The sequence below is a fragment of the Myodes glareolus genome, chromosome 3 (assembly GCF_982192425.1).
Source record: "Myodes glareolus chromosome 3, mMyoGla1.1, whole genome shotgun sequence".
NCBI lineage: Eukaryota > Metazoa > Chordata > Mammalia > Rodentia > Cricetidae > Myodes > Myodes glareolus.
Window position 1 is genome coordinate 127,207,855 of NC_142028.1, and position 72,089 is coordinate 127,279,943.

Sequence of the window (72,089 nt, forward strand, 5' to 3'; positions counted from 1 at the left end):
CACCAAGCTTAAGACTCCCTGCCAGCCCCACGGTAACTCAGAAATGAAGTATCTTGTCTGTCATGTTTGCTTCTAGGCTCCAAGCACTTAAAGTAACATAACATGAGGCACACAAGATATAGTCAAAAATATTTGAATTAATAAATCCCCCAAATCTGACTGCTATTTGGAATTAGTGATTTATTTGGACTAAAGGTAACTGACCTCTTATTTCCCCATGGCCATGAGTGAGTCTGGAGCCCACGGTGTTGTTAATAATTTATGCCACTGCTGCTTAATCAACACCACCAACGTGGAGTAAGGGGGGCATGAATCACTTCCTCTCCATTCTCAGGAAATCCCATTCTCTCTCCTGCCCAAGTCCATGTCAGGAAGAAAGACAACAAAGTGAGGTATTCACTCAGTCCTTTGGCCATCAATGGACTCGTTAATGTGTAACAGATGGTTACCTGAGGAAGAAAGGCCTGTGTTAATAGCTTTTGCCAATTTCTAGAGTGTAAATATTCTTCTTGTAGCCAATTCCAATTCTCAGTAGAATGTCATTGAACTCAGACCTAGAAAGAGATAAGCAAAAGCACGCTAGTGTTCTTATTTTCTCTGCTCACATACAACATGTAAGTCACCTTAGGACTACATGCTTAGAGGTCATAGCAACAGTCATAAATCATAGGGAAATAATCACGAAATAGTGAACTTAGGACACCTCTGATCTATGTTCTCGATATAATTCATTTATTTAGAAATGACTTGATTATTTTAGAAGTCTGCTTTGTTCACAAAACTCCTGAAAATCTACCAAATGAGCCAGAGTGTGTTGACTCCAGACTCTAAGCCTACCTTGCTGTGGGAACAGTGTTATATACAAATGGTCTTGAACATCAAAAGATTTTGATGTCTTAAAGGAGGGCTTCCGCATAAGTCAAGATAAGTCTTTAGAAGAAAAATACTCCTTTGATGTCATCTAGAAAATTTTCTTAGGAGAAAACAGCTGTACTTTGGGGTCCTTAAACATGGAGAAGGTTTTGGTTCTTGTTTGGGGAAATGCAGTGCAAGCTGTCATTTTGGAATTCCTGTGACTTGTAAAGTTGGAAGTAAAAACCACAAGCCACCATCTTGCCTCTGCCTCCCTATGGCTATGCAGCTTCAGGCAAGTGATCTCATACTTCTTGGCCTTCGTTTTCATCATCTGCAGAATGGGGACAGCACCGATCTCCACGCGTGGCTGTGAGGTTGATGAGATCATGTATTCCATTTGGCTTTGTAATCTGTGAAACATCATGGCTTTGCTTCTATGTGGAGAACGAGACAGAAACCTGGAGTAAGAAAGAGCGGGTGGGGAAGGGAGGAGGAAGAAGGCAGTTAGATAAATGACAATGCAAGAAACCAGGAAGAAGAGGTTTGGAGTAGGAGGAAGATAAGGGAAGCAGGGCTGACATAGCCCATCATTCTTAAAGTCATTGCCACAATGCTTTTCCACGCTCAGGTCACATTCACTGATGCAAGTTCCTCATTTCTTAACTGTTTCCAGTGCATACCACTGAGAGTGATCATGTGTTCTAGCAGTCATGAGTATACCCCCATTCACGCACAGACATCACACACACACACACACACACACACACACACACACACACACACAGAGTTTGACTTTTCTCAACCTAGACCCTGTGCCTTTCCTGCCCACAGGGACTCTTCCTCCTGTACCCAGCAATCTCCATCCCACTGCCGCATTAGAGTTCTCTGCTGCCACAACCCTATGCTCTTGAAACGATCCTTCTTGAGTTCACTTATGTTTCTGCTTTGTTTGACAAGCAGCTTGAAATGCTACTAAACTTTGAATGAGAAAAAAATTAAATCAATTTCAATCAAGGCACTGGCTTGTCGTGGCAACACCATCATTAATCACCTGTTTTGTGCAAGAATTCTTAGACAACTCTTTGAAAGACACAGCTTTCTCTGCCTGAGACAGGTTGAAATTGTATTGGTGGATAGATATACAATATTAAAAGCACAGACAGTCTATGTGGGAGGTAGCCATCTTCTTGCAAGCAAAGAGTAGACAGTTGCTTAGTGACCAGGTGAGGAGGCACTGAGAAGACTCAATATGAAACTTCTGCCTTAGTACAGTTGGTACTACTATAACAAAAGACCTGAGACTAACCAGATTATAAAGGCCAGACATGTATTTCTGAGAATTCTGTACACTGAAAAGCACCAGTAAGTTCAGATATCTAATGAAGGATGCTCTTTGCTTGAATGATGGTACTTCACTGACGCTTCTCCCAGAGGAGATGAACTCTGTGTCCTCCATGGTGAAAATCTGAAGGGAAGAAGGAGTTGAAAGCCATGGGAGACCTCTATGGCAAGGTCTGCACCCACTCATGAGGGCTCAATATTTGGTCATCTCTTAAACAATCCAACTAATACTACCAAGCTGACCTTTAAGTCTCTGTAGGAGAGGACACTGACATCCGAACCAGGACAGTTTCCAACACTCTTCCACATCTGAGGTCATTCTGCCATGACAGAAATCTCCAGCCTCAGGCCACATTCCTCAAGTTCCTTACCTGAGTTTCACCACCTGAAGCAGTTTCTTACAGAGTTGTAATATTCCTTCCTGACAAACACACAGCTGTGTTGACTAGTAATATGTCAAGACACAAGCTAGAGTCATTTGGAAAGAGGCATTCTCTGCTAAGAAAATGTCTCCATAAGATTGGTCTTTGGTAAGCCTGTGACTATTGTCTTGATAGCTGTGGAAGAAACCAGCTGACTGTGGGAAGGGCCGTCTCTGGGCAGGTAGTCTGGAATATGCAAGAAAGCAGGTTGAGCAACATCAGGGAGCAAGCCAGTGAGGAGCATTCCCTAAGCTCCTGCTGTGGATAGTCTCAGTGCTGGAGGGTGGCCTAAGATTTTTAAGGTTAAATAAATCCTTTCCTACCAAAGTTGCTTTCATAACAGCAATAAAATCCCTGAGACAACAACCAGCAGTATTACAGGGAACTCACAAAATGGCGATCCACTTCCCATTGAATGAGGCCTCTCATTTCCCAAGGCACCCATAATCCCAGCCATGGCTATGTCCCCTACTTGTCTTTGAGGCCATTGTAGAAATGTTCAGAAATTTTAAATTTAAGTATTTGCAGTATTTCTTCCTTCTATTTTTGTCTGCTGCCTCTCCCACATACACCCCAAGCCTCTAGCTCTTGCATGTGTCAGGTCTTGACTGGACAAGGGGCTCGGCCTTGCACCAGGGGCTCTACTCCAGCCGCTCTTACCTCCTAGTGACCCCCCACAGCTGCTGGAGTGGTGTGTTGGGATGCATCTGCCATCCAGTCCCACTCACCTACCGCTTCCCATGGCTTATTGCTGCCCACAGGGACAAAAGTCCTTCTGAGCCTAATCAGTTGGCTCTTAGGGTCTGAACACCACCCTATCCTCTCGTCCCACTATCTTCCCTTCCTTCAGATGTTCCAAGTCACTGTTGTGCCCGAGAACTCAGGCTGTCTGCATGAATGCTACCCGTCCTTTAAAAACATTGTCACCTGACCCCCAGTCATTCCTTCTCCTCTGAGTAGAGGTCTCTTCCATTCCTTAAGTCTCATTTCAAAGAGCATTCGCTTTTATAAGATTTTTAATTGTACAAATTTATGTGACTCAGTGTAGTAATTTAAAACATGTACATAGTATGTAATGGCTAATTTGGGGTAGTTGCATTTCCATATCATTTTTGTAGACTTTTATTAGAATAATTATGCTTTTATTTATAGAGAATATATGCTATTTAATGTGTGTGTGTGCAATAGATACTGATTATGATTAGTCTGAGTATGAGCAATGGCTCCTTGTTATTATTTCTTTGGATTCAGAGGTTTCCTATGAGTATAGCATAGTACAAACCATACTCGTCTTCCCCAGTTCTAAACTTCAAAGCACTAAGTTACCTTTTTTGTCTAAGTATCTTAGGACGCCTGTCCTCTAACCATCACCTGGTTCCCCTCCTCCCTGCCTCTAGTAGCAACTGCTCTACTATGTGAATTTATCCTAGAGTTTCATCCGTTTTTCTGCAACTAATGAAATCTTTTATATGTGAATAGTTTTTTGTTGTATATATAGACCACATTCTTTGTCCATTCACCTATTAATGAGCAACTAAGTATATTCTAAATGTTAGCATTTCTAGATAGTGCAGTAACGAGCAGGTCCCTCTGGTAGTCCCAGGTGCACTCAGAGGGGAGGCTGCTACATTCTATGATAGATTTGGTTCTAGTTTCATAGAGAACATCTAGACTGTTATTATGCTCTAATAACGGCATAAATTCTCACCAAGAGTCTGTGGGTTCCTTTTCTCCTCATCCTCACCACCATCTTGGGTGTGTGTGTGTGTGTGTGTGTGTGTGTGTGAGAGAGAGAGAGAGAGAGAGAGAGAGAGAGAGAGAGAGGATAAACTTTCAAAACTAAAGTAAGATATTATCAAATTGTGGTTTTGACCTGTATCTCTCTAATGGCTAATAAAGTTGAACATGGTCTATGATGTGTTGGCTACTTGAAATTATTCCTTGAATTAGTGTTCAGTCCTATTTTAAGTATATTTTATTGTTATTTTCAGATTCTTTGCATATTTAGAGCATTAATCCACTGTCAGATAAATCATGTTTTTCTTTATCTGAGGATTATTTTTTCACTCTCATAAATGGTTATTTTTCTTTTATTTTTAATTTCTTTTGTTGTAGTCTGTTTATTTTTAGTCTTTACATCTCAATCAAAGCTTCCCCTCCTTTCTTTCCTCCCCCTCCCACCCACCCCACCCAATTCTCCTCCTCTGTTTCTCTTCAAACACAGGCTGGCATCCCATGGATATCAACCAGCCATGGTATATCAAGCTGTAGTGGGACTAGACACACCCTCTCCTATTAAGGTTGGACAAGGTAACCCTAGAAGGGATGGGTCACAAAAACAGACAACAGAGTCAGAGACAGCCCCTGTTCCCTCTGTTGGGACTTCCATTAAAATAAAAGAAAGCTACACAACTGTAATGCGTGCAGAGGGCCCAGGTTGGCCCCATGTAGTCTCCCAGACTGTCAGTACAGTCTCTGTGAGCCCGTGAGCCCGGGTTAGCTGGTCAGTTCTGTAAGTTTTATTGTGGTGCCCTTGATTCCTCTGGCTGTAAATGGTTACTATTAAAGTAAAGTATATGATCCGAATTGTGATATGACTACTCTTTTCTTCATATCTTGCTTTTATATTCTTATTCAAATATTTCACTGCATTTGTTTATTCATGTTTGCACACATGCACATGTGCACACATCTGTGCATGCCACAGAGTGTATCTGGAGGATAAAGTACAATTCAGGAGCCTATTATCTCCTTCTTCATGAGAGTTCCAGAAATCAAACTCAGCAGCAGGCATGTTTACCCACTGTGACACTTTATTACCTTCACTGAACCCGGTTCCCTCCTCTTCTCACACTCTCACAGTTCCCAGTCTCACGCTGAAATCTTTGGTTTGCTTGTGTCTAAGTTGTTAGTTCTTTGAGAAGTCACGCAAGTGTTTTGGTCACATTCACCCTCTTCCCAACTCCTCCCAGGACCACAGACACCCTTCCCTGCTCCCCCAACTTTTGGGTCCTTTTTTCCCTACCATCAAGTCCACTTTGTGCTACCTACATAGTCTTAGATATGTGGCCTTCCACTGAAGCATGATCCCCTTCCAGGGGCTCCACTCTTAAATAAGATTGTCTGCATCTCTCCCAGCAGCTATGAATTGCTCATAGCACCTCTACAAGGAGCAGACTTTGTGTCCACCTCTTCATTCCATGCTGGGATTTGCTGTCTTGAGCTCTCAAAGGTCAAATACATGATGTCTTGACTTCTATGAGTTTCTAGGCAGCTGTCCTGCTGTGTCTGAAAGACACAGATTCTTTGGAGTCACCCACTACTCTTTCTGCCCCCTTTCACAATGATCTCTGAGCCTTGGGAGGAGGGGGTGATCAATTATCTGTAAACTCACCGCTCTTGGACCAATCCTGATCATTTGCATTGTTGTTTATTTTCTATTGAATAAAAAATAAAGGTCAGATTTCAAAACCCAACATGTAAATATCTAGTTTCCATGAATACACAAACTGTTTATTGAGATATTGTTTTTATTCAATGTTCTTTTTGTGTTTTTCAGGAAATTAGTTGACTATAAATATATGGGATTGTTTCTGGGCAATCTATTCTGTTCTATTAATTTATGCTTCTATATTTTATGACAACTCCATAGCATTCAATTACTATAGGTTTTCAATGTATTTGATGTTAGACAATTTGATGTCTCTAACTTTATTCCTTTTATCTAAGGTTGCTATGGCGAACCAGAGACTTTCATGCTTCCACAGAAATTTTACAGTTGTTTAAAAAAACATGAAAAATGTCAGCAATTTGATGCCAGTTGTATCAAAGCTGCTTTAGGCATATGATATACTAATAATGTTGGTTCTTCTGATACATGAATGTAAAAGATTTCTATATTTGCGTGTCTGTGTGTTCCTCTTTAATTTCTTTCATATGAGTTTTGCAGTTCTCATTATGGAAATATTTCACTTCCTTGGTTAAATTTATTCCTATATATTTTATTTTATAGCTATATTGTGAACAAGATTGCACCTAACAAACCTGTAACCAACATCATAGTGATGTCTAATCACTAATCTAAGATTCAAAACAAAACAAAAATACCCTTTATCACCATTTTTATTTAGTATGGTATTAGAAGTCTTTTTAAGAGCAATCGGACAAGAAAAAGAAAGGGGGAAGCATAGAAATGGTAAGGGGGAAAACAAATTATCCCTGTTTGCTAAAGAATCAATTCTCCGCATAGCAAATGGTGGTATAGCCACTTTTGTCTCCCAGAGAGACAGAAGAATTGTCTGGTTCTCACAGGAACATCTTATCTGGTATCGTAGAGCTCTAAGAAGTCAAGGGTTAACTAGTTCCTAGAAACTCTTTTCTTTAAAAAAAAAAAAAAGCTGGTTCTCACAAGCATTTGGCCCCAATACTCTTTATCATTCTTCATTTCTTTCCCAGACTTTGTTGACTGCGCAGCTCTCTTAGCTTCTGCACACTGAGTGGCATCTCTCTCCACTTCCCAGCGGCACACATCACTAGTCCCCGTGCAAAGCTCTTCAGATGCCTCCATCTTGGCCACTGCACACATCTGTAATCCATCGGGCATCAGCCACCCAACAACGACTGGATTTACCTTGATGAAGAGTTTATAGTCCAGTGCTTTTTATGTGCTCCATCCCACGAAGCGGGCCTTAAATTCATTTTAAGTGGTCGGTTACTCCCATAACATCCATGCCACTATTGTACCAGTGAGCACATTTTACCCAGGACTGTCATTACTGTAGCTTTCAGGATTCACAACTGGTAAGAGTGATGATTGCCTTCCAGCACTGTGGACACTAACTAGTCAGAAGGAACAGAGTTTCCTGCTGAGTACCAACTAGGTGTTCTATGCTTTAGATTTCTTCAGCAATAGGGTCTTAACAGTTGACAGTCCACTATTATCCTGAAACAAATATCTCCTAAAGATTAACAAAGTATTGTCATAGCCTTTTTGGTCTTCAGCCCTCTTTATGCTGGTCTCCCCACTCATGTAATTTTGCAGATGAAGCAATAATCCAGAGAGGATAGTTATGGTGGATGTCCTCCCTGTCAACCTAACTGGATTTGAGTGTATCTGTGAGGGTGCTTGAATAGCCATCCTGAATGGAGACAGCACCATCCCATTAGCTGGGCTATGCAACTAAATAAGATTAAAAAATAATAAATCCAGATGTGCACCATTCCGTTCTCTGATTCCTAGTCTGCCCAGATGTGTTACGCTTTCCCATAAGCTGAAATACATTTCTTCTTAAGTTTCTGTCAGCTTTCTTGTCATAACAATGTAAAAACTATGACTAATACAATTACTATGTTTGCTAACTGACCTTGAACCTTCTTCCCCTTTCATACTCTGATTTGCTCAGCCCTGAAAGTCACGAGACAGCAAGAGATCAAGCTGAGTTCAGTTCTGATATGCCACATTGAGTCGGTCTTAGCCAACTACTGTCTAGGTACCAGGTTATGGTACCACTATGAAACCAGACATTTCTTTCCCTTCCAGAGCCTTAGTTTCTCTTTTTATGACTGGTAGGTGTCCGCTCAAGTGGAAGTTGTGTTTTCTGCTACGTTAACCATTTCTGGAGTTCATATTCAATTTTAGTAAGTGTGTGTTGCTGAGTCAAGTAATGACAGAGACTCCCCTGAGACTGAGAAAAGCAATCTCTGCCCTCAGAAGCTAGCTCTCACATATTTCTCCTTGAAGCCCAAAATGTCTTCCTACTCCCAAAGTTGTTCTCTCCATTCACTCACTTTCTGGGCACGTCTATGGTGAGTGTTCTGGGAATTCATCTTTGAGTCTGTTCTGAAGCCTCTGTTTTCCAAGAGCTCGAGTGGCAGGAGGACACACACAGAGGACACACACAGAGGACACACACAGAGGACACACACATAGGGCACACGCAGAGGACACACACAGAGGACACACACAGAGGACACACACAGAGGGCACACCCAGAGGGCACACGCAGAGGGCACACGCAGAGGGCACAGAGGACACACACAGAGGACACACACAGTGCATCATCAGCAAGCAAGAGGAATGACAAGCTGATCAAGAAAAGCAGCCGCACGTGCAGCCTCTGCCTAGACCTCCGGGATAGCACGGTGCTTTTGTGCATAGACCCACTGTCAGCTTTGAAATACCGCATTGCTTTCCACAGTTCACCAATAAATGAGGCTCAGAGGGTTCGCTATAATTTGTTCAAGATCACAAAGTTTATAGATACTGGGAGGATATCAGTCAGGGTCACCAAAGCTTTGATGTGACACTGAGTTTACTAATTTTTCCTTAGGCAACCAGCCAAACCAGTTTGGGGCACCATCTTGGGCTGGTACAGATACAAAGAGAATTGGCTTACAAGTTCTAAAGTTTTCACCTGTAGAATATGACTGTTTACACCACCTGTTTCCCATGTGTGTGGACATGGCCTTGGGGAGAAGAAATGCTTGGATCAGGTGAAGACAGATCTAAAAATGCCGAACAAGAGCCTGAAGCATTAAAGAGCAGAATCTGAGAGTTGAGCTATGAGTCTTTAGGGACTCATAGAGGAGTGGGCATAAAGAAAATTGACCCGGCTGTGTGCTTTGGGGACACACCAGGAAGAGCTTTAATAAGATTTCAACCCACTCTCACTGAAGAATAGTCTAAAGTCCTAAGGTCTCATTGGGGCATGACATGGAGGGATGGATGCAAGTCTAAACTAGAAATTCACCAGGGATAAACAATATTTAATAAAAATCAGATGGCCCTCAAAGAACTAGTCTCTTCTAGTTCTAGACAAGAAGAGGTCTAAGTCAGGCAAACAATCAGCATGTTTATAAAGGTGCAAGTCACACCCAGAGAATGACCTTAAGAAGCTGAGCAATTCTAAAGCTCAGTGAGGTTTCCATATGTAAAGGATGAAGTACAGCCTGGGAACCCGTGGGCCACCTTGGAGTCAACCATAATGAAAGCTAATTCTGGCCCAGCCAACTCTTTGATGCTTGAACTTAAGCAGTCACTCTCTCTCTGCCTCCAGATCCTCCGTGGGAATGGAAAGAAACCTGGCATTGCTTCGTCACATGCTAATTTTAAATGTAATCATACGTACATGTTCACTTATTACTTTGCCTTTACCAACATTGCACTTAAGAAGTCATGGTTGAAGAAAGGAAGACTGAGTATGGACTGGATGCTCAGAGGTGCCAGATACTGCCCAAGAATTATCCTTAGGGCTGGAGAGATAATTCAGTGATTAAGAAAAATGGCTTCTCTTCCAGAGGACCGACATTCCAATCCCAGCACCCACATGGTGTCATGGTGTCAGCACCCATCTGTCACACGAGTTCCGGAGAATTCAATGTCCTCTTCTGCTTGCCATGGGCACCAGATATCCATGTGGTAAAATGCCCATATATGTAAAATTAAATTTTTAAAAATATTTTTAAAGAATTGTTATCATTAATCCCCATGGGGTTCTTTCAAGGAGGTATCATCAACTCAACAGACTAAGAAATTAAGGTTTATAGATGCTAGGTAATACCTAAATATAAAATAAAAATCTCAATTTAGGTATGTCCAATCTGGAGGCAGATGACTTCGGCTCCCCCTAACTCTGACTTCCAGCTCTATTCCTTATTGCCCTTTTGTGTTTTAAACTCTCTGCAATTCAATCTTCTCATCTGAAAATTGTGAATCCTCCAACAGACACACACACTTCTACCATAGTTGTGAGACTGATAACCTAGCTATCAGGGTCAGCCCACAGGGAATATTGGAAATGGAGTTATCTCAGTAGTGAAGATGTGAGCTGTAGATTTTGAACCTGAATCCAAAGCCCAGTCTCACTCCTCTAAACGACATGATGAGAAACAACCACAGTGCCCAACCCTACATGAGAGATGACTGCTATCGTCCAGAAGCATGGGAGTTTCCCTAAAGGGTCCAGCTTCTCCGCAGCTCTATTTAGGCCTAGCTCAGTCCCTCAGGTTCTTCCCATTAGTTTTATTCCATTGAGTTCAATCTTAGTCAGTAGCAATTGTATCATTTGAAAGGTGGCCTTAACATATCTTTTCTTTTTTATTTCTTTTATTTTTGAGAGTATAATATAATTACATTATTTGCCCCTTCCACCCAAATCTTCTCATAAACCCCCACTCACTGTCTTTCAAATTCATGGCCTCTCTTTCATTAACCGCTGTTACACATATTGCTGTATATGTAATGCTGCACAATTGCAACCTGCTCAGTCTGTACAATGTTTCCAGGGCTGACTATTTAGTAGCGAATAATCGGCTGGCGTACTCTTCCTTGGGAAAGACTGTTTCCCCCGCTTTCAGCAGTCCTAGTGACTGTGATCTTTGTGTATGGTGAGCACTCCCCTTCTGTGCTGGCATGATTATTGTTGTCCTCCTTGTTTGGCTCATGTTTGGGTAAGACTTTCAGGGCATAGCTTCTGACATCTCTAGGAGACACAGTCTCACAGCAAACCCCCCCCCCCCCCGTTCCTCCGGCTCTTACAGTCTCCTCTCCCTTCTTCCATAACGTTCCCTGAGCTGTAGGGGCGGGAACTACACTGTTTGCTGAGGTGTGAAGGTCCTACTTGTGTGCAAATGCCCTATCAGCAAATAGGAAGCAAGAGGCAGGATGTGTGACTGAAGTCTTCAGTGAAATCAGAGGAAACACTACAGAAGTCTACATCAGGGCTCATCCAAAGCTTTGGTAGATGTGGGGTGGACAGCGCTAGTGGGAGAAAGAATGCCAGAAACAGGTTACCAAGGAACCACAGACGATATGGTCTTAGACAATTCACTTTACTGAGCCTCAATTCCCCCAATGTAACAAAGGTCTCGAACTATTTTCCAGGTCTAACTGTCTTAGCTTCTGGGAAAGAGCACAGTCAATAAGAGATGAAATGAGGCAGACGCCTTCCAGGAACCTCTTAAGCTCATGGGAGACATGAGGTCAGTCTCTAGAGAGAAGCCAAGCAATGGGGGCCTCAGATTATCACCCTTATCACCCAACTGTGATTGTTAGATAAGTAGTCTCTGATCCAAGGTCTGGGCTTTCCCATCCTCCGATCGCTCCTAAGACCAAAGCTTAACCTGGAAGAGCCCACAAACTGCTAGACTTGCATTGATCTACTGAAATCTGTGGGGGACGGGGAGCAGGAGAGAGTGCAGCTATTTTTACAAAAGTCAAATTCAAATAGATCTCATTCTAACAAAAAGCCTTCAGTGAATGACAGCCCAGCTCTTCCCCAGTCAGATGGCTCCACTTCTAACACCTCTAAGGCAGAGGCGCTTGGTGTGTCTGCACGCACACAAGGCTGTTACTGTTAGAGCAGAGAGTATACTATTGGTGTCTAACAGGTGGAAGCCAAAGATGCTCCCGTGCATAGTATAGCTCTCCCAGGGAATTGTCTGACACCGGATGCCATGATGTGGACACTGAAGTTCTGCTTCACATCATTCAAACGCTTGCTCTTCAAGTTACTTCATCAGACAGATTTGCCAAGCTAACGGCGAACCCGAGCATGACTCAGGTCATGTCGCCGCTGGTGCTATGAGCCTCCCAGCTGACATTTAGGCCACAGAGGGAGAACACTGTCTCCCTGTCATGTAACAAAGTCAGCTTCTTTCCTATCTTAGTATCAAATGTGACCTGGAGTCACATTTCCACTGAATAGGATCACTTCCAGTTAAGTCGCTGAAGATTTCAAGGTGGGAGAGAGATCCCTGAGTCTTCCAGGCTTGACTTTGATCACTCATTCACCATATCCTGACAAACTTGAAAACAGGTTGCTGCCTGTTTTCCCCATCCTTCCTACAGTACCTTTGAAATCATACAACACCGGCTGCATTCACATGTGTTGCACACATTTATTGTAACAATGTCAGTGCTGAGTGTGAGGAATTAACTATTTATTTTTTCATATCCTACTTGCTGTGTGTACATTATGGGGACAGAAGGAGGCCAGAAGACAACATTCACGAGTTTGTTCTCTACTCTCACCACATGGGCACCTAGGATGAAACTCAGGTCTTCAGGCTCGGAGACAAACACCTTCACCTACTGAGCCAGCTCCATGACTGGGGATTATATATTTTAAAAAGGAATATTAAATGCTTTTAAAGCATGTGTGTATGGTGAGAGAGACAGACATATCACCTGATAAGTAAGTTCAGAGCAGCATGTGGGGTGACCCCAGTGGGATGCTACACACAAGCCTGGCATCAGAGGGTGTCCCCAAAGGGAAAGTACTAACAACAACTAAGCCAAAGTCGGTGTTGCAGAGAGGCGCTCTAGATGAGGCAAAGACAAATTCAGAGGACTGAGGAGAATCGTGGCATGGTGCCCTCAGAGAAGTCGAGTCACTCCATGGAGATAACACAGAGAAAAAGAAGAGACGTGAGGGTGAAGAACAATCAAAAGATGAATGAAAAGAGCTTTGTACGCTACTTAGGAAGCTGAGAGTAAAGGCCAGGTCAGAAGCAGAGCAAGAAGGATCTTTCTAGATGGCTGGGCAAGATGGGTGGTGAATGTCGGTGAAGAAGGAAGAGGTAAGGCAGCCCAGCCTGGAGGGATCGCAGTAGGGATCAAAGACGCTTGGCAGCTGGGAGGACCAGTTCCTGGTAACTGCTCAATTATAGGAAGTAAGACGCTGGGAGAAGCTAAGAATGACCGCTGGAGTTATGCCGGGACCACTGTGGTGACCCCTAAGAAAGGAGACATAAGAGAACTCCAGAGGGGGTCAATGTGGCTCTTCCTGTCCACATGTGTTAAAGTTCCCCTAACTTTCATACTGCTATTCATACTGGACTGTATCTAAGAAGAAAGGTCTAGAAATCCAAGAAAGTGTGAGACCAAGGATGAGGTGATACTTCTGTCCACCCTATAACACCACATCCAGGCCTGCAGGGGTGAATGGAAGCCGTGTTGCAGGTGTGAGTCTGCTCCCAGCCCGTCGTCCTTTAACCTGTATCTTCCCCAATATCATGATGGGAGGGGCAGAGATGCGCTCATGGTTCTCTGAATTAACTCTGCCAGACCTCAGATCCAGTGCTTTTTAATAGATAAGCCCCATTGCCTTGCTCTGCAAGATTACCTCATTACATTCAAAGCAGTGGAGCAACCAGGCTCTAAAGTGGAAACACTAGGGTTTATATCCCAGGTTCATAGTTTGATAGCAGCCTATTGCCCTCGTCTGCAAACGGAGGCTACCATGCCCACTTCAGAAGGACGCCATGAGGCTGACGATGCGCACAGGGAAACGCTTACACGGCGGTGGCGTCAAGTGCTGGACAAAGGCTCCCAGCATTGTGGTGCTTTGTGCTCCTAAGGCACGTTTCTCGTCCAAATCAATATTCTCCAGGGGGTGGGGGGCAACGTCTGAAGGAACTTCTAGTCGTCACAGCTTGAGAAAGGAATGGTACTGGTGCCCGAGGGGAAGACACCAGGGACACAGCTGGGAAGTCTCTACACACGGGACAACAGAGAGCTGCCTGCTCTGAAAAGAAGATGGAAGCTCCTTGTCACATAAGCCTGAGAGACTGAACTGGATCCCCAGAATCCACAAAAGAAAAAATTACCAGGTGGAGCAATGTGCCTTTGAGTTCTCAGCTCTGGGGAGACAGACAGGATGATCCCCGGGACTCAGCTCTGGGGAGACAGAGAGTGGATGAACCCTGGGACTCAGAACTAGGAAGACAGAAATGGGATGGTCCCCGGGACTCAGTTCTGGGGAGACAGAGACGGGATGGTCCCCGGGACTCAGCTCTGGGGAGACAGAGACGGGATGGTCCCTGGGACTTGGTGATCAGCCTGCAGAACTGAACTCCCAAGTTCCAGATAAAAGTGAGAGTCCCTGTCTCAAAGAAGCACCTGGCTCCTGAGGAACAATGCCCAAGGTTGGTCCTTAGCTTCTATGCACATATCATTGTAAACACATGCACTTGTACCTATGCACACATGTGTGCACACATACATGAAAGTCAATAATAGTAAGACTGAGAGATCCCGTTTTAAGTACAGAAAAATCTAACCTAGGATGGGGCAGAAGTCAATTCTATTAGAGATGATTTCTTCTCACTTCCAGGTTTCACAGAAGAGAATATGGAAGCTAGAGTGGAAAGAGCCGTGTCTCAAAGAGAGACTGGATCAAGAAAGAGGATGCCATAGACAGACAGCCATCTGGAGGCTGCTGAGCTGGGAGGATGTTTCCATGCCCCATTGGCCATCCTTTTGGAAACACTGGTTGAGGGTAATTATTCTCTGACCTCATACAAGGAGGTCATAAAAGGAGCATCAGTGGTGGCCAGGGTCAGGTCACCCAGGCTGACCCATGAAGGGAAGAGAGGGGAGGCAAGGCTCTATACAGTTGCAGCCAGCACCTTATGAACACAGTGCCTTTTGTCTTCACAGCATGTGGCCGTATGGCTGCCACCTCGTCACTGTCAAGGAGAACACATAGCGGGCATGAGAGGAATCAACAGTGAGCAGAAGGTCACATAGCTGAAGGAGGTAAGGAACACAGCCAGGAGCAACACTTCAGGTCACATACTTTGACCCACTAACCAAGACTGCTACCCAGTAGAGACCTCCGAGCCCACGCTTACAGAAAAGAGCCAGCTTCTAAACACTAGGCTTGGCGTCACTAAAGTCAGCCAAGCTCACCAAGAAACACATTTTCCCACAACAGCCCACTCCCTGTTTGCCTACATGAGGACCCTTGCTCTCCTGGAGATGGGTGAGGGGGCTGATGGCTTGAAGTCATGCAGCAAGTTTGTGACTGGTCTCCTGACATGTGACTGTTTCAGATTTGGAAATAGAAAAGCAAAAGTAAAAACACACACTCCGCATGCTGTCTTCTCAGGACAGCTTTCTGAGACAGAGAGATTTGCATGAAGCAATCCCCCCTGAAGACCTTAGGGAAGGCGGTTTACAAAGTCCTGTCTTCCCCAGCTAAAGTGGCCTCTGGGCTGCTAGAGCAGCAGCTGGAAAGGGCCTGAGCACAGCGCAAACAAAAACTGGCCCCGAGCCCTAGTGGTTTCAGTTCTTTAAACCTTCAAGCCTGAAGCTGAAACACCACTTTCTTTTCAGAGAAGGAAAGGGCCACTTCTCTTCCACTGCAGCCATGTGCTGGCCCAAAGGCCTTTCCTCATCCATTGCCTTTGAAGCTCATCCCATTCAAAGAATAGTGAAGGGACAGACGAGCGTGCAGACACTACAGCAAGACCAGGTTGCTCAGTGCTTCCGTTCATGCCCCTTTGTTCCTCAGGGATGGGGACTTCTAACCATTCTTATTTAGATTTTTATTAATAGTCATGTACTCGGTCACCCAGCTCGACTTGGAGGGAAATTGAGAACACATGGAGTGGGAAGCCCCTCCTAAGTGATGGAAGAGAGAGACTGGTGGTTAAGGTGCCTGCAAGTCACAGGTATCTGCGCTGTCCACAGTTAGCAACGCCAATCGCCATGCTGGTCTTCCTGTCCTGGACTCAAAGAAATTCAGAATTCTGATGATGCTCATGCCCTCCTTTACTTCCCTGAGACCACAGACTTGCCATCCAGCCACGCAGGCATGTCAGTGAGATGAAAAACTAGAAAGGACTTGTGTATGATCCAGCATTTGCCATGAACAGGATGTCAAGACCTGAAAGCTTCAGGATGAAGTTTCTCCCTGAGATGGAGCTGTAACCAGTACCATCATAGCATGTGAGGTCAACATCCTGACACATGAATCCTGGATTAATTCTGCTAAAGAAGTGGCTGTTGCAGGCAATTCTTTTCTCTCTAATACTCAGAGCACCAAAGTTGTCTGCTGCCTTTGGAATTTACTTTTGAATAGCTGGAAAGAGACACAGACTAAGGGCTTGCCATCAGCAGGTCAGGGATGACAGCCAGCAGCTACAGGGGACAGTGGTATCTGCAATGGGTGCCTGAAATGTTTTATGAAACACCAAGTATCTATATAAGTACATAAATAAAATATTTACCTACAGTAAGACATAATTTGTGTGAAAACAATTCCATGATATACACATAATTTTACCATTTATTAAAGTTGAAAGAGAGCTTACCTAATGACAAGATGGATGCGCTTGCTTATTTTTACATAAATCATTAAATCTTAGCAGAATGTTTGACACTTCCTGATGGAAAGCATACCCAACATTTCCCAGAGTTGACTGACATTTTGACTTACAATTGTCACACACTTTACAGTAAAGCACGGCAGAAGCATGTTTAGAACCATTTCAGAAGTGGCCCGAAATTCTCTCCTAATCTGAGTCAAATTCATTTAATATTTTTTATGGAGGTCTTCAGTAACTTTACCAGTGATTTTTCTTAAAGTCAAACATTCTAATTCAACATGACCCAAAGACTACCAATCTGCTATCTACATGCTGAAGAATGATAGCAGGAAATTATTGAATGTCTGTCTTCTGTAATTAAGTCGTTCTGCTTCTAAAAGCAAAACACCTTTGCAAATGCAGCAAAGACACAGTAATTCATCACATGACTAGATGTGACTCTGAGCTGAGGGCTTCCAGCCAGGGTCCACTGGAGGCACACATTGTGATGGTGTGCGCGGTGCAAAGTGCACGTGAGTTCAGAATCAAAGCTGCAGTGTTGTTCACAAACTTTTCATGACCCACCCCCAAGTTCAGTACCTGGGCCTGTGCCGTGTAGCTAGGGAGGTGGCTAAGGGGGGAAGTGCCTGTTGTACCAAATGAGGACCTGGGTTAGATTCCCAGAACCCATATAAAAGCTGGATGTGATGGTCCATGTCTGTAACCCCAACACGGGGGGCAGGCTGGGGAATGGAGACATGTTGAGTTCACTGGCCACCGCTCTAGGCAATCGGTGAACACCAGATTCAATGATAGACTCAAAAATAAAGAAGAAGGAAGGGAGGGAGGGAGGGAGGGAGGGAGGAAGGGAAGAAGGCATAAAAGGAAGGAAGGAAGGAAGGAAGGAAGGAAGGAAGGAAGGAAGGAAGGAAGGAAGGAAGGAAGGAAGGAAGGGTGAAGAGCAATAAAGATACCCCTAGTCAACTTCTGACCTACCCACATGAGCTCACACAGGTAAGGATACCCTTACGTGCAAACACGAGAGAGAGAGAGAGAGAGAGAGAGAGAGAGAGAGAGAGAGAGAATATGTAAATTTTTCTTTTAAAAAAGCTGTTCAGTAGAGGGAGTGGAGAGTTGTGGTGGACAAAGCCACAGGTAAATGAGAATCAACTGGTGAGACAAGCCAGAGAACATCAGTAAAAGGCAATGTGCGGTTGCTTTCCTGCATCCAAATCAATGAGAATGATCACTTTATGGCCAGGCCTCCAAGGTCCATAATAGAAATCTACTGATCAGGAGGTATTCCCCAATGTGATAGGAAAAATAAGCTTTTATTGTTTAAGACACTTCTATTAGGGAGGCCGTTCCATTGCAGCAATCAGCAGCCAAACCCCGCCCTTCATTGTCCCCAAAAATCCAACAGACTCTGGGGTGTGTTAGAGTGACAACCCTATTCTGGGGAGTGCTAGATCTGCTCACACATCACTCACAAACTGAGGCTGGCACACGCAGGCAGCTCATCCTCAAGGGGTGTGTTCTGAGAAGCAGAACCCACCAGGGAACATCAGAGTCTCCCTGTCAGTGACCTTTGACCCAGAGGACTCCACATCATGGACAGAAGAGGCCTGAATGTTAGTGCTCCTTCACAAACTGAGTAAGGAAAAAAAAACCCACCTTACGCACATATGAAGAGGCCACCCCATCTCTGGCTTGGTGAGTGGGATTGGTAACCTTGTAAAGGTCTCCCAAAGAAACTGATTCACCCCCTCTACCTTGTGAGGATGCAGCATCGAGGCTCCATCTTCAAAGGAGGGGGAACCCTCACCAAGCATCAGATCTGCTAGCGCCTTGGTCTTAGGCTTTCCAACACCCAGGACAATGAGCAGACACTGTGAACTGCCCAGCCTAAGGTACTGTGCGGTGGCGCTGCCAAGGACTAGGAGGAGGCAAAAGCATGGGGGTGTCGCGCCGCAGCAGCATGACCTAGCCATCAACCCATCCAGCGAAGGAGCTTGCCACCGCTCAGGAGGGTTCTCACTATGTTCTCCAGTTAGCGCAGTCCCACGGCGATAGCCTCATCACTGCCTCCTGTGTCCTGCTGCTGCCAGCCCGTCTCTGCACATCCGATGGTTTCCACCTGTTTCTGCATCTCCGGCTTGTGCCATCTCAGCGTGTGCCACCGTGCCTGTATTTCTTCTCGTTAGGCCTTTCTACTCCCTTCTCCCAGAGCCCCACCCTCCCTCACACGGGCTGCCTCCAGAGATGTGGTTCTGGATAAAGCAGTCCTTTGCCCTCTTCACCTGCGTCCAGTTTTGATTAGCTCGTGTGTTGAGCTATCTTTGAATCACTTCCTTTCCCTCTGATAGTGGGGCTCGTCCCTACTCGTTACTCATTTCCAGTCCCAACTGCTCAACGCTCGTTCTCCACCCCGTCCCTCCAACTTCCCAAACTGTTGCATTTGGCAGGAGTCCTAACATTTCCTTCCGCACAGCCTCAGCTTTGTGGCCAACTAGAGAAGCATTCCATGGAAAGGCTGTGATAAACTTGTCACCGTTGGGGACTTTTGTAGTTAGAAGGAGTAGACAGAGTCCAAGCAGACTGTGTGTGAACACGATGCTCCATCTGCTCTTTCCAGAGGAACTACCCACTCTCTGCTGCCTCATCTCCTGCTCATTTTCCACACCCTCTCTGCATGGAGCCCTGTCTTGTCTAACTACCCTGACCTCTGCTGGCCACAACCTCCAGAAGGAACAGAGCAGAACATAGGCCCAGCAAACTTGGTGCCTGAGTTCAACTTCAGCTTCTACCACTACCACTCCCTTCCTTGGTGATTCTGAACAAGTAAGAATTGCTTTTCTGGTTTTGTTTCCTGCTCTTCAAAATTAGAGGAACAATGCCTACCTGACAAGGTCATGTGGGATTCAAGAAAGATCATATAAATATGGAATCTCAGCGCTGAGGGGATAGCTCAGTTGGGCAAGTGCTTGCCTTGAGACCATGGGGACCTCCTGAGTTCAATCCCCCAGAAGACATAGGAAGGGGTAAAGACAGGAGGACCCTTGGAGCTTACTGGCCTGCTTGCATAATTGACAAGCTCCAAGTCAGTTAGAAACGCTGTTAAAATAACCAAGGTGAACAGCACCTAAGGGAGGGCCTCTGAAGTTGCCTGTGGCCTCCATAAACATGTGTACTTGTGCACACACACACCTAGCTGCATGAGTGTACACACACACACACACACACACACACGATTCTGAGAGCTACTAGAATAGAGGCAATGACGCTGAAACATTTGTTCTTATTTTCCCTCTCCCATAGACCAGCCATCCATCAAGTCCCTGGTAGGCTTGTAGGCTTCCCTATGGCTAATAATCACAGAGTAGCAAAAGCGATTCTCAGCAGTCAGAGTCAGGTGTCGTCAAGCATGAGATTCAGGACAGTATTAACACCACCACCAACAATGGCCCTCGGCTCCAACCTTATTCTCCCCATCTCCATCTGTGAAATCTATCAGAAAACAAGTCAAGCCACTCCCTCCTGTTTGAACTGTCCTGAACCCTTCCAGCCTGTGATAACATATCCCAACAGTGAAGTCCACTCACTGAACCCTGGCCAAATGTAGAGTTCCCCCACACGTTTATTTAGCAGTTATATTCTGAGCTTGAATTATCAGTTTACAAAGCTTATCTACTGCCTGCGAATGTTTGCAGGCTAGTGAGCAAGAGCACCGTACAAATACGTCACCACAGTGCTCGGCGACTAGACTTCCATAACTGAAATATTCAGAAGTGAGGGTGAAATCTTCTCAGGATTGCCTTGCAAATGCATGAGCAGAACAAAGAAAACAAAACCATAGACATAACAGTGTGAATGGGGCAAAGCCCAGGACGTTTCAACCATACATAAGGAACGTCAGGTAATTAAGGAGGCAGAGAGTGGGAGAGAGTCCTGCCCAGGAAAGAGTCCACTGATTGGTTAATCTATACCAAATGCCCAGCTCTGAAAACACAAATACTAGTAAGTATGCACAGACTGGGAAGATTGTATTTACATGTTTAGGAATATATATGTATATTCAGATACATACATGTATATAATAACAATTAATTAAAAAGAGGCTATGAATCTAAAAAGAGCAAGGAGGGATATATGGGAGGCTTTGGAGGGATGGAAGGAGAGGGATGCATAATATAATTATAACCTAAAATAAATGGAACAAATAATTTTTTATTATTATTGAGCCAATATTTTTTCTCCGCTCCCATCTTTTCCCCCCCTCACCTTTTACCCTCTTCTATGATCCCCATGCTTCTAATTTACTCAGGAGATCTTGTCTTTTTTCTACTTTCCATGTAGATTAGATCCATGTATGTCTCTCTTAGGGTCCTCATCATTGTCTAGATTCTCTGGGATTGTGAATTGCAGGCAGGTTTTCTTTGCTTTGTGTCTTAAAGTCACTTATGAGTGAGTACCTATTATATTTGTCTTTCTGGGTCTAGGTTACCTCATTCAACATGATGTTTTCTAGATCCATCTATTTGCCTGCAAATTTCAAGATGTCATTATTTTTTCTGCTGTATAGTACTCCATTGTGTAAATGTACCACATTTTCCTTATCCATTCTTCAGTCAAGGGGCATTTAGGTTGTTTCCAGGTTCTGGCTATGACAATGCTGCTATTAACATAGATGAGCACATGTCCTTGTGGCATGATTGAGCATCCTTTGGGTATTTACCCAAAAGTGTTACTGTTGGGTCTTAAGAAAGGTTGTTTCCTAATTTTCTGAGAAATCACCATACTGATACCCAAAGCGGCTGTACCAGTTTGCACTCCTACCAGCAATAGAAGATTGTTTCCTTTACCCCACATCCTCTTCAGCAGAAGTTGCCATCGGTGTTTTGATCTTGGCCATTCTTATAGGTATAAGATGGAATCTCAGACTTGTTTTGATTTGAATTTCTCAAATGGCTAAGGATGTTGAGCATTTCCTTATGTGTCTATCAGGCATTTTAGATTTATCTGTTGAGAGTTCTCTGTTTAGGTCTTTTGATGGAGGAGGGTCATCTGTCTATGTGTTACTTTCATTGGTTAATAAAGAGATTGCCTTGGCCTTTTAATAGGGCAGAAAATTAGGTGGGCAGAGTAGACAGAACAGAATGCTGGGAAGAAGGTAATGAGGCAGACGCCATGATTCTCCGACCCGAGATGGATGCAGGTTAGGATCTTTCCTGGTAAGCCACCACCTCGTGGTGCTACACAGATTACTAAATATGGGTTAAAGCAAAATGTGGGAATTAGCCAATAAGAGTCTAGATATAATCGGTCAGGCAGTGTTTAACAGAATACAGTTTCTGTTCATAGTGTTGTTATTTCGGGTGTAAAGCTAGCCGTGTGGGAGCCAGGCAGGACGAAAAGCAGGCCTGCTCACTATTCCTACTACAGTCTTTACCCTGTTTTTTTATTGGTTTTTTTTTTGTTTGAACAAATAATTTTTAAATTAAGAAAAATTACTTTTCCCAATGAAGAAGCAACAGGGCAAACATTTGCTGACACCTCCTGATTGTCCCGTCTCCTTCTTCATGGCATGAACTTTCTACCACGGGGAACTTTCTATAGTACACTCTGGGGAAAAAGTTATTCCCAAACTAGGATGCTAGAAGGACTGTGTAGGGATGGAGGGAAAACAACAACAAAAAATGATCCAATGAAGAGCAGAAAGTGTCACGGAAGCCCTGGATATTATGCAAAGCATCCTTCACAATTCAGAATTCACAGAATTCTGGCCCCATCCCCGTTTCCAGTCCCACATGGTGGGAAGAATGAAGTCTGAAGATTCGAAATGATTTGAATCAGTTCTCTAATCATTAAATTTCCTCTCAAACTCTTGCTTTTGAAGCATCAGTCTCCTGCCTCTGTGAGTGTGATGTATTTCTAAATGGCACCGACATGGGCTTAGCCCTGAGATGAATGTGTCTTTCCCTTCCTTCTGTTTACTACCCCAGTTTAACAGCCACCACCACAGCTTCCCACTGACAGACACCACACAGCAGCAATGACCTGAGTTCTGTGCTCCACCATCTTTATTCTCAAGATGTTTAGATTTAGAGACACTAAGGAAATCCTCTGCACATGTCTGGGCTGGGGTGTTCAACGTAGTTCGATTGAAAATGGACTCCTCACTAAGACTTTTTCCTTTGTCCAACTTTGTAAGAAAGGACAGACCTCTGCTCCAAAATCTATCTTAAACCTTTTATTCCCTGAGACCTTACCTGTTGATCCTTTACCAAAATGCCAGTATGCTCCTCTCAGATCATAAGAGAAATGTTCAACTTGTTTCCCAACTTTCCCTTCCTTTGGGCTGCTTTCGAAATGGTAGCCACCAAGATCTTCTCAAAACAAAACCAAAATTCAACAACTTCCTTGCCTTGGGCCTTCAAAGACCCACACCTCACTGGAAGATCAACTACGTCTTGCCCCACCTCCAGAAGCCCTACCCAGTCAGTTGCCTTCGTGGCCACCAAGCCCATCACCCTTGCTCCACTGCTTCATCTAGGCGCCCTGATTTTCACTCTTGAAACACAACCCCATGCCTTTTCACAACAGACACTCTTCGCGGGTTACATCCAGCCTTCCTGCCTCCTTTAGACCCCCATTCGTGTGCCTCTTCTCAAGGAGGCTGTCTCTTCTTTTTTAATTAACTTTTTCAGTCCATGTCCAAAGCATCAGTGTGTAAGGACACTTCCTCACACGTGTGTCCTCGCAGTTTCTTCATGCTTACTCATGCGTTACCCTCACCATTCTTCCTCCCCCCACTTCTTGGCTTTCTTGCTTCTTTCTTTCTAACCACATTATTAAATTAAGATCATTCCTGAGCTGTAATTCAGCTAATAGAATTCATTGGTTTGCCATTGTCCTAACCAAATATAGTAGGGCCCCTTCAACCTTAGTCCTGCTTTTATGGTTTCTACTACCTATAGTCAACCGTGGTCCAAAAGTATTGAACAGAGAATTCCAGAAATAAACAGTTCCTACATTTGAACTGCTTGCCTTTCAGACAAATGTGGAATCTTGTTCTTGCCCCATTGTGCACAAGGCAAGGATCGTTGCTGTTGCCTACTTCTACTGCAGTAGCTGTGTTCTCCCACTGCGAAGCGGTCAGTAGGCATCTTGACTATCAGGTCACAGCATCATAATGCTTACAATGGCATAAGCCGCACGTTATTTAAGATGCTTTCGAGATGCACCGGTAGTCATGCTGGCACCTTGGAGGGTAGTGTCATAGTTGTTCTTTCTACCGTCAGTTATTCAGGTATTTTCTTACAGTACCTAACTCTTAAACTAAGATTTGCCGCAGGTACTTATGAAAGGAAAAACATTGTATCTATAGATGGTCCCCAGTGTATATAGTTTGTCTTAAAATTTTCCCCTTCATGATGGTGCAAAAACAACGCATAGTTTTTATTGTATCCGTCCTAGCAATCTATGACACGTAACATACTCTCTGGGGAGTCTCGGCAGCTGCAGTAGGGCCCCAGCCCTCATCAGCCACGCAACAAAAACTCTTCAGCACTCCATGGCACTAAACTGTGATGTTTGAGACCTTAAATGTGTTAGATATGATTTCAACTTACAATATCTTTGCCTTCAATAGCTTGTCTGGGTGTCACCACATCATAAGCTGCACATAGGTGGAGGAATGCTCTCATGGGATTTGGTGACTTGTAGTTTCATGCATCTTCAAGGGTATGCAAACATACTCCTCATGACTAGAGGGGACTGCAGCATGTGCTTTTTGTGTGTGGGGGGTCGTTTCTTGTTTTTGCTGTTTCCTTAATGAGTGTATTGACTCCCTTTTCTACAATCTGATTACCATTTGTCTTTGAATCTGTTAAGAATACAGAAAAGAAGAAATACACATAGCAATCAAAATGTTTGTGTCACCAAAGAGGATTTAACAGACGGCAAGTAAACCCATAAAGAGATATTCAACATCATTAGTCATTAGGGAAATGAAAATCAAAACCATTGTGAGTTACTATTTCACATCTATCAGAATGGCTAAAACACACTGGACTTGGGGTGCACACCTTTACTCCCAGCAATCAGGAAGCAGAGGCAGGTGGACCTCTGTGAATTCAAGGCCAGGCTGGTCCACAGAGTAAGTTCCAGGATAGCCAGGACCACATAGAGAGAGAACTGTATCAAAACAAGCAAACAAACAAATGAGAAGAGCTAAAATTAGCTCGGGAGATGTTCCAGTGAGTAAAGTGTGTACCCCAGGCATGAGAAGGTTTAAATTCCTGGAACTCACATAAAGTCAGGTGATGCACATCTGTAGTCCCAGAAATCCTACAGGGAAGCAGGAGGCAGAGACAGGAGGATCCCCAGATCCCAGATGTTCTCAGGCCCGCTAGGCTGAGAGCAAAAATAGCAGCAAACACGTTATTCCTATCTGCAACCAAATGGAAAGCAAGAACTGACTCCCAAGGTTGTCCTCAGAACTATGCCTACACACATATGCACACCACACATACTGTGACACGTGTGTACACAGACATTATACACATATATATGTCATACTATGTACACAAACACCCACACTGTGACATGTATATATGCACACATATACATTATACATACTCACACACACACGCACACACACACACACACTCACACACACACATACACAAATATGATAAAAACAAGTGATCATAGCAAGCTCTGGAAAGGCTGCTGGGACGAAGCAGCACAACATCTCTGAAGCGACTTCAGCGCTCACCACACAGCTCAGCAAGGTCGCTCCTGGTCACTGTTCCAAGAAACAAAAGTGAGTTTGCACAAAGACCTCCACATGAGTATTCATGACATGTTTATCCAAAATAACTACACATAGCCTAAATGCCCTCAGGGGGTAAGGTTAAACAAACCGGAACATCTGTTCCATGGTACAGTGCTCTGTCACCAAAAGAAATGTCATTTCTTAGTAGGCCTGTTAAAGTAAGCATGAGTAAACAGGGTCATTAAAAAACACCCTTTGAGCTGGAGAGATGGCTCAGCAGTTAAAAGCACTGACTGCTCTTCCAGAGGTCCTGAGTTCAATTCCCAGCAACCATGTGGTGGCTCAGAATCATCTGTAATGAGATCTAGTGCCCTCTTCTGGCCTACAGGCAGGATACTGTATGAATGAATGAATGAATAAATAAATGAATAAATAAATAAATAAATACTTAAAAAAATAAAATAAAATAAAAGCCACCCTTTGCTGGACTTCACCTCAATGGATGTTAACTAGAGCTCAGTATGTAAGCACTACCATGTTAGGAGCAACAACCATAGAGAAGGCTTAGCACTGCCCTGCCAGCTTGGATGCTGGTGCAGTGAGGTAACAGCTAAGTCTAGTATGAAGCACTCGCTGGGAGTGGCACCAAAAACAGCTCTGTGTCCAGCTCAGGGAAGGGAGTGCAGGAAAGTGTTCCACGTACCACTGAGGAAAGAAGGCAGCATGGGCAAAAAGAGAAAGACAGAAGCTTCCACAGCAGAGAAGATGCCACAGGTAAGCACTCGTCTGTAGGGACCGGAGAAACGATGCCTGGAGGAGGTGGAGGGGGCTGGGTCCTGAGGAGGGCGGACAACAAGCAGACCCAGGGCAAGGGTTTTCCCAAATACTGAAAGTGTTCTGATTGTGATGAAGGTTCAAGGAACCACTGGACAGGAGCAGGCTGTCCAGTTTCCTGGGGTTTTTTCTTTCTTTGCCCATTGTTTATTGTTTGGTCATTCATCTGTTCTGCAGGGATACATGGTGCAGTGTACACATTTGTCACTTCTCCCTTCTACCATGTAGGCTTCAAATAGCAAACTCAAGTCGCCAGCCTCGACAACGGACACCTTCGCTTGCTGAGCCATCTCACTGACCCTGGGTTCCTGATTTCCATAGCCCACCTTTATATGGCCTCCTCTCCTCTCCTCTTCCCTGGTGACACCCCTCCTACCTTCAAGACCAAGTTCAAACCCCACCTCCTTCTCCAGAAGGCCTCCTTACACCCTTACGGAGGGGATTCTCTCCTCCAGACAGCAGGTACCAAATGGTAGCATACATGCCGTTGGCGGGGATGTTTACAGTCGGAAGCCAGTCTGCCCGAGCCGTGATCATTTCCTAGTCACCCCTGTCTGTGTTCAGTCACCCCATCTGTGAAGCAGAAGTACATGGAAGGCTCTCCATGGTGCTGCGCACCTTTGGTCCTGGTGCTCTGGAATCAGGAGCAGGAAGCCAGCTTGAAGCCAGCCCAGTCTACTCACAGTAGTGAGTTACAGGACAGCCAAAGCAACACAGCAAGACCTTGCCTCAAAAAACAAACAAGCTGGATGGTGGTGGCATGTGCCTTTTATCCCAGCAGTCGAGAGGCAGAGGCAGGAGAATCTCTTTAGGTTCGAGCCCAGCCTGGTACACAGAGTAAGTTCCAGGACAGCCAAGGCTGTTAAATGGAGAAACTCTGACTTGAAAACCAAACAAACACGCAGCTGTCTCAGGACGGAATAAGCAATCAATTAAAAAGCAAGTGCTTGGTGAGTGTTACTCCTTGTCATTCTGGCTGCCACGCCCCTCCCCCATCTGCGGCCAGCACAGGCGAGGCAAACCTTGGGACACAGGAGCACAGACGTCCATGTCCTTATCTCTCTGACAGTCACTCCTAACTATGACCGGACACGGTCTTCATTGACTGTCCTCAACAGATTACAAATATCCTTATGTGAGTCGGGCAGTGGGGGCACCTGCCTTTAATCCCAGCATTCCAGAAGCAGATGGATCTCTGAGTCTGAGGCCAACCTAGTCTAAAGAGTGAGTTCCAGGACAGCCAGGGCTACACAGAGAAACCCTGTCTTTAAAATCAAAAACAAAAACAAAACAAAAACAAAATCCTTACATTTCACAGGTAATGCCATCTAGATCGTGACTCAGAATGGGCATCGTCCTGGCTCTGCCTCTTGCTCCCAGAATGACCTAGGGCAGGTACCTTTTCACCTTTCGGAACCTCCATGTTTCCGTCTGTCGTCTGTACAGGGAGTTGCTGTCGGCACAGGAAGGTTAAGAGGCACTTGGCAAAGGACTGATGTAAACGTGATTTCCATTTCCTGCTGCGAGCCACATACCTCCCAGGCCCTCACTTTCACTTCCAGAAGGAACACACTCTTTAGTACAGCTCCTCTGGCAGGAGTCCAGTGCAGGGAGCAGGTACATTTTAATGCGCCACACCCACGGACTTGCTGCATTCTGGATCTCCTCCTCCGGGGACTTTCCTGACTTCCCTTCTGTAAATGAAGGAAAGAGCACATCACATGAGCATACTGTACATAAATATGCTTGGGAAAGCTTTCTCCTTCTTCTTCTTCTTCTTTTTTTTTTTCTTAAACCAAACTTGGTTTCTGTTGTAGGCGGCACATTCCCTAGCCGGGCAGGGCGGGCTGCAGCGAACCATCAGGGGAGGCGGGAATAAAAAGGGGAGGAGAGGCAGAACATTAACTCACCCAGTGTGACAGCTGCTCTCTTATTTAATGGGGGGGTCTCTGGTCAGAAGGAGTCAGAAGTGCCTCCAGGAGAGCAGAAGCATGGCTGAGGAGCTGAGGCTGGGCTTCGAGGAAGCAGTCAGAGTGGAAATGCCAGAAGGCAGAGCCAGGCCAGCCGCCAGGAGCAGAGCATGTTTGGCTCTCATCTGCTGCCTGATGTCACTTTTCACTCTTGCAGGACTTAGCACCTTCCTGATGGTTGGCCAGCTCAGGGCCCAGGGAAAAGACTGTACGCCGCGGGTAAGTACGCTTGCTCCTGCCTGGGGACTCAGTGGTCTCTCTCCAGGCAGCTACCTATGTCAGAACTGTTCACGGACAGCATTGCCAGCTTCTCCGTACAGAGAAAGTAGACTGGAAGGGTGAGAGGTGGAAAGGTCCCATCTGGTTCTTAACTCTATTTCCAGGGAATTGAGTTGTTCTATCTCATGTTTATACAAGAACAACTCCACACTCCATTTTTTTTAAGATAATTACAATCATAGTGTACTGATACTTTGGAAACATTCCCTTTTCTTAAAAACAAAAGGCTCTAAAATTGTTTTACATAATGCACGGGTGTTGAGGTGAAAGAAATAGAAATCACAGGCAAGGAAATGAAGAAAAAGCCTTACTCATAAATCCCGAGAGGTGAAAACTATTAACTATCTAAAGTACATAATTCCTTTCTGTTTTTAATAAAATGGGATTATTCTGAGCTTCCTACACAGTATGAAGCTATGTTTTGTTTCTACAGTAATGACTCTATGGCGTATGACTGGCTGTACTATGTTCCTATATGTATAGGCTAAAATTTGTTTAACCAGTTCCCCTTCTTGAGTTTATAAATATTCTTCAGTTCTCAGCTGAGAACCTACTGAGCCTCAGGTCTCCCTGGAGAAGCTGTCACCAAAAGGCTGTGGGACTGGAGTTTGGAGAGTGAGGGTCCAGGTGTCCAGGAGGAGACCAGGAGTCCTGGGAACTCCCAGGAAGGATCTAAAAAGTCAATGTGTTAGTTAATGACTGTTCTTTAGGGAGAAATGTCCCGCATGCTCTGTGAAGGCTGATTAAATTTTAGTCCCCAAGGATTCAACTATAAAGGAGAAAATGGGCAGCTTAATTGGAAACCTGGTCTCTAATCAATCCTGTTCAATTTCCACATTGTGGCTAATGTGTAACTCCTGCCACTCCATCAGGGTCAACAAACAGTGACTCCGGCAGCCACGTGCCATGACTTATAAAATGCAGACATGTGCAAGTAGGGCAGAAAGGCTGCTTAGGTCAGAAGGGAACTGGAGGGAATGAGAAATGAGAGGTCAGGCTTTGACCCCAGACACACACACACACACACACACACACACACACACACACCTATGCACGCACGCACGGCTGAGATACTTCAGGGAACTCTCCAATCAGAAGGGGACTGCTGTCTTGAACAAAGTATTACTAAATGGCCTCCAGCAACCTGTGCCTCCCTGGACTCTGAAGGGATTCCTGACACACAATAGGATTCTATTACCAGGACGCTGTCTGAAATCCTCATGTTAGCAGAAGCCAAAGAAGCCATCTAGGCTACCAGTGGATGCTACAGTCCAGGAAAGGGAGCAGGCAGGGGAAGCGACCAGACAGGACGACTCTCAAGGAGGGAACTAAGTGTTATCACAAACAGCAACAACTCAGAATCCCCTTCTTGCCTCCCCTACTCAGGTGCTCGAGACTTGAACCACACTAATACCTAATACCTCCCATCCCATCACAAAGAAAACAGTCTCCTTGGCAACGGGGCATGGGTTGGGGGAGGTACACAGCGATGCTTGAGGGTGTTGTTTAGCCAGGCTATAGGACATCTTAGTGCATCAAAACAGAAAAGAAAAGAGGGTGAGACTGGGGTGGGTGTGCGGGGTATTATGGATTTGTAACAGTAATGAATGTACAGTTACAAAGTAGCAACAAAATAATTTTATAATTGGGGCCATCACAGCATAAGGGACTATATTAAAGGGTTACAGCAATAGGAAGGTTGAGAAAAAACATTTTAGAGGATTCTAGAAGGAAGCTAACCCTTGGAAAAGACCTGATTAGAAAATGCAAAAGTTTGGACAAAGAAAAGGGTGGGCAGAGGGAGCAGGAAACATTGGCCATATTCCTCTTTAGCCCTTTGACCAGACTAGAGTGGGAGCCAGGGCACAAAGAAGCCAGGTAGGAGCCATTCCAAGAGGCTAGGCTGACCAGGGAGGAGTCACACTGAGGAGAACAGAGATGGGAGAAGAAACTAAGTCAAAATATGGCTCTCAGGTCCCTGTGCTTAAAACCCAGTTCAGTTATTTGTGCCCAAGTGAAGAACAGGCTCCTTGCTTCACGTCTTTGAGCTGTTTCTTCTTCAGTCAGAAGGGGGCGTTTATGTTAGCATGCTGACAGTGTTAATAAGGCAAGTGCGGGGGCATTTTGCATGGCCGGAATGTGGCCAAATGGCATGCTCAGGAGCCTGGGATATGTTTACCATTCTAAGCCTGACTGAGGAGGAAAGAAGCTACTTCCGCCTGCCTGTGCTACAGTGTTTCCCTAGCCTGGCCACAGGGCAGAAGCCTTTGTTTTGCAGACAGGAAAGCTGAAGGGGTGGAGACTTCTCCAAGACTATTTCTCTAGTTGGAGGCAGATTCTGGCTTAAAACCAGACAACATTAGCCCTGCTCTGCATTCTGGCTGTGGGGATTATTCCCACTGCACTAGGTTCTAGATATCACACGGTGAGTTGAAAAGAAAGCTTCCGCAATACCAAGGAGGAAGGTCACAGCCGCTACCCCACGGCAGCCCAGTGAGGACTTTCACAAATCCACAGCACACTCACAATCACCCACCAAGGACACCTAACTTGGCAGGAAATTAGGACTGTGTGTGTGTGTGTGTGTGTGTGTGTGTGTGAGAGAGAGAGAGAGAGAGAGAGAGAGAGAGAGAGAGAGAGAGAGAATATGAATCAGAGAGGTGGCCTGGCACTCTTAAGCTGAGGAAATATAATTGAAAACAAAATTCTCTGCCAACCCAGAAGATCTCTCTCTCTCTCTCTCTCTCTCTCTCTCTCTCTCTCTCTCTGGAAAGGCTGAAAAGAAAGAAATACTTTTATTATTGAATAATCCTTAAACTAAAAACTAAGATGTGATGCAGGCAATGGACTTAGAGGTTACAGAGGCGCAGAGAAATTGCTCTTTGATATGCATGGGCAGCAGATACCGCCCAGCACTCACAAGTTCAGTGTAAAGAGCCAAGCAGCGACTCACAGCAGACACATGAGCAGATGCTTTGTTCCTGGAGGAGCTCACCTACATGTGTGCATTTATAAATGCGTGGAGTAGTTCAGGAAGGGCTGAGGAGTAGAGCTTCTCGCTAACGTGCAAGGAGGGAGGCAGGTGGCTGAGCCAGTCAAGGAGGGAAATGCTTACAAACATTCCTTGAACGAAGTGTTACGTGTTCCCTATTTAAAAAAAAAATAGAGGCAGTGCAGTGTTTTAGGATCTTCAGATTTATGGGAGGCTAAATCTGCATTTTGCATTTTGGAAAGGCCATGAGTCCTGAGTTGAAATCTCAAACCCAGTGCGAGTTCTAGTTCTCGCCACTAGCTACTTTGTCATCTCCCTTCCCTCGGCCTCTGCTTGCATTTGTATAAAATGCAGATAATTAGAAACAGGGTATGTAAGGTGTCTGGCATTGTGGAGATTAGTCAACAGCAAGTTTACATCATCATGCTGAGCAGGGAAATTCCCTCCTTGGGCGATTACTTCACAGAGTACAACTTCCCTACCTGCTGTGGAATCTGCCCTTGCAGGACAGAGAGCAGGTCTGGGTGCTGTGGAGCTTTTCTTGACCTTAAGAATGTCTCGGCGGCCCCAGTTCTGCCCTACAATCACCACAACCTCTCCCCTCAAACTGCTTTGTCAGTTGCATTTGGTTCCACTGCTGCAGAGCAGGTGCACTGGCTCTGTGTGACGTCATCCTCCCCCAGCCCCAGCAGAGCAGATGCTGGAGCCGCTTGGCCCCATGCCAGGCACAGACAGTCTGGTACCGGATTCTGTGCAGTAGATCGCCTGGACAGTGTAGCAGGGCTTCCTGCTCGGCCTACCACCTTCTGTGCGGCCCTCCCAGACGCTCCTCACATTCTCGCCAGTCCCTTTTAATCTCATTTCTCCACCTTTCTGATAATTCCTGCAAGCTTCCACTATTTTCTGTACCTCACACACCAGAAAAGTCTGGAACATATTAAATGATCAATAAATGATCTATTTCCTCCTGGAAAGGTACCAACTGTGCCTGGCAAAGACATTCACTTGGTGTTTTCTGGATGGAAAGGAAGATAAAATACTGGGCAATTTATCAGTCTTCCCTGACCCTCAGACACTCAGTCCACGAAGTCAAAGGATGAATGCACTTTCTTCCTAACACTGCCGTGGGAGTTCTGCAAGACTCCAAGACATCCAGAAAGCTATAAGCAAAGATGGATGCTCCCCAGAGGGCTTCCCTCCCCACTCTGCCTTGGACAGGACTCTTATCTTCCCAAGGTTTTTCTTGTTTGAAGGTAGACAATGCCCATAATCCCCAGCATTGTCTAGAAGACCCAAACAGATGAGATGGAAGAAGTGTGTCCAAGTCTGTCCCATAGTGGAGTCACCCCTGCTGCAACCCGAGGGAGAATGGCGTCTGCAAGTGGGGCTTAGCTCAAAAGTGAGGCTGTGAGCAGCTGCCAGGGATGACAGTCCCAGAGATTACATCCAAAGGCAGAACATCAAGCTGCAAGTCACCTCACAGGCCACACTGTCCCTCCCTCAAGCGAGCCTGCACCACAGTGAGCACCATACTAGCCCGGCAAACTCCTGTGCCCTCACCCAGTCCAATAGTGTACGCTGCCAGGCACCACAGCCCTTGCACAGCGTAAAGGTGTGTCCCAGCCTGCGCCTCGTGGCACACAACAACTGAACAACAGCAAGCTGAGGGTTTGAAATGGACAGTTCGGCTTCTTCACATATTGGCATTATCAAAGGCGACGTTCATAGCAAACTATGGCTCTATCAAACCTACAAAGGGTCTGTGTTTGGGGAAAGGAGTAACACCACCCCTAAACTTATAAAGGATCTTAAATCCACTGCTTCTCATAAAACATAGCCAATGGCAGCTCCTGTTTACAGACAAAGTTATAAAAGCCTAAAGAAGAAGGCACAGACAGCACAGTGTTGCTTGGGCCCAAAGAAAGAAGGAAAAGAAATGAATTCATAGCAATTTTAAGTGCAGCCTCCCTGAGCCACAAGGGTAGGCCTGCCAGAAAGGAATCTCTGAGGTCAGCTGCTGTGCTAGGATCGGGAACCAAGAAATAACGAAGTTGGATTTCCGAATTTACTCTGCTACTAATGTCTGACTCTTGGCAAGTGTGATCCAGGCCAATGAAGTCGATGACAGAATGAAATGACTTCATGTAAGCCGTTTCCAGAGGGACTGATCCTTGTGAAATACACAGAGAAGAAGCCTCACGTGCCCTGATTTCTCCTAGATGTGCTGGGTCATAAAGCACAAATATCTTTTCAATGGCAGCTATTATGACAGCAAGAAATGAATATAATTTCCTGTTTGTGAACAGGATAGACAAGGACAGGTGACTACAATGAGTGGGAAGGAAGGCTAAGTGGATCATTAGTTTAAAAACACTCACAGGAATTTTTCTGGGGAAATGCCAGGAAGTCTCAAAGACCTCCCCACCGCTAATCCGTTTGCTATGTTCCCTGTGAATGCTTAGAAAGAGCCTGGTGTACCCCAGGAAGCAAATTTGATCCAAAGGTTCAGATCCCAGGCCCTCTCCCTCCCTTTGACTTTGTGAAGGCTCTAAACCCCAGTGATGAAGCTCAACTTGCTCAGACTATTAAAAGGCTTACACACCAATGCCCAGTGCAGAATTCAGCAAGAAGGAACACTTGGCTAAGTGGCCATGTCCTCCTTCCCACAGCCTTTCTTCTGTGTGCAGTAAAGGACACAGTCAGTTTGAGCCAGCAGCCACTACTAGTCAACATACCAAAAAGAAAAAAGTCAATGAAAGAAGGAAAATCATAAAATGGTGATAATGTTGCAACCTGTAATCGTTAGAGGTAGAGGGATGAGTGGGGAAATTACTAATTATATTTCCAGGGCTAATGCGAGCGCCAGGTCCTGGACACCCCACTGTCTCACTAAGATGTCTGTTCATGAGCGTGCACATTAGCTTTCTTTGTTTTGTTTTGTTTTGTTTTGTTGTTTTTTCTTCTTCTTCTTCTTCTTCTTCTTCTTCTTCTTCTTCTTCTTCTTCTTCTTCTTCTTCTTCTTCTTCTTCTTCTTCTTGTTTTCTGACTCTGGTTTCTGGCCAACCCCTACAACTTTCAACAAACATTTCCAGAGCCCCAGTTGTGTTCCGCGCAGACTTTAGGGGGCCCTTTAGAGACTGTAGTACCAACAGACCATGACTACTCAGCTCTAAGTCATTCAAACGTTGTTGGTGTTCTTGCTACATTTATTTTTGTTATGTGTACTAATGTTTTGCCTATATGGTGTGCAAGAAGGTGAAAGACACTACCGGATCCCTTGAAAGCATGACTGCAGCTGGCTGGGAGCCATCGCATGGATGGGGATGCGGAACTGAGCCTGGATCAGTTGCAAGAACAGTACATATGTTTAAGTGCTGAGCATCTTCCCAGCATAAAAGGTTTTAATCTTACCAAAACTATCTCTCTCCAAGATTTCTGGGTGTGAAACACTGGCTAAAGTCACTGAATCAGAACTGTGTTCCGTCACTAGCTCCTCTCTGCCTCTGTCCTCCTAAGGTCTGGAAATCTGCTAATTTTGTAGATTACATAATCCAGTAAAAACACAGGCACTTCCCTGGTCACTGGGGACAGAGTGGTAAGAGCAGACAAGTCCTTCTGCCTAGCAAATCCTTCTAGAAGGAAAAGCATTGTCACAAGAAATAAAATTGGATTCTGATTCACAGTCCTTGGTTTGAGAAGTTATACTAAGGGGAAATGCCCCGTTCTTGAGGCACGGCCTGGGCCCAGGGTCCATTTGAATCTGGAGAGTAATGAAACAGCCTTTTGGACTTGCCATCTTCTCAGTACCCCAAAGTCACCCAGAAGAGACAGAAGAAACCAGGCTGAGAGGATAAGAAAGAGGTCTTACTGTCCTGGTGTTGCCAGGAGCTATCTGGAAAGCAGACATTAGCGCAGTTTGGCTCGTGAACCTTTCCCCAGACAAGCTACTGTCCCACCCCACACGCCTCATTTGTTGCTGCTGCACCTATAATATTACCCCCACACACACACACAGCAGTAAAGGAAAGGAAGATAGAGTCCCCACTCCTGTTTTGCCTGCAGATTTTGGGATGGTGTGGTCTTCAATACCTTCCAACAGGACACAGCTCAGCCTCCACATCTAGATAGTGACAGTCTGGACCACTAAAACCCCATGCATCCCAACCATATATGGAAATAAAACTTGTGTCCAAGTAATAGAAACCTAACAGAGTCATCAGGAATCTGTGTGCATATCCTAGATACCTGCTCACAGTCCTGGGATTCTTAATCAAAAAGGAATGCTCTAAAATTGCCCTGAGAGTTCGTTCACACTGCATGGTCAGGATGAATGATAGTTTCTCAGCGGAGAAGTAAATGAAACAAGAAAAATCCAACTAAGGCAGGTATACTTTTTGTTCACCGTGAGGAGATTCAATAAAGATCTCCCCAGTACTCTTTGAGTACCTCACTTCCCACTGTCTGCCTCACCAAATAACAAATTCCCTTATCAACTCTGCCCATATCAAGTCAAGTACCAGATAGAAACCGAACCACTTCTAGGTGCGTCTCCATCCCTCAAGCCAGCAAACTATGGATGTGGGACAGTTTGTCCCAGCAATTGTTTAGGCTTTCCAAGACCTGGGTGAACATGCATAGTGTCTTCATTCCCTTGCCATTTTCCAGCTGTCCCCATGTGCGATTGGGCCTCCTTATTCTTGCACAAGCTGTTAGCACATCTAGTGTGGCTGTTCCTCCTTCATCTGCCTAACCTGTCAAAACCTTTAAGCATCTGTTCACACTGACTCCCCTCACAGTTCTGGACCAGTTTCCTGTTCGATGACCCTTGAGCTTGCCCCCACTGCCACCTTGCTGACCCTCTTGTCTTCTGCCCCAACACATCAGGAGCTTGTCTATAAGCTGTCAGTCACCTGACCAGAGTTAACATGCTATTCTACCTCATGTGGAATATAGAATATTCAACAAGCCCCACCGCCACTATGAGGATGTGAATAGCAACCATTATAGAGTGTTTCATGAGACTGGATGTACTTATAATACATAAGCAACAGCTGAACTCTCTGTACTTTGAAATCTCTTGATTCATGCACTGTGGCAAACTCTTACAGCTGGGCATAAAGAGAAGGACGCAGTTAACAAGACAGGCGATCAGTGGGATACAGGATATCAGGATAAGCTACAGGTGTGGGCGGAGAGATGGCTCAGTGGGTAAAGGACCCTCATGGGAAGCAGCTAGCAGACTAGCACAAGTTGTCCTTATTCCGCCACACATGAACTGTGCATATACATACCTACACAAAAGTAAATAAAATGCAATTTTTTAAAAAATACAGAGCATATCATGAAGTATATGAGGAACCACCAAAGGATTACGAGCATGATAGAAATCCCTCAGTTAGCCTTCTAGAGAGGAGCTAGAACAGAGGCAAAAGGAAGAAACCAAAGGCATGAAGCTCTGCCAGAGGCTTTAGGGGGACCCAGAGAGCAGTAGGCAGAGCCTGGGCGTATTGGTGCACTCTCCTGAGCTGAAGCCTGTTCCCTTGCACTCACACAGACATACCCTCTTAAGCACACACAGGTGCACATTCAGATTTTTAGTTGTAGACACAGATCAGAAGTCCATGATAGAGGACTGGCTTGTGAAGGTGCACAAGCGTGTGAAAGGCCAGAGTTATGACTAGTGAGTTGAGGGCCTGCTTGCTCCTAGGCCTTGTACTCAGGCCTGTGAGTCTTGTATTTTCCACATAATCTTTGAGTCGATTGGGGCATTTTCTTATTAGACCTTCTCTTCAGCTCTGCATATCATTTGGATTTGGTAGTGTTCATATTCCCAGTTTATAAATGGGTACACTAAAATTGAAGAACAAAGGTGTTTTCCACAAGATCTCATCATTGGTAAAAGACAGAACCACAATCCAAATGCATATCTATTTGATGCCAAGGCAACTGCCTTTTCTCTATCATAGGAAATCTGAAATGAGTTATGAATCAGGATTGGGGTAGTGGAAGAATCCTTCGTGTGTTCCGTGGAAACAGGAAGACTGGTGGGAAGGAGAAGGAAATATAGCCATTATTTCTTTGGTTGGATCATTTCCTAAGACTTGGAGAGACAAATATTGCATGTTTTCTTTTATATGTGGATCCTCAATTATACGCAATCACCTGTATAGAGATGATATAGCCATAGAGGGGTGGATTTCATGAAATTAAAAACCAGATAATCTGGGAAAAGGAAAAACAGCTTGGAAGGAAGAGGAGAAGAACAGAATAGAAGAGGGTGAAGACAGTCAACGTACACGATATATGTACTGGACTGAGAATGTCTGTATGAACTTCTCCGTGACGCCCAATTTGTAGATGCCAACATAAGAAATAGCTCAAATCTTCCAAATAAAGTGGCAAAAATAAAATAACTCCCACTGTTGGTTTACTGCAAGCAATGACAGGATGCTGAGGTCCCCTCAGGCTAGAAGATAAAAGAGGGGAGGACATTGGGGGTCTCTCGAAAGGAAGTGCAGAGCTGAGACACAAGATTCCCACCAGCTGTTTCCCTCCCAGGAGAGCATCAGGGCTTAGACAGCCGAGTCTATTGTCATCCGTGTGTGTGTTGAGGTAAGAAGGGCTGTAAGGACTGAACTGTATCTTTCTTTCTCAACAGGCTATACAGAACAAAAATTGTGAACCTTCACCACAGCCAGTTTGTAAGTGTTCATTTTTGATGCCTTTTCTTGGGGGGAATAATGGCATTTCGTATAGTTTTAGGATGAAAGTAATTGGGAGTGGGTCTTTAATTGATACATTGCTAAGCCAGGGGATACAGAGACACTTAAAGAATAGTGAGGTTCCTCACCCATCATTAAGAAGGCAAAAATGGCTAGGCGGTGGTGGTGCTGCCAGGCGGTGGTGGTGCTCGCCTTTAATACCAGCACTCGGGAGGCAGAGGCAAGAGGATCTTTGTGAGTTCGAGGCCAGCCTGGTCTACAAAAGCTAATTCCAGGACAGTCTCCAAAGCTATAGAGAAACCCTGTCTCGAAACCACCCCCCACCCCCCCAAAAAGAAGGCAAAACTGTGTTCTGACACATGTATGATATGTGGCCTGAGTCCAAACTCACAGCTCACAGACATGCTGGGCATGTACAGTCAGTCGTCTCTGACAGTGGTTATCCTTCTGGCTAGCTAAGTGTGGATGAAATTAATCAAGTCCGGTTAAGGACTGAGAGCAATTCCCAAAGCAGCAAAAGTATACAATAGAATCTTCTTTACCACTATAGATTCTATAGTATAGAACATGTTTAACTTTAATACAAAAGCCAACATGAAATTGTAAGTTCCTTCTCAAAGACTAATGAGAAAAAGGCCCAGAAGGGAAAAGGATCTGCCAAGGTCATGAAGCAACAGAGTGGATGCTACTTGGCCCCATCCCTTCTCTGCTGAGTTATCCACACACTTCACTGGATGCAGTAAAAGAAACATCAAGAATATGAAAAGTCAACTGGCCCTGACTAGAGGGCCAGCTACCATGTAAACACAGCATTCAAGGTAGAGATTGCTGTGCCCATCTCAGAGATAGAACTGTGTCCAGGCTAGGCAACTCACCCAAAGTCCTTTGCACGCAAGACTCTTATTCCCGATTCTCCATGTCCCCAGCGGTGCATCCTACAGATACTATAGCTCATGACAAGCCAAAGCCCACAATACATGAAGCTGAGCGGCAAGGCAAGGGGTCAATGCTCCTCTCCCCCCACAGGTGCTGTCGTCACTCCCTTAGCCTTACTCAAAGCATATTTCTTGTTTCGTTACAGACACACCTTCCAGAGCCAAGCCAAGGGCGCACCTAACAAGTAAGACTTCCTGTACTCCTTTGAACAACATGGGCGATAGGCCTGAGATTTCTTTCATTATATCACCAAAACTCACTGTGGTGGCTTCAAACTGCCATCAGAATTGACAATCAAGGATTTTGAGTAACTTCTTCCCTGTGACAAAGCCAAGGACCCATGTCTCTCGGGTGCTCAGTGTTCTTCAGTCGGCCTTCTGCCTGTCCTTTTTGTTTTTCTCTGGCATACACACACCCAGCCATCCTGAAGTGGTTTTCCTCCATTCTGTGTCCTCAATTCCGGCTCTCATAATGGCTGAAGGATCTCTGGATTGACTTGAAGGGGCCGGAGGGCAAGCTCAGTGGATGCTGCCGCTTCTGAGCCTGAGTACTGAGCCTGAGTACCTGCAGTGCTGGTGCTAGGTGCAGGCTGGTCAGAGCCCAGAAGCTCCCTGGACAGCCGGCTGCTGAGACAGTAAGCTCCATACTCTGTGAGGTCCACCTCAGAAATGAAGGTGGGAAGCCACAGAGGACGATACTCAGTGCCAACTTCTGGTTTTCACAGGTGCACGCACACACACACACAAGCACACAACATACACACATGAAGAAAACATTCGGGAAACTCCGACTCAGACAATGATTTGCATGTTCTTAGTCTGACAGATACGCAGCGGAAGAGTTCAAAGTTAAGCTTGCTTTTTTTTATTGCAGCAGGCTCTCTATTCCGTGTCTGACTGCTGCTGAGCTAACACGGCTTATTGCATTCAGTGCTATGAGGGTTGCCTCTCTAGAGACACAACAGGACTGGTTTATGCATCATCTGAGAAAACATGTCAATCACTGCATCATCCACAGTGAAGAACCACCAGATGTGACTAACAAAGATGTCTATATGGAGGCTCGAGAGTTTTCCAAGAGCCACTTAATGTAGAGACTAGATGAGTTCACACCCATTCAAGATTGTGCCAAGCTTGCAAAAGAAACCCTAATCCAGTCAGCAATGGGAAAGATACCTTAGAAGCTCCAGAGTCTAGGTTTCTGGTCACCCGCTGGATGTGCAGGTTGTTGAATTGTTCCTTAAGGCAGAAGCTAGCCACAAACTATAGTGTCAGTACATAATGGTGATTGCTGTGAGTTTCCAAAGCAGTTATAGGCAGTTAAGATGGTTTTGTTGTCTCTAATAGTTTTGTTGTAAATTATCCTATTTGACATTAGTAGTTTGAAACAAGTTTGGTTCTATCCATTTCCTTTAACTATAGACATGTTTCATAAAACATCAGCTAATATGTTTAATTTAATGTAGAATTAGGAGTGAAGCAAGCATAAGAACATATGAAATATAATAAATAGCACAGGCTTACTCTTTAATCTGTCTAAATGAAGCATGGTATTTTATTTGAACAGAAAAAAAAAAACAAGCTCAACTGTACCCGGTTTATTTAATCTATAAAATGTCCGCATTGGTTCTGTCCACTTAGTGTTCAGAACAAGGCTCTAAAGAGCCCAGTCCTCAACTTCCAGATGAGACATCAAGGTGTAGAAGAGAATAAAAACATGCACAGTTGATTAAAGAGACTTGCATGGTGCAGAATCAGAGTTGGTACTGGGCCCATGCAGCCCAGAGCCCAACTTCCTTCCATCCCACAAGTATATTTCATGGACTTATATTTGGCTCTGGCAGTGTGGGAGAGGAATTGCCGAAATGTTCTGAGTCTCTAGTCCCAGCATGTCCTCAGGAAATTCATTATTGATTACTGCCTGTTTTGTGACATTGGACCACAACCAACATTGTGATGTAATGACAAGGTTGATCTCTCTCTCTCTCTCTTCCCTTTCCCACTCCCTCTCTCCATTTCTCCCTCCCTCCTTCTCTTTGGAACAGAACTTGTCTGAAACAAAAGGCTAGGAAAGATGAATGCATTTCCCAATAGCCATGGATTTTACACCTCCCTTAGTCTTTCTCATGAGTGGTATTTGTCGTTTTTAGGTTTTAGGGTTTTTAGATTCTGCAGATGACACGTGTACAAAAGGAATTTTTCTAGAGGGAAGGAGAAGGGGAGAAAGGAGAGTACAGTCATATATTCCATATTGGTGGGCAACTGTTTTCAGGATCTCCAGCAGACAGTCCAATCCTTGGATGATGTAGTCTCTCAAAAAAATGATGGAGCAGTAACAAACTCTGCACTTTTCCTCCTGGTGTACGTTAAATACTTCTGGCTTTTAACACCCCATACAATATAAATACTTCTAGCTTTTAACACCCAATACAATGTAAATATGTCTAGCTTTTAACACTGGTTAAAATGCAAATATTTCTGGCTTTTAACACCTGATACAATGTAATGAGTTTTTACTATAATACCTGGGGAAATGTTCAAAGAAAAGACACTGTGTAGATGCTATTTTCCCTCAATATTTTGTTTTCTGAATTGGGGTGAATGATCAAGCACAGGACTGTGTATGGTAAGGATGTTGGTATAGTGATGTAAATATTACATTTGGGAGCAGGCTTTGACACAAAACTTGCCAGTTTCTCTAGCTAAGTTCAAAGGATTTTTCCTTGTATAGAATGGGTAGGAAAAGCTGGAATGAACCAGGCATAGAAAAGAAGGATAATCAGGGCTAATCTGAGAATGTCTTAGCTCAAAGCCAGCCTTGTCTTCCAGACAGTGGGTGCTAGTCATGCTGAGGGTAGGCAAAGCTGAGGGGCCTGGAAGAACAATTCTTCATGAGTTTTTGCCAATTGGCCAGTGAGGATAACAGGGTGGACTCATCATTCATAGGCCCCAGAATGGGGACTGACAGTCTGGTGTCCGGATTTGTCCTGGATAAGAAAGCTGTTAGCAATAGGTTCTTTTCAGGTGCACAGAAGAACAAAGGGATTTTTTAACTTTCACTGCATCCATGTAGAACAACAATTTGTGAATAAGAAAACATTTGATGATGAGCCAGGAATGAATGACCACACCAGGACACAAACTTCAATTACCAGGAATGCACAGCTCCGAATGTGGAGGAAGTTACATCAGCTCCTAGAGTCCCAAGGAAAGGGAATGCAGAAAACAGGGACTGGAAAAAGTGCTTGCATTGCAGCCATGAGGACTTAAGCTTGAATCTCCAGCAACCACTGAAAAATCTCGGCACAGCCGCTCATGCCTGTGTCCCTAGCACTGGAGTGACAGAGATAAGTGGATCCCTACAACTTCCCAGCCAGACAATCTACTCAAGTTAGTGAACTCCAGGCTTAGTGAAAACCCATGTCTCAAAACCCATGTTCTTCATAGGGTGAGGAACAACTGAAAAGGACACCCCATTTCTACCTCTGGCCTCCACATGCACCTGCATGCACACATGTAGACACAGCACAAGCATATAGGCACCTGCACACACACTAGGAAAACAGGAAAATAGCACACGACTTTATCAAAGGCCACAGGTCCTGCCCTGTGTCAATTAAACTTCTCTCCTCTATTTGCAGTTCTTAAACAAACCCCAGGGCCACATCTGCAAAATCAGTTTCCCGCTCTGCATTGGGAACATGAACTAGGCTTGGCCTTCACCAAGAACAGGATGAACTATACCAACAAATTTCTGGTGATCCCTGAGTCCGGAGACTATTTCATTTACTCCCAGATCACATTCCGAGGGATCACATCTAGGTGTAGCAACATCAGCCAAGGAAGACGACCAAACAGGCCAGACCTCATCTTCGTGGTTATCACCAAGGTAACAGACAGCTACCCCGAGCCCGCCCACCTCCTCACAGGAACCAAGTCTGTGTGTGAAATAAGCAGCAACTGGTTTCAGCCCCTCTACCTTGGGGCTATGTTCTCCTTGGAAGAAGGGGACAGGCTGATGGTTAATGTCAGTGATATCTCCTTGGTGGATTACACAAAAGAAGATAAAACTTTCTTTGGCGCCTTCTTGCTATAAGGGGAAACAACCACAATTAAGTAGGGCTTCCTTGACCCCTACTTCCCACTTTAATGAGGGGTGTGGGGGATCAAAGATGGGAACAGTGGTTTAGCTACATCATTTAGGAACTCAAGATGATTCTATCTATATGTTTTGGACTGAAATAGTAAATGGAAAACTCAGAAGAACTTGTGTTTGCTAGAGACCTGCTGGGTTTTAAAAATTAAAACAGCCGACTCCAATGGCTCCATCTACTGCTCTCCAGACATGATGTTTCTGAGATGTCCTCCTTCCCGTTCATTGATTAGTTGAGAATGCTTAATCAATGAATCTCGTCTGGCTCCATGGTCAGAAAAGGGGAATGGAATGTTCTACCTGCATCTGTCTCCATGGTGCACGAGAGCACTGAGCAGCACAGACTTATTGTAAGACTCTCACAAGAGCAGCCAAAATGATCTGCTCACCTCCTCTACTAAAAACAAACTTTGTGTCAGGGACCTTCAAACGTGCTCATGGCTGATCTGAGCGGCTTGGAAGTTTAACCAAGACAGGGATCTTCTGGCATCCCGGGATGCCTGAGGCTCTGGGAAGTTCCCCATAGTGTATTCATTTTGCCCCTGTTTGTGGAAAACTGGAACTCAAATTTTCTCTATTGAGTTTGTTAACTATATATATAATATATAACTATACATAATATATTGTGTGCATGTGCGTGCGTGTGTGTGTGTGTGTGTGTGTGTGTGTGTGTGTGCATTACTGTCCAGAAGGGCATTACCAAACATTCGTAATTGGACTCGAATCAGCACTTCTGTTTCCAAGGTACCGGTCCCACAGCAAACATGAGGCCACTGCTTTGTAAAGCAATATGGGAAAGAATGCTTTCTAAAAACGTGGTGGAGTCAAGGGTGGTGGTACACATCTGTAATCCCAGCATGGGGGAGGCTGAGCCAGGAGGACTGTCATAAGTTTGAGGAAAACCTGACCTAAGTAGTAATTTTATGACAAGTCTGGGCTATATAACAGGATCTCATTTAAATTAAAATTTAAAAAAAAAAATAGAACATAGGCTGGTCCTCAAAGATAAAGTAATATATTTAAGGATTTGGGAAAGAGGGCATGTGTTTTGGAAAATAGTTAATTTAGTGAAAAATGTTTTGCTGGTTAAATGTTTCTCAAAAAGCTACAGAACTCAAATAGATTCCATAAGCATTTATTTAGGACTTACTTGCCCTGGGGACAGAGAAATAAATTATTTTAGTCTCGGATCCACCCATCCTAACAGATTGGCACCTCCATCATTTGTGAAGCTTTACATCACTCTGGTTGTGTTAGCTAATTAATCAGCTAACCTGAGACGCATTGGTATTTTCTTATTATGAATATGGGCACCATTTGAGGACAATCAGTAACCGAATGATTTGCATTTCCTCTTGAGTGTTGTTATAATAGCTAAGCAAGGGCAGTTTCCCATAGATAAACAAGAGAGGAATGTAAGAATACAGCTCCCTACGGTGAGAGCCAGCCCTGAAACAACAACCAGTAAGAGATTGTTATTTCCTGACCTCAAAACTTGACACAAACACCTTTGAAAATACTAGAACTTTATGAATGGCCTAGAGGTGCTCTGGAAAGGCTCTGTCCCCAGCTAAAGCAAAAGTCATAGTCATCTTTCAGAGGTCATTGGAATTTTGACCTTAGCTGGCTTTGGATCTGTTTGGAAAAACACAATTTCAAGGCTATAACTTCTGAGTTGATTTTGTTGTCTAACTAAGGGATAGTGGGAAAAGAAAAGTGTACTTCTACCATCTCTTGGAACATATTCGGTTCCATGCACGCCAGAGTCCTTGGATCCATTTCCGTGCAAGCTACTTTACCCCAAAGGAAATTCCAATGCCGTGCTTGGCAGTAACTCCTTGGTTTATAGAAGTCCACGAGTTCACTGTGCACAAGGCATGGCCATTGCCAGCACTCTCTTGCGTGGTATTTCTCTCAAGTCCTTACTCAATCAGGTTTCCATGATTGTGACATTAAGTATTAATTTCTAGAGCAGGTTTGTTTATATCCTGTCCCTTTCAAAATCCATGCAGATATGCCTGGCCTCAAAATCCCCTGGCTTAGAGTCCTGGGACTGCCCTGCTGTGTTCAGTATTTTATTTAAGCTTACATCATTGTTCTGAATGTTGGCAGTATTATAGCATATTGGCTGCTAGCCTTTGGAGAATACAATGCTCGCTCCGAGTGGCTGCACTTGTGCCTTGCTAACTCTTCCCGAGCTCTGACACATTTGCCCCTTCCCTCTGGCCACCTTGGGGACCCTCACAAGCCCAAATGGCTGTTACATTTTTAGAGTGATGCAGTCTGTTAATGGAAAAGGCAGAGCTGGAAGTCTGCCGTCTTCCGACTCTCTACGCTCGGCAAATGACACTGTTTGATGCAACTAGAGGAGAAATTGAAGAAAGGTGGGAGAAATATCTTTGACTACCTATGGGGCAATATAGAAGAGTAAGGAGACTTACACATGGTGCCTATACCTAAATCAAATTTCTGCCCCCAAATAAGATTTTTTTTTTAACCTGTTAGTGACAACTCATTCCCTGGAGAGTTTTGTAGCAGCTATTGCATCACGGAGGTCAGGAGAGGGAGTAAGTCAAAGGATTCCTTTTTCAAATCTATGGCCATGTGGTCACCCTTCTATCCAATCATAACAAACCTGACAGCCCTGCCAAGAGTTTTGGGGTTCCCATTGGGCTAGAAACGTAATCTCCCCCACACTATCAACCCTGGGGTCTTAACCAGTAGATAAAAGGTCATGGGATTTTAGAACTGGCATGAACTGCAGAGTTTTCTATCCAAATTCACATCACTTCAAGAGTGAAGAAACACAGGCCAGGCGAGACGCTCTGCGAGGCTTGGTGCTGGGCAGTAGCTGGATGGAACGTGGAGACTGATCTGGGCTTCCTGTCCCCGACACCGTGCTCAGCAGCCTTTCCATTTGATCTTGGGATTGCTGGCTGGTTGGGGGTTTTTGTTTTATTTTCTTACTTTTTGAGCACCTGTCACACTTAGACACCTTCACGACAAGAGGGTCAGTGACAGGAAGTCCTGCTCTGCTGTGTGCACGCAGGGGGAAGGAGACTCACAGTAGTGAGTAAACAGAACCGTGAACTTAGATGATTTTAGTCTTAAAGTGATTAAGACACACCATTTTCCCCTCTTTTGTCTCAGAGGGCATACAGGCTGACCCGATAGAGGTGTTCGCCTGATTTTAGTGATAAGCCCTATGTGCTTCCATTGGTTGTATGTTTTATGTTAAAACGTCACATCGCCAAGGTAAAATGCATATTGTATGTTCTTGGGTCCGTAATTAACTAGTATGCATCACATGTATGAATTCTAATCTCTGTCAATGAAAATTTATGTATGTTAACATATATAATAGTTGTAATTTAATAAACTGGCAATGAAAGCTGCAGGAAATTGATTGTGCCAATTCTTTTTGATATAACACAATTCTTTTCTGATTCTTTGTGAATTTTACATCATGTATCCCAATCCAACGCACCTCCCAGTCCCTGTATATCTGTCTCCATCCCACCACCCCAAAAGAACCCCCCAAAAATAGTTAAAACAAACAAAAAACTCACCTTACCCCTCTGTCTTTCCAACGCCTCTCCATTTCTCCCAGTGACAATGGGTGCTACAGTGTGTCACAGAGTACAGCTTTGCCCAAGCAGCTCTACGGCAAAATGGTCATTGCAATGGTTCAAGGCCTCTGGCACACCGTCCTCACTGGACCCTCTCCCAAACTGCTCTCGGTTCCTGCCGCTGCCCCAAGTCACAGAGGTCCTTCTGCCATCATTCCAGGACAAGTCTGTTCATATATTCCAGCAGGTCATAGATGGGATAGACGTCAGGGTGTATCAAACCAAGTCCCAGGATGTGGAGCTGGATGGTAGCTGAGCCGATCTGTCTGGACCACTAGGACCATCACCCTGTCAGGTGAGGGGCAGAGCCAGCTCTCCCACATCCATGTTTAGGGGTGGAGTCATCTCTCCCAAGTGTAGGGGGGGTGGAGAGGACTCTCCCAATGAGGGGTGGAGTCCGCTATCCCAGGGCCAGTGAGTGGCAAGGCCAGCTCAGCACAGCCTTTGGATTTCAACATGAATGACTCCTATGACCCCTACAGTAGCATGGTCCATATGTGCAGAAGGAACACAGAACCAGACATGGCCCTTGGCAGCTCAGGCCCAAATGACACCATGGCCCCATATGGCAGCACAGGCCAACCAGACTGGCATGGCTTTGGTGGCAGCATGGCCCTCAGACATCAACATGGCCACAGGTTGCAGCCTAGACCCCAGGCATCCATGTGACCTTTGGTGGCACCAGGTGCCATAGATATCAACACAGACCCTGGCCACGGTAGGACCACAGGCCCAGACATGATCCTCACAGCAGCCCAGGCCTGGATGTCACCATGACCCCAGGTGGCAGCACAGGGCGCTCAGCATGGCCCCCTGCAACAGCATGGCCCAAGGACACTAACACAGTCCCAGGTGGTGGCTCAGACCCCTGGCATTGATCTGGTCTTCAATGGTATCAGGAATCGTGGACAGATTATATCAACTATTCTATCAATCAGTTCATTTATTTTTATTTCTGGGTAAATATCCAAGGGCAAGAACCTCTTAGGACTTGAAAAAAAATACAGCTAGGTGGCAAGGGAGATGGCTCAGCCATTAAAATGCTTGCAACACAAACAAGAGAATCTGGGTTTGGATCCCCCAAAGGTACATGAAGGGCAGATGGGTATGGCAGCCATCCAGAACTCCAGCCTTAGAAGGTGAGATAGGGATCCCTAAAACAGGTTTTATGATGAGACTAGCTGCATCCAAGACATGTTTTTAACTGAGAGATCCCACTGCAATGAATAAGATGGGAAGGAACTGGGGAAGATCCCAACACCAACCATGAATCCCCACTTACGCATGCACATTTGTCCCACAGACGCACTGATGTGTGCCTTCACACATGAGAACACACACATATGCATGCATACCATACACACATAGATATGAAAAAATACATCTGCCTGTTCATACCCTCAGCATGATCATAATGGACTGTAAAACACAAACAGATTGAGCCATGCTGGCAAGAAAGCATGAGAGCAGGGCGAGTCCACTGGCTTCCATTAATGCAGCCAGGCACTGAAGCTCATGGCTTGGTTGTGTGGCAAACATCCCTGAAACGGTAAGAATAAAATGGGAACACCTGATGGACCTGGAACCCTATGCCTGAAGTTAGGCCTGTGTCTCCCATGCAAACAGCAACCAAGGACTGGAGAGGGCTTTCGCTGTGCAAGCGTAGGTCCTGAGTTCAGATTCCCCAATACCTATATAAAAGGTACTGGGTTAGCCAGGGTTAGCCAGGGTTAGCCATGGTTAGCTATGGTTAGCCAGGGTTAGCCAGGGTTAGCCAGGGTTAGCCAGAGTTAGCCAGGGTTAGCCATAGACACCTGGAATCCCAGTGCTTGAGACGTGGGGGAGAGAAGGATCATAGGTCACCAGCCTGTGGAGAAAATGGTGATCTCCATATTCGGTAAGGACCCTCTATTGGGGGAAGCAATAGAGAGTGCTCGAGACAGATATCCTATGTCCCCCTCGGGCCTACATGTACACTCACTTGCACACATCTCTGTACAGCGATGCAAACAAGCAGCAATCAGAATAGCTCAGGCTTTGCGTGGTGGTGCACGCATGCAATCCCAGAGCTCAGGAGCCTAAGAAAGGAGGAACGTGAGTTCAAGACCAGCCTGGGCTTACAAAGTAAGATACGGTGAAATAAATAAATAAGCAAATAACTTACCAGAGTAGTTCACTTCTGGTGCTCAGTCACTATTAGTGTGAACTACCCTAAACTGCCAATTTTTTTTGCAAGGTCTATATAGCCCTGGCTGTCCTGGAACACACTATGTAGACCAGGCTGACCTCAAACTCAAAGAGATCCACCAGTCTCTATTTCCCAGGTGACCAACATTAAATTGACATTTTTATTTTACATACCAATCACAGTTCCCCCTTCCCTCTTTCTATTCCCTCAAACTCCTCCCCCTCCAGCCCCCATCCACTCCTCAGAAAGGGTAAGGCTTTCCATGAGGAGTCAACAAAGTCTGGCATATCAAGTTGAGGCAGGACCAAGCCCCTACCCTAGTATGGAGGCTGAGCAAGGTCTCCCTCCATAGGGAATGGGCTCCAAAAATCCATTTCATGCACTAGGGATAAATTCTGACCCCATTGCCACTGGTCCCACAGACTTTCCAAGCCACAGAACTGTCACGCACATTCAGAGGGCCTAGTTCGGTCCTATGTAGGTTTCCCAGCTGTCAGTCCAGAGACAGTGAGCACCCACTAGCTTGGGTTAGCTCTTTCTGTGGGTCGCCATCTCATGATCTTGACCCCCTTGTCATATAATCCCTCACTCCTCTCTTTAACTGGACTCTGTGAGCTTGACCCAGTATTTAGCTGTGGATCTCTGCATCTGCTTCCATCAGCTACTGGATGAAGGTCCTATGGTGACAATTAGGGTAGTCATCAATCTGATCACAGGGGAAGGCCAGTTCAGGTACCCTCTCCACTATTGCTCGGAGTCTTAGCTGGGGTCATCCTTGTGGATTCCTGGGTGTTTTTCTAGTACCAGGTTTCTCCCTAACCCCATATGGCTCCCTCTATCAAGAAATCTCTTTCCTTGCTCTCCCTCTCTGTCCCTCCCTTAACTCAACCCTCCCATTCCCTCATGTTCTCCTCCCCCTTCCCTTCACCCTTCCTTTCCCCACCAGATTCCCTAAATTGACATTTTAAGGGTTAAATCATATCATATTAGAAAACCTATCTCTCCCTCTTCAGGTGTAAACAGATCCAAAAGGCTCTGTCAGAAGCATCTCCTCCAAATCTCTGGCCAGCCTGGGGAAGCCTCGCAGTTCTCCCCCTCCTCCTTCATCTGTGCCAATCCCTAGGGATAATGGAGAACAGTTGGTTCTTGATTCTTGTAACATGAAATGAATCACTGGCCTTAAATTCACTGACAGCCAATGCCAGTAAAAACTCATTATTTCAATTTTCCAGAGGGAAAAATAGTGATGAAAGTCTAACCAAGTTTTCCAACAGATTCTTTAAGTGGCCTTCCATATCTAGGAACTCTAGAGCAGAGAGGCAAAGCCATTCACCTTCTCTCCAAGGTTAGTCTAGGTACCCACCGGGGACACTCAGTGACAGATGTGATTCCCCACTTCAAAAGACTGATATTGCCGTTCTGGCTGTTAGCTAGTACGGTCACAGTCAGCAATGAGCTGGTGTCTACCCACCCTACACACATACACCGTCACAATAATAGTCAGAACTAATGTTCCAGTACGGTTATACAAAGTGCAGCGGGTGAAGGACGCAAGATCCATGTTCGAGGCCCTGGTATGCCAGTTTGCCTATTGTGGGGCCTTGGGCCAATACCTTTGTAAGTTTCCCTTTCCTTCTTTGATAAAGAGCGAACACCAAATTTAGCCCTAAATGGAATGTCTGTATCAAACCCTTCCTCTAAATGTTTGGTGATCTGTGCTGAAAACGAAACTGAAGGTCTGTGAGTGAGTCAGAGGTGGCAGACAACTCCAAGGAAACATCATCCCCAAACATAGCATGCTGATGCACATATGAACTCAGGGACTACGACAGAATGCAGAAGGCCTACACAGGTTCAAGTTAGACACAACCCCAGCAAGAAGAAGGGGAAAGGGAAATGGATACAAATCCTACCCCTAACCAAAAAGCTATTTGTACTGATACCTGGTGAGAGGGGCAAAATTAGTTTCCTCCAATGGAGAGATACATAAGCCACACTCCAGCGCAGGCCCCGAGCTCAGGTGTAGTTAACCAAACAAAACAAACTCCATGTTTGTGTGCACTTTTTGTTGTTGCTGTTACAATTTGGTAGGTTTAGTCTTTTTACTTTTTTTGCTTGCTATGCTTTCCTGTTTTGTTTTTTTGTTTGTTTGGTTGGTTGGTTTTTGGTTTTTCATGGGGAAGGGTTGAAAAAAAGAGAAGTTGGGAGGGTAGAGAGGTGGGAAGGGCCATCAAAAGTTTGGGGGAGGGGATAAATATAATCAAACTATATTGCACTAAAAACAATAATAATGTAATTGAGCAAATGAACAAGGTTGGATAGTTCTGTGCCCGTGGCACTTGGGTTTCAAATGTGCTCTTTGATCAGGTTTGTCTAGGGAGTGAAGAAACTTCTCCAAGAGAAAGCAGAACTGAACCCCTGTACATAGGGACTTTTCTCCTCTTCAGTGCAGGAAACAGAAAGGTAACTGAGATGTGTATCCCATGTCTGCTCATGCTGTTCTGTGTTAACAGAGCCCTCAACTCCCTCTTCCCACTGGTCCCCTTGACTTCCAGTAGGGCTTGGTGGCCCACTCTCCACTGCACATCATTGGAGATGCCGTCCTGGCAGGCTACTATTGAACCTGAACCCCAGTATTTACAGCTGGCCTTTCCCATGTCCTGAGCTTCAATCCTTCCATAAGTCACCTTATTTCATGATGCTATGAAGTTAGTCTTTTCTTGCTGAATAGATGAGGGGAATGAAGCCTGAGAGATGACTTTCACTTGACCAAAATAACTCTGCTGAGCCAGAATTCAAATCCAGAGAGGATGAAAGTACCCACTGGTCAGACTACTCATATAGTAATCAATAACAATAGCTAACTGACAGTTGGAGCGCCTAAAAGCACTGAGCTCTTTGCACGCCTCATCCGTCTCATTTGCTCCCAGAGCATCATAACTTCAGCAGATCCTGTCAACAGCCACCCCTGCTCCTCCAGCCATGGCAGCCTCAAAGTAAGCACGAAGTCTTCAAAGGCTGACTGTACCTTCCACTCACTCACGCACGGTTTGACACTGCAGCCACAGTGGGGATCCCACCCGTGACTGCCTTCCTTTCTGGCATGCCAGGTCACCACTCCTACTGACCTAGAGGAGTATCAGCACCGTGACTGTTTGTCATCCCAACCTTGCCTGAACTGGGACCCTCAATTCTGGGCCACATCAAGTCCTCAGAGCAGTTCCAACTACTAACCAGAAAGTGATATGGGGTTCCTCTGCAATGTCACCGTCCACCCAGGATGGGCTCTGTAAGACCCACTTTCTTCTACTCAGCCTTAGTCAATGACTGGAAGGTTGGAGCGACCACCCTCTGGCAAGTGTTCTTTCATCCTGGAGAGCAGAAACCCCTGTCCCCATGGCTCTTCTGTATCACTGAGACCCGGGGACTTGCACAAAGCCACAGAGCCAGAATGCTCTCTCTGGACTTGGGCCTTCCAATCCACGTGATTCCAGCTTCTCACCCTGTCTTGCTCTGCTTCTTGGCTTTGTTACACCTCTGCGACTGTGTATCATTGGCAAAGTCACCTTACTCCTTTGGGCCTTGGTGGGGACATCGACATTCACTTACAGATCTTAAAGTCCAGGATCCTAGTGCAGCTTTAGCACAACTTTCATCGCTCCCGTGTTATGAGAAGTCTGATCTTGCTTGTTTAGAGGACATTATACCCAGAGCTCTCTCCTCTCCAGGTTAGCATTTCTCCTAGGGACCACGAAGCAGCACTCCAAAGCATTCTCCTGCAAACAGTGCCTGTAGCCACCCCAAAGGAAAGACACCTTACTGGTTGTATTCGTCTTACTAAGCTCCCAATTTTGGCTGAATTTTAGTGGAAGTGGAAGTTAGGGATAAATTATCCCAGACCAATCCAATCAGAATCTCTGTCTTAGCTACTGTGCTGGCTAGCTGTATATCAACTTGACCCAGACTAAAGTCATCTGAAAAGAGGGAACCTCAATTGAGAAAATGCTTCCATAAGATCCTGCTGTAGGGCATTTTCTTAATTAATGATTGGTATTGAAGAGGGAAGTCCAAGCCCAATGTGGCTAGGACCACCCCTGGGCTGACAGCCCTGGCTTCTACAAGAAGGCTAAGCAAGTCAGAGGAACAGATGGCCTCTACATCTGTTACAGCCTCCAGGCTCCTGTCCTGCTTGAGTTCCTGTCCTGACTTCCTTTAGTATTGAACAGTGATGTGGAAGCAGAAGCCAAATCAACCCTTCCTTCCCCAAGTGGGTTTTGGCCATGGTGCTTCATCACAGCGCGAGAAGCCCTGAGACCGTAGCTGTTCTACTGCTCTGAAGAGAGCTTAACCACGGCAACTTTATTTTAAAAAGCATTTAGGCGGGGGCTTGCTTACCGAGGGTTAGTCCGCTGTCGTCAGCAGGAAGGAGACAAGCACAGTGTCTGAGCAGCAGCTGGAAGCTTTACATCCTGATCGTCCCTGGGCAGGCCCAGAGACAGACAGACAGACAGACAGACTCCTGGTGAGGGATTTTGAAATCACAAAGCCTACCCTGAGTGACATATGTCCTCCAACAAGAACACACTTCCTAATCCTTCCCAAACAGCTCATCAACTGGGGACTGAGCACACAAATATACGAGCCTCTAGGGACCATCCTCATTCAAACCACCACAATCTCTCAGGTTAAACACAGGGAATGTATTTTTCAAAACTCCCAGACAGTTCGTGCAAGCTGAGGGAAAGAGCAGGGTCATGGAGGTAGATAGGTGTGTGACCTCCCTTCTGCCATGTTCCAGCTCTGAGACCTCAGACAGCTGAACTAGTCTGTCTGAGCCTTACTTTCTCCATCTACAACACAGTAAGCTTGGTGCATGCCCCATGACGACCTTGAAGGGTCAAAACGAAACAGCACATATGACAGTGACTGGTCATGACTCTGTCGAGGTCCTTGGTCCATGCTCAGTAAGTGCCAACTGTCACTCTGTCTGAAAATGACCTTGATATTCCGTAGTCTTCATTTCTTTTCTGCTGCACCTATAAAGGACTTTCTAAACTACAAACATAGGAGGCCATAAGGCCACAGTGGCATGTCAGGCTCTGCCAAATACATGGGTGAAACAATAAAGCTACTGGATTTACCAACTGTTTGCATTATCAAGTTGAAGTGGAGGGTACAAGAAAGGAATAACTAAGTAATTGCAAAGCGGTTGTGACAAAGGACACAAAGGAAAGAAATGGCTTTGGAGATTAAGAATGAAAAATGGCCTTTACCACAAGAGGCTCAGGGTCTGTCTCCTCGCCTCCTCGCCGCCTCAGTGCACACGGCTCAGCTTAGGTAACAGTTGACTTGTGATTTCGCAATATACTCATCACCTAATATGTGTGAGTCACTCTAATTTTTGGACCTTTGAGAGTCAAAGACCAAGAAGGCAAAACACAAGCCAGCTACTAGCTGCCCCCGGGTCAAAGCAGCCCGGCCACCTTGGGCTCCCCTGAAATGCTCTCAACACTCTCAGATGGCAAGGGCCTCTCTTGCAGCTGCGGCAGGGACATCCAACAGCCCTCTTGTCGCATGACTTTTAAAACCACACCCAGCTAGGCTTTAGTCCCTGTGTCAGGGAGCTCTCTTAGTTTTTGCCTCTGCATAAGGAAACATGACCTAACACCACAAGGAAAATAGTCAACTATGTCCCTCTTCCCAGAGCTTTGAGGGGGGCAGGGGATGGGACCCAGATGACCGTGTCTATAATGGAAAGTTAAGACAGGTTCAGAGAGGAAGCTGAAGGAGTCAGAAGAATGCAGGGACTGAGCAAGTCTGAATAGCTGTGACACTGTTTCCCCAACAGTCCATGTGCTAAAAGGTCAGAGAAACCCCACTGTAGAGGCTACATGCTAAGAATAAATACGCAGAAGTGCTTAAGGATCTGACGCAGACAGAAGCAGGGGAATGCCGACCAAGGGCTTTGAGATTTGCCATTCTGTTGGGATAGTCACACCAATCACACCTTGTCCCCCTTATCCAGAGATACAGTGTGTTTCAGAGACATCTATAATTCCCACTAAGTACCCCTATACAGAAAGTGGTGTCTAAAACAGGTTGCCTTCACCCCACATTTAATACTCACTAAGCAAACTTCCGAGACCCATACATAGCAGTCCTGTGTTAGGCCCTCTCCCTTGCTGGGACAGTGCACCTGAAAGACAGCAGCTCCAAGGGAAGGAGTGATTTGGGCTCAATATCAGCCCTTGGCCATTTGACCCCATCAGTGTTCTGAGGGTCATGGGTTCTGAGGCAGACACCATAGGCAGGCACAGCACAAGGAGACTCACCCTGGTTAATTCCTTAAACCTTACCTAGAGTAGATGTTGTTACTGCCACAGACATTATAAAACTGAGACTAAGAAAGATTGTAAAAACTGAGCAATGTTGCCAATTCCTAAGCAGCAGAATTCATCTTCTAGGGTTCACATTTCTGCCCTTGACATAATCTTGTCACACCCCATGCAACCATTTCCAGGATCACACAGAAGTCAATATGCCGTCCTCCACCAGAAATACAGAAAGCAAATAAGCATTTGCTACAAGAGGACAAGGCTGCACATCAGGGTCATTCAACAAAACAGGAAAGGGGCTGGAAAGACAGCTCAGCAGCTTCTATTCCAGAAGACCCAAGGTCAGTTCCCAGCACCCACATGGTAATTCATACCCATCCATAATTCCAAGGAATCCAAGCCCTCTTCTGGCCAACCTCTGGCATACAGATGCGCATGCAGGAAAAACACATGCACATGAAATAGAAAACAAAAACAAGATATCTTTTTTAAAAAACTAAAAAGGAAAGTAGCTGCTGATTTCATCAAACAGATACTCCATTCATTCTGCGACTTTGTAAAATGACAAAGACAAGATGGCTTAGCGGGTAAGCACTTGCTTCAAGAGCCTGAGCATCTCGATTTAGGTGTAAGAAGAGTGTTAAAGCCAAAAAGTTGTCCTCCAACTTCCACACCTGTGCCATGGTACATACACACATGCACACGCACACATGCACATGTGTGCACACACACAAATAATAATAATAGTAATAATTTTACATGAAAAAAAAAGAAACCAAGAAAATCATACTGAAAACTCCTGGACATTTCCCTGTGCTTCCCCCACAATCCCTCAAAGTAAACCCCAAAAGGCTAGGTGTGGTTTCATCACAAGTGTGGGTCTCAGTTTCAACAAGAAGGGAGGAAAAGACCATTCATGGTGAACTTTGAATCTTCCCTTAAAACCACAAGAGAAAAAAATGAAAACCATGAAATACAGCATAGCAAACCCTCACCAAGGGACTCGGAGCCTCTATTTTCTTCCGCCTTGCTCCCTTGGCCAGTCTGTATGTCAAAATGTTTGGCTGTTCATTCAGCTAACCTCAAGCATCTAGGTCTGGCCTGGGCAGTACTTTGGGCTCCATAGTACAGCAATGGCTAAACATCATACTTCCCCTGTTACCTTGTCACTAAAAACTAGAGAACATATATGAAGATACTCTGATCACTGAACAGCAAGCCACATAGAACTATGCTCTTCAGAAGAGAAGCACAATGGTGTGTGTCCCACCTTTACTTCCGTTTTCCTCCCATCCAGTTTCTAAACAGGAAGCCTAGAAAATGAAGCCCTAGAGATAGCACTGAGCTTCAGAGGTGAGGTAAGTCCACATTAGGTTTGTGGGCTGTGACAGTCAGTTTTAACTGCCAACTGGACACAATCTAAAGTCACCTAGGAAGGAGTTTGCATGAGTTACTGTCTAGATTAAGGTGGCCTATAGGTATGTGGAGGGGGTTCTTAATCAGGTTAATTGAAATGGGAAGACCCACCATGACAGTGTGCAATACCATTTGCTAGGCTGGACCCTGACCTGGAGGAAATGCGAGCTTGCTGAGTGTGAGTGTGCCTGAGGCCCTTCCTTGCTCTAGGCCCTTCTGCTGGGTGTGATGTGACTAGCTGCTCCAACTGTCACCGTCACTTGCCCTGCAAAGATGAACTGCAACCTGGAATTATGAGCCCAGTTAACCCTTAGTTGTGTCTGTCAAAGTGTCTCCAGATTTAAGCTAACAATGCCTACCCCATGAGCTAGCCCACCACGAGACGTTAGCAACTGGAATTCATAAAGAAGCACACAGAGAAGGGTGCTGAAGGTGGAGGAGGGGTAGTTACAGAGATCTTCACACAGAACCACACAGGTTCAGAAACATTGCATAAAATGGCTGCAGAAAACTGACAGCTCACCTACTACAGGGATAAAATGAAGTTCTCACAAGCCAGCACATAGGTCACTGTAACCCTAGGAACATCAAAAAAGCCATGTTTAACAATATTCTGTACATAGGAGTCTCATGCCAGGAGCCTACAAAAGACTTGAGAAGCAAGTTCAGTAACAACATTTGTATGGTATGCAGAAGGTTCAGTCCCTACCAGCAGCTCAAACAAAGAAGCTAGACACGTGACAAATCCTGAGAACAAAATGAGAACAGATGGACCAAGATCATAGAGTGAGGGCTTCCATCATGTAGAGGGAGTACTCACCTTAACAAAAAGCTTAGGGACCATTACCTGTAGAAATTATTTTCTTCGGAAATTTTAACAAAATATAAACAAAAAAAGATTTATAGTGGGGAGAGTGATGAATGGGGAGGGACTGTGGAGAACATGTCATCCTGTGTCCCCACTTGGGAGCATAGAAAATCTGAACAAGGTTTTCAAGGCAACTGTGAATTAAAAGTGGTTCAGTTTCTATGACTGAAACATACATGTCTTGGTGCACACATGGAAGAATGTGCATTGAAATCCTTTTCTACTGGTAAGTAGACTCTCAATACAGGAAGGGACTTTCTCCCCTCTAGGGATGCTAAAACAAATTAAACTGAAAGGAGAGAGAGGAGAGAGAGAGAGAGAGAGAGAGAGAGAGAGAGAGAGAGAGAGAGACTGCTATTTTGAGGAGAGAAAAACACAATAAAAATATACTGTATAAAAAAGAGGCAAATGAAAGGTGTAATGTTGTCCATGAAATACAGTACAGCTGTGACCATCATAGATACACTACAGCTGTGACCATCATAGATACACTACAGCTGTGACCGTCATAGATACACTACAGCTGTGACCATCATAGATACACTACAGCTGTGACCATCATAGATACACTACAGCTGTGACCGTCATAGATACACCACAGCTGTGACTGTCATAGATACACTACAGCTGTGACCATCATAGATACACTACAGCTGTGACCATCATAGATACACCACAGCTGTGACCGTCATAGATACACCACAGCTGTGACTGTCATAGATACACCGCAGCTGTGACCGTCATAGATACACTACAGCTGTGACCGTCAGAGATACACTACAGCTGTGACCGTCAGAGATACACTACAGCTGTGACCATCAGAGATACACTACAGCTGTGACCATCATAGATACACCACAGCTGTGACCGTCAGAGATACACCACAGCTGTGACTGTCATAGATACACCACAGTTGTGACCATCATAGATACACCAGTTGTGACCATCATAGATACACCACAGCTGTGACCGTCAGAGATACACCACAGCTGTGACTGTCATAGATAAACTACAGCTGTGACCATCATAGATACACCACAGTTGTGACCATCATAGATACACCACAGTTGTGACCGTCAGAGATACACTACAGCTGTGACCATCATAGATACACCACAGCTGTGATCGTCAGAGATACACTACAGCTGTGACCGTCAGAGATACACTACAGCTGTGACCATCAGAGATACACCACAGCTGTGACCATCATAGATACACTACAGCTGTGACCATCAGAGATACACTACAGCTGTGACCATCATAGATACACCACAGCTGTGACCATCATAGATACACCACAGCTGTGACTGTCATAGATACACCACAGTTGTGACCGTCAGAGATACACCACAGCTGTGACCGTCAGAGATACACCACAGCTGTGACCATCATAGATACACTACAGCTGTGACCATCAGAGATACACTACAGCTGTGACCATCATAGATACACCACAGCTGTGACCATCATAGATACACCACAGCTGTGACCATCATAGATACACTACAGCTGTGACCGTCATAGATAAACTACAGTTGTGACCGTCAGAGATACTCTATGCTACTGGTATTATATTTACGAAGTACTCTCCTCTGTCCAGGCATTGAAGGCTACTTCCCACTTTCTCTTCTATCAGGTTCAATATGGTCAGATTTATATTGAGGCCTTTAATCCATTTGGACTTGACTTTTATGCATGGGGATAGATATGGATCTATTTTCATTCTTCTATATGTTGAAATCCAGTTATGCCAGCACCGTCTATTGAAGATGCTTTCTTTTTCCATTATATAATTGTAGTTTCTTTGTCAAAAATCAGGTGTTCATAGGTGTGTGAATTAATATTTGGGTCTTTGATTTGATTCCATTGGTTCACCTGTCTGTTTTTATGCCAATGCCAAGCTGTCTTCATTACTATAGCTCTATAATAGAGCTTGGTGTCAGGGTTAGTGATGCTACAAGGCTGTGCACTCTCTCTATATCTATTCAACATAGTTCTTGAAGTTCTGGCTAGACCAATGAGGTAAAAAAAGGAGATAAAGAGGATTCAAATTGGAAAGGAAGAAGTCAAACTTTTGCTATTTGCAAATGATATGATAGAATACATAAGTGACCTCAAAAACTCTACCAGGGAACTTCTACAGCTGATAAATATCTTCAGTAATGTGGAAAGATACAAGATAAACTCAAAAAAAATCAGTAACCCTTCTATATACAAATGATAAAGAAGCTGAGAGGGAAACCAGAGAAATACCACTCTTTACAATAGCGACAAATAACTTAAAATATTTTGGGGTAACACAGACCAAAGACATGAATAACCTGTTTGACAAAATCTTTAAGTCTTTGAAGAAATTGAAGACGATACCAGAAAATGGAAAGATCCCCCATGCTCCTAGATAGGTAGAATCAACATAATAAAAATGGCAATCCTACCAAAAGCAATCTACAAATTCAATGCAATCCCCATCAAAATCTCAACACAATTTTTCACAGACATTGAAAGAACAATAATCAACTTCATATGGAAAAACAAAAAATCCAGGAGAGCCAAAGCAATCCTGTACAATACTTGGGAAATCCTAACAGTGAATTTTATCTTTAATGAAAGTTTAGTTAAGGTAGAAAGAGTTAGAAATGTTGGACACAAAGAGCCCAAGAGGGTTAGCAGCTGATATCTAGGCCTTTACAAAGAAAAGTGTGCCGGTTCCTGCTTCACACTGAAAACTAGAATGTTGAGAGAAGCTAACGATGACCTAATAGAGCAGAGAAAATTCCTTCCGCTAAGATCTGAAAACCCCTCTGTCTGAGAGAGATGCCATATCTACCTATCACTATTGATAAATCCAACTCCATGGGAACTCAAATCTCTGTATGCTTTCATACAATAATACCCCTATGATGACTCTAAACTACATGAGTGACTATAAAGGACTTTAAATACTCTGAGATGCTGTGAACATAATCTATAGCTGGAGGATCTCATCAGATTTCTAGTCTAGGAGGGGAGCTGTGGTGGTCAGGACTCTTTGTTACTGACACAAAACAGATAAACATGGCAGTGAAACAGAGAATGGATGCCGAACTCTTTCTGTACTACAAACCTTCAGAGGCTGTTTCACAGGCAGCATATAATTCAGAGGGGTAGGGAGAGCCTTCCACACAAATGATACTGGAACAGCCATAACACCTGGCAAATAATAGCATGGAAGTTAGAATGCCATTTTAAGATCATAGATCTTAAATAGAAAAGCTAAAAAGAAAAGATCTTACCTTTCCAACCCTAGGATAAGCAAGAAGATCTTTTAGACCTTACAAAAAAAAATACTCACCATAAAAGAAAAATCAGATTTCAGAATGTACCAAGGATGCATAAAACTTAATTTAAAAAACAATCAACTCAATAGAAAAATGAATAAAGATTTGAACATATATATCACCAATGATAGATAATGATATGGAAATGACTGCAAAGACATAAAAATGTGCTAAAGAACATCAGCCATTAGGATAATGGAAAAGAAAACATACTATGCCTACTAGAATGAGATAGAGCAGTGGTTCTCAACCTGTGGGTCATGACCCCATAGTTTATATCAGATATTTACATTACAATTCATAGTAATAGAAAAAGTACAGTCATGAAGTACTTTTCAGGTTGGGTGTCATCACAACATGAGGGACTGTATTAAAGGGTCACAGCATCAGGAAGGTGGAAAAGCATTGGCACAGAGTGAGAGCACAGACATTACCCAGGTGTAGGAGGTGGGGCAAGTGGAACCTTCACACAGGGCTGGGGAAAATGTAAAATGGTCCAGCCATATCACATACTTGCCGTCGGTTTCACTTGTACATCTGCCTAGGACCTAGCAATTCTATACCTACATGTGTATTACACAGGGGAAAAATGTTCTCAAAAGAATGAATGGAAAAAATTATTTAAAGCGGTCAATATGTAGAAAGAACTCAAATGTCCAAACTTTGACATATTCACACAGCATGTGAGTACATGTACAAATCTTAGAAGCACTGTGTGGAGTGAAACCACAGGCCCAAAATAGTGCAAACTGCATGAACTCATTCATGTGCGCTTGTAGAGTACACCAAGATTATCTGCAAGAATAGAAATCAAAACAATCGTCTCCTCTGGAGAAAGAGAAAGCCTAGAATGGGAACAGGATACTAAGAACCTTTCTACACTGAGAGCCTGTGAAAAATGCGGGTTTTTACACACACACACACACACACACACACACACACACACACACACACACCCTTCTTCACCTAGTCTATTTTTCTTAACTCAAGTCTCCAATGAAATGTTATTCTCACCATTATCTACCCATTCTTCCCCTCCTTTACCATGTTTGGAACCTCTGAGTTTTCATAAACACCTCTTTCTGTTAGACATCTTGCTGTCCTAATGAAATCCCCAAGAAAAAACACCTTAAGGAAAACTTATTTGGTTCACAGTGTCAAAGGTTTTAGTCCATAGTCACATGACCTGGTTGCTTTAAGCACAGTGCATTATGGTGACAGAATTGTGTAGCTGAGGGAAACAGTCTGACCCATAGCAATTAGAAAGAGAGAAGAAAGGGCCTGGTCTCCAAAAAGCCCTTGAAGGACATGTCCCTAATGATCTAACTCCTTCTGTGTAGCCTCATACCTTAGCATCTAGGTTCTACATACACGAGATAAAGATAGAAAGAAAGAAAGAAAGAAAGAAAGAAAGAAAGAAAGAAAGAAAGAAAGAAAGAAAGAAAGAAAAAAAGAAGGAAGGAAGGAAGGAAGGAAGGAAGGAAGGAAGGAAGGAACAAAGATGAACCTTGGCCCAGATAGCCTCTGGACAGGTGAGTGTGTGGTTTCCCAGCTGGAGGACTCTGCTCTCTAGGTCCTAGCCCTGGAAAGAACATCCTATGCCCTCACCCCCACCCACCAAACCTCAGAGACCCTGGAGCAGCCTCCCAACCTGCATAACCATTCCTCTACTGCATCTGTGACCAACAGAGCCTTGGCCCATACTGTCCCTGGAGAGCATATATGACCACTGGAGTCTTGGCTGTGACTGTCCTGGGAGAGAGTGTTGGTCCTAACAACTCCTGGAAGAACCCCAGAATCAAATCAGCATCCCCTAGAGGCACAGACCTGCCTGCACCTGGAGGAAGAGCAACCACCTAAACTACAGGCCCCACCTTCACCCACTGGAGGAAGAGATGAGCAGATGGCAGTGTAAGAACACATTCAACAATATAAAGAGCAATATGGCATCACCAGAACCTAGTGGTCCTACAACAGGAAGACCTGAACATCCTAATCCAGAAGAAGCATAAGAAAATGACCTTAAACATAACTTCATAAAGATGATAGAGACCTTAAAAAGGAAATGAAAAATACTCTTAAAGAAATGGAGGAAAAGATGAACAAAGAATTAGAAAAAATCAATAAATCTCTTAAAGAATGCCAAGAAAACCAAGAAAAAAACAATCAAACAGGTGAAGCAAAAAGTTCAAGGCTTGAAAACTGAAATAGAGTCAATAAAGAAAACAAAAACCAAGGGAACTCTGGAATTGGAAAATCTGGGTAAATGAACAGGAACTACAGATGCAAGCATAATCAACAGATTGCAAGAGATGAAAGAGAGAATCTCAGGAATTGAAAGTCCAACAGAGGAAATAGGTTCATCAGTCAGAGGAAATGGTAAAGCCAAGAAATCCTTAACACAAAACATTCAGGAAATTTGGGAAATTATGAAAAGTCCAAACATAAGAATAATAGGGATAGAAGAAGGAAAAGAACTCCAGATCAAAGGCACTGAAAATATACTCAACAAAATCATAGAAGAAAACTTTCTCAACGTAAAGAAGGATATGCCTATGAAGGTACAAGAAGCTTAAAGAACAACTCCAAATAGACTGGACAAGGAAATGAAAGACTCTTCATCATATAATAATCAAAATACTAAACATACAGAATATAAAGAGAATAGTTACAGCCACAAAGGAAAAGGGCCAAGTAACATATAAAGGCAGACCCATCATAATAAAACCTGACTTTTCAATGGAAACTGTGAAAGACAGAAGGTCCTGGACAAATGTGCTGCAGACACTAGGAGACCACGGATGCAAGCCCAGACTACTATACCAGTAAAGCTTTCAATCACCATCGATGGAGAAAACAAGATATTCCATGACAAAACCAGATTTAAACAATGTGTATTCACAAACCCAGCCTTACAGAAAGTACTAAAAGGAAAACTCCAACCAAAGAAATCAGCTACACCCACAAAAACACAGGCAACAGATAACCTCACACCAGCAAACCCCAAAGAAGGAAAACAGGCAAACACAACCACAGAAAAACAACAGGAATAAACAATCACTGGTCATTAACATCTCAATATCAATGGACTCAGTTCACCGATAAAAAGACACAGGTTAACAGAAATGGATACAAAAACAGGTTTCACCCTTCGGCTGCATACAAGAAACACACCACTACAACAAAGACAGACACTACCTCATAGTAAAGGGTTGAGAAAAGATTTTCCAATCGAATGGACCTAAGAAACAATCCAGTGTTGTCATCCTAATATCTAACAAAACAAACTTCAAACTAAAATCAATCAAAAGAGATGGAGAAGGATACATCATATTTATCACAGGAAAAATACATCAAGATGAAGTCTCAATTCTGAATATCTATGCTCCAATTACAAGAGCACCCACATATGTAAAAGAAACATTACCAAAGCTTAAATCACACATCAAACCTGCACACTAATAGTAGGAGACCTCAACACCCCACTCTCACCAATGGACTGGTCAACCAGACAGAAACTTACCAGAGACATAAGAAAGTTAACAGATACCATGACTCAAATGGAATCAATAGACATCTACAGATCATTTCACCCAAACACAAAAGAATATACCTTCTTCTCAGTACCTAATGGAACCTTCTTTAAAACTGACCACATAATTTGTCACAAAGGAAACCTCAATGGATACCAAAAAAAAAAAAAATTGGAATAACCCCCTTTATTTTATTAGATCCCCATGGCTTAAAGTTAGAATTCAACACTAATTGCAGAAAGCCTACAAACTCATGGAAATTGAACAATGCTCAACTGAATCACTCCTGGGTCAAGGAAGAAATAAAGAATGAAATTAAAGACTTCCTAGAATTCAACAAAAATTAATGCACAACATACCCAATGGGACACTATGAAAGCAGTGTTAAATGTCTACAAGAAAATGAAGAAATCTCACACTAACAACTTAGCAGCACACCTGAAAGCTCTAGAACAAAAAGAAGCAAACTCACCCAGGGGAAGTAGATGACAGGAAATAATCAAATTGAGGGCTGAAAATCAATGAAATAGAAACAAAGAGAAGAATACAAAGAATCAATTAGACAAAGGGTTGGTTCTTCGAGAAAAATCAACAAGGTAGACAAACCTTTATTCAAACTAACCAAAAAGCAAAGAGATAATGTCCAAATTAAGAAAATCAGAAATGAAAAGGAGAACATAACAACAGACACTGAGGAAATCTAGAGAATCATTAGGTCAAACTTCAAAAACGTACTCCACAAAATTGGAAAATCTAAAAGAAATTAACAATTTTCTGGATAGGTACCACATACCAAAACTAAATCAAGACCAGATGAACAATTTAAATAGACCAATAACCCCTAAGAAATAGGAGTAGCCATCAAAAGTCTCCCAACCAACAAAAGCCCAGGACCAGATGGTTTCAGCACAGAATTCTTTTTTTATTATTATTATTAATTTATAAAAATTTCCACTTCCGCCCCTCCTCCCAATACCTTCCCACTCCCCCCACTCCCTCTCCTCTTCCCTCTCCAGTCCTAAGAGAAGTCAGGGTTTCCTGCCCTGTGGGAAGTTCAAGTTCCTCTCCCCTCCCTCCAGGTCTAGGAAGGTGAGCATCCAAACAGACTAGGGTCCCAAAAAGCCAGTACATGTAGACGAAACAAGACCCAGTGCCATTGTCAATGGCTTCTCAGACAGTCCCCATGTCAGCCACATTCAGAGAATCTGGTTTGATCACATGCTCGTTCAGTCCCAGTCCAGCTGGCCTTGGTGAGCTCTCATTAGATCATTCCTCTTGTATCAGTGGGTGAACGCACCCCTCGCGGTCCTGACTTCCTTGTTCATGTTCTCCCTCCTTCTGCTCCTCATTTGGACCTTGGGGGCTAAGTTCAGTGCTCCAATGTGGGTCTCTGTCTCTGTCTCCATCCATTGTTGGATGAAGGTTCCCTCTGATCCTGACTTCCTTGCTCATGTTCTCCCTCCTTCTGCTTCTCATTTGGACCTAGGGAGTTAAGTCCAGTGTTACAATGTGGGTCTCTGTCTCTATCTCCATCCATCGCCAGATGAAGGTTCTATGGTGACATGCAAAATATTCATCAGTATGGTTATGGGCCAAGGCCAGTTCAGGCACCCTCTCCTCTGCTGTCCAGGGAACAATCTGGGGACCTCTCCTTGGACCTGGGAACCCCTCTAGAATCAAGTCTCTTGCAAAACCTAAAATGGCTCCCTTAGTTGAGATATATACTTCCCTGCTCCCATATCCATCCTTCCTCCCTCCCCCATCCCAATCCCCCAAGCTTTCCCCAATCCTCCCCTACTCCCTTCTCTCTAACCATCACCCGTTCCTTCTCCCCCCCACCCCCCACCGTGCACCCAAGGTTTCCTGGCACTCTTATCTACTTCCAATATCCAGGAGGATAACTGTATGATTTTCTTCAGGTTCACCTTCTTATTTAGCTTCTCTAGGATCACGAATTATAGGCTCAAAGACCTTTAATTATGGCTAGAATCCACTTATGAGTGAGTACATACCATATTCCTCTTTTTATGTCTGGGTTACCTCACTCAGTAAAGAATTTTCTATTTCCATCCATTTGCATGCAAAATTCAAGATGTCATTGTTTTTTTTACCACTGAGTAAAACTCTAATGTGTAAATGTTCCACACCTTCTTTAACCATTCTTCTATTGAGGGGCACCTAGGTTGTTTCCAGGTTCTGGCTATTACAAATAGTCAGCACAGAATTCTACCAGAACTTCAAGAAGGACTAAAACCAATACTCCTCAATAAGTTTCACACAATAGAAACAGAAGGAACATTGCCAAACTCTTTTTTATGAGGCTACAATTACCCTGATACTCAAACCACACAAAGACTCAAAAAAGAAAGAGAATTACAGACCAATCTCTCTCATGAACATCAATGCAAAAATATTCAATAAAATACTGACGAACCAAATCCAAGAACACATCAAAAAGTCATCCACAATGATCAAATGACTTCATTCCAGAGATGTAGGGATGGTTCAACAAACGAAAATCTGTCAATATAATCCACTATATAAAGAAAAAATACCATATGATCATCTCATTAGATGTTAAAAAATCCTTCGACAAAAATCCAACACTCTTTCATGATAAAGGTCTCAGAGAGATCAGGGATACAAGGAACATATCTAAACATAATAAAAAACAATATACAGTGTCCCACGCTTATCTGCGAAACCTCACTCTCCAGTACAGGGCGCGCTTCCCATACCAGACCGCGAGTCTGGATCAATATCCTAGGAGTTGAAAACAGACACACACACACAGAGAAATCGGGATCATTTGCCCAAAGGGTAAATGTCAACTTTATTCAGCACATGTTGGCTTAAATACTTGGAGGCAAGAGGACGAGAGCCCCCTCCCACCTGGGAGTGAGATCATAGTGTTGACCGCTTGGCGCCAGCGGCTGGAGCCTCCATGTAGGGGGTATTGAGCTGGGAACCCTGACAGACAGATGGGAGGAGATATGGGGCACCTGTGAGGACCTTCCTTAGCAGGTGAAATTATCATAGCAATGACAGAAACAAGGCTTTGAACTAATTCCCTTCAGCTGGCAGAATGAGCAGGGGAAGCTAAGCTGGTTAGCATAAACAATTCTTGCATCCTGTGCTTTGGCCTCGAGGAACAGGGAAGACAGGGCCCTACAATACAGCAAGCTGACAGTAAACATCAAATTAAATGGAGAGAAACTCAAAGCAATTCCACTAAAATCAGGAACAAGAAAGGCTGTCTACTCTCTCCATATCTATTTAGTATAGTATTTGAAGTTCTAGATAGAGCAATAAGACAACAAAAGGAGATTAAAGGGATACAAATTGGAAAGGAAGAAGTCAATCTTTTGCTATTTGTAGATGATATGAGAGTATACATAAGTAACTCCCAAAATTCTACCAGAATACTCCTAAATCTGAAAAACACCTTCAGTAATGTGGCAGATACAAGATAAACTTGAAGAAATTAGTAGTCCTCCTTTATACAGAGGATAAAAGGGCTGAGAAAGAAATCAGAGAAACATCACCCTTTATAAGAGCCACAAATAACATAAAATATCTTGGGGTAACACTAATCAAAGATGTGAAAAACCTGTTTGACAAAAATTTTAAGTCTTTGAAGAAACTGAAGAAGATACCAGAAAATAGAGAGATCTCTCATGCTTTTGGATAGGTCGGATCAACATAATAAAAATGGCAATCTTACCAAAAGCAATCTACAGATTCAGTGCAATCCCTATCAAAATCTCAATGCAATTCCTCACAGACTTCAAAAGAACAATACTCAACAACATGTGAAAAAACAAAAAACCTAGGATAGCCAAAGCAATACTGTACAAGAAAGGAACCTCTTGAGGCATCACCAGCCCTGACTTCAAGCTCTACTATAGAGTGATAGTAATGAAAATAGCCTGGTGTTGGCACAAAAACAGACAAGTGGACTAATGGAACCAAATCAAAGACCCAGATATTATTGTACACACCTATGAACACCTGATTTTTGACAAAGAAGCTAAAATTATATAATGGAAAAAAGAAAGCATCTTCAACAAATGGTGTGGGTATAACTGGATGTCAATATGTAGGAGAATGAAAATAGATTCATATCTATCCAGATGTGCAAAACTCAAGAACAAATGGATCAAAGACCTCAACATAAATTCAGTCACACTAAACCTTACTGAAGAGAAAGTGGGAAGTAGTCTTGAATGCATTAGCACAGGAGACCACTTCCTAAATACAATACCAGTAGCACAGACAACGAGAGTGACAATTAATAAATGGGATCTTCTGAAACTGAGAAGCTTCTGTAAAGCAAAGGACATGGTCAATAAGGCAAAAAAAGGCAGCTTACAAAATGGGAAAAGATTTTCATCAACCCCGCATCAGACAGAAGACTGGTATCCAAAATAAACAAAGAACTCAAGAAACTAGACATCAAAATACTAAATAATCCCATCAAAAAATGGATTATAGATCTAAATAGAGAATTCTCAACAGTGGAGTATCTAACGGCCAAAAGGCACTTGAGGAACTGTTCAACATCCTTAGCCAGCAGGGAAACACAAATCAAAATGACTCTAAGATATCATCTTGCTCCTGTCAGAATAGCTAAGATCAAAAGTACCAATGATAACCTGTGCTGAAGAGAACGTGGAGTCAGGGAAACACTCTCCATTGCTGGTGACAATGCAAACTTGTACAGCCACTTTGGAAACCAGTATGGCAGTTTCTCAGAAAATTGGGAATCAATCTACCTCAAGACCCAGCAATACCACTCTTGGGCATATACCCAAAAGATGTGCACTTTTACCACAAGGACATTTGCTCAACTGTGTTCATAGCAGCATTATTTCTAATAGCCAGAACCTGGAAAAAACCTAGATGCCCCTCAACCGAAGAATTGTAATGTGGTACATTTACACAATAGAGTACTATAGAGCAGAAAAAAAAATGACATCTTGAAATTTGCATGCAAATGAATGGAACTAGAAAACATCATATTGAGTGAGGTAACCCAGACCCAGAAAGACCGCACAGTATGTACTCACTCTTAAGTGTATATTAGACTTAGAGCAAAGGATAATCGGCCTATAGTACACAACCACAGAGAAGCTAAGTAACAAGGAGAACCCTAAGAGAGACAAACATGAATACCCCTGGGAAGGGGAATTAGACAAAATCTCCTGAGAAAATTGGGAGTATGGGGAGGAGGGAGGGCAGAAGGGAAGAGGAGAAGGGGAGGGGTGAGAAAAACATGAGAGAATGGACTGTTCAAGAAAGGGGGAAGGACTGAGAGGAAAAGCAAGGAAAGAGATATCTTGACTGAGAGAACCATTATGGGGCCAGTGAGAAACATGGCACCAGGGAAAATCCCAGGAATCCACAAGAATGACCCCAGCTAAGACTCAAAGCAGTAGTGGAGAGGGTGCCTGAACTGGCCTTCCCCTGTAATCAGAATGATGACTATTACCTTGTAATCATAGCACCTTCATCCAGTAACTGAAGGAAGCAGATGTAGAGACCCACAGCTAAGCCCTGGGCCAAGCTTCTGGAGACCAGCCCGAAAGAGGGAGGAGCAATAGTAAGAGCAAAGGGGTTGTGACCATAATGGGGATACCCACAGAAACAACTGACCTGAGCTAGCGAGAGCTCACTGACTCTGCACTGATAGTGGGGGAACCTGCATAGGACCAAACTGGGCCCACTGAATGTGGGTGACAGTTGTGTGGCTTGGGCAGTCTGTGGGGCTACTGGCATGAGACCAGGATGTAAAATGGGAAAAGATTGTTTTTAATAAGTAAATTTAATAATAATAGAAGATAGAAAGGGGGAGGGAGAAAGAAAGGAAGGAAGACATTATCTATACTATAATATTCCCCATCACTTTGTGTAATAATAGGGTAGTAAAAAGTGTTGGGCCTATGTTTATCACCCTATTAGAATAAGAATTTGGGGGTGGGGCAAGAAATGAGTCCTGCCGCTTGTTCCTAGTTTGATGATGGTTTACAGTAGGTAGTAGACACTCAGTCAATCAGATGCGTGGGCCAGAGCTCAACAGACACAGTGTGGTGACAGGATGTGAGAGCTCCGCCTTCCAATAACACCCGGGAGCAAATGCCAACAAAACCAGCAGTTCTCTAGTGACCTCATCCTTCTTTCGAAGGGAGAGCTGGAACTCACATACCTTTGAGTTCCTAAGCACATGGAATTTTCCAGCTCTGCAGAGGCAAGGAAACTGTGTTACGCAGAACCTATTGTAAAACAAAGAGCAACTATGTGTTCAGAGTTGCTAGCCCAAAACTTTCCACCATGTGACCTTTGGACGACAGCCCAACATGTGAGTCAGGGTGTGTCTCCAGATACAGACAGTGAAGCTCTCCAGTCAGCCAGAGAACTCAGTGTAGCTGATACCTCAGTTTTTCAAGTGCTGACTCACAGACCACTCCTAAACCAAAGTGTCGAGAAATATATGGGTCCCTGCGGAATGGTCTCCAAGGAAAAGGCTTATTCTGGTCCGCTAAAAAGCAAGGCAACTGACATTTCAAATGAAACTCCTCTGTGAGGGGAAGGCTTAAGTTCAGCTCAAGGATGCATAAGCCTTAGAAAAGCAATGGCTGGAGTCAAACGTTTGGGGTCCCATTCCCCATCCCTTTCTTCACAGCAGTTCAGAGGCGCTACCTACAGCAGGTGCGTGACCAGGGGCAGGTGTGCGACCAGGGGCAGGTGCGGCTTTTAGAGCGTGATGGGACTGAGCTACTGCCCCAGTCCGGATCCCTTATTTTAACTTGATTCATATTTTGAGATTCTGTGTGAAGTTTAATACCCTCATGCACACTAGAGGAAAATGGCATTCAGAACACCCTTAAATTGGATTCACTCATTCATCTGTTGTTTAGTGAGACCAGCTCTACTCTAGGTATTGAGGATGTTGGCAAAGTCTCATCCTTCACATCCTGGTTCAATAAAACAAACTACTAAGAGATTCATAAAAATCGTTTGATTGAAGGAGCCAGGAATCTGGGGAAATGTTTATGATAAGGTGATCTGAATGAGGATGAAGGAGCCATCCACTCAAAGATCAGGGAGGAGGGCTTTCTAATCAGAGAGAACAAGGGCTTGGCCCTGAGAACAGAAGAGACTTACCACGTCTCCCTTGAGCTCTCCAGGAATGCAAGTCCTGGAGAGTGGAGACCTCTGCCTGTGCCATCAATGACTTGCCATGGGTCATATGAAACTCTGCAGAGCATGAGATAGGCACTTGATAGATACTGACCGGACAACTGAGCTTAATACATTGACCTAAAATACTACCAAGTCCATGGAACCTCTCTGTGGATGCGTTTTAACAAGGATTAGAAACTCTGATTACTAAGTTCAGATATGCTTAATGAATCTGCTTTCAGCTTTCT

General features: G+C 44.3%; 1 protein-coding gene and 1 long non-coding RNA gene across 2 annotated transcripts; one reads left to right on the forward strand and one right to left on the reverse strand.

Moving 5' to 3' along the window:
- Window positions 1-709: 709 nt before the first annotated feature.
- Window positions 710-28,352, reverse strand: LOC146895048 (uncharacterized). The gene is made up of 3 exons (XR_015000804.2): window positions 28,233-28,352; window positions 27,632-28,016; window positions 710-1,313 (listed from the first exon to the last, which is right to left on the reverse strand). It is a non-coding gene; the product is annotated as an uncharacterized LOC146895048 (long non-coding RNA).
- On the forward strand, window positions 28,018-46,775 carry Tnfsf15 (TNF superfamily member 15). Its single transcript, XM_048459255.3, has 4 exons — window positions 28,018-28,511; window positions 38,222-38,264; window positions 39,367-39,405; window positions 42,862-46,775. The coding sequence occupies exons 1-4, from the start codon at window positions 28,260-28,262 to the stop codon at window positions 43,314-43,316; spliced, it is 789 nt and encodes a 262-aa protein (XP_048315212.2). The 5' UTR covers window positions 28,018-28,259; the 3' UTR covers window positions 43,317-46,775.
- The last annotated feature ends 25,314 nt before the right edge of the window (window positions 46,776-72,089 follow it).

Excerpts from the sequence above, each read along its gene's own strand:
- Tnfsf15 (XM_048459255.3), top strand. The coding sequence starts at position 28,260 with ATGGGGGGGTCTCTGGTCAGAAGGAGTCAGAAGTGCCTCCAGGAGAGC. Across the intron at positions 28,512-38,221 it reads GAAAAGACTGTACGCCGCGG|GCTATACAGAACAAAAATTG; the intron begins GTAAGTACGCTT and ends CTTTCTCAACAG. Across the intron at positions 39,406-42,861 it reads GCCAAGGGCGCACCTAACAA|TTCTTAAACAAACCCCAGGG; the intron begins GTAAGACTTCCT and ends CTCTATTTGCAG.